This window comes from Haemaphysalis longicornis, unplaced genomic scaffold (assembly GCF_048455015.1).
Source record: "Haemaphysalis longicornis isolate Haplotype H1 unplaced genomic scaffold, Haemaphysalis longicornis Haplotype H1 scaffold_16, whole genome shotgun sequence".
Taxonomy (NCBI): Eukaryota; Metazoa; Arthropoda; class Arachnida; order Ixodida; family Ixodidae; genus Haemaphysalis; species Haemaphysalis longicornis.
In genome coordinates, this window is record NW_027526266.1 from 12204150 (window position 1) to 12276238 (window position 72089).

The 72089-nt window shown below is 46.8% G+C and overlaps 1 protein-coding gene and 1 pseudogene across 1 annotated transcript; both read right to left on the minus strand.

Annotated features, from left to right (window-relative positions):
* Positions 1-2235: 2235 nt before the first annotated feature.
* Positions 2236-32716, minus strand: LOC144166104 (uncharacterized). The gene is made up of 6 exons (XM_077695736.1): positions 32587-32716; positions 16656-16765; positions 11208-11273; positions 8468-8509; positions 5396-5449; positions 2236-2359 (listed from the first exon to the last, which is right to left on the minus strand). Exons 1-6 carry the CDS (start codon positions 32660-32662, stop codon positions 2282-2284), a joined length of 426 nt encoding a protein of 141 aa, XP_077551862.1. The 5' UTR covers positions 32663-32716; the 3' UTR covers positions 2236-2281.
* LOC144166183 (uncharacterized) lies at positions 16862-19028 on the minus strand (annotated as a pseudogene).
* Positions 32717-72089: the final 39373 nt, after the last annotated feature.

Sequence of the window (72089 nt, forward strand, 5' to 3'; positions counted from 1 at the left end):
CATGTGCGCACAAGCGTGCAATATATTACACGATTTTTGTTCTTCTTTAAATATGGACAAGGAGATTTAATTCGGGATTGGAAAATTGGATATATGAAAATGACACGAAATGCCACAGTACAGGAGCAAACTCACAAAAAAAATTATACCGAGGAATTCCCCGAAATACCTTTGTGGATCCACAGAAACGTATTTTAAAGAAATCGTAAAATTAGCAACACAGCTCGACTGTCCGAAAATGGTAATTTCGACAAGGTACGGGAAGAATTCGATCACACAGGCGCTTGCCGGTGTAAAATAAGCCCTCGGATGTGTATGGACGATAGAGCACGGGTCGTGTGGAGTGTAATTGTTTTTGTTTGTTTCTTCTATCTATAAGGACACAGCGCAATTTTACAAGGGCGTGGCGAATGCACGGGTATGCACAGGTCTTGCCGCTTCTTACCCGTTTCGTGTGTCCTTTATTCTTTTATTCTTTAGATAACCGCCACGCTGCCTTCAAAAAGCACCCTTTGACGTTCCCGAAACGGCAGACGACTGCACTTATCAATAAGAAAAGTGCGATGTGTGGAAGGAATGTTTATAACACGTTTCAGACTCAAACGGTGAACACGGAGAAGATATTTTGTGGAATTGAACCAGCGCATTAACCCGAAACGCCCGCTGAATATTGCATCCCTAGAGGAAATGCGCAAGCAGAGATAACTATGTCATTGCTTACTGCCACACAAGCACACAAATTGGTTGTTTTATCGCGTGCAGCTCGCGTCTTGCGCCGCGCCCAACCTGAAAGAGCAGAAGACGCGAGAGCGCCATCCGCACTATGAGCGGTTCGTTCCGCCGCCGCCAGGGGCCGACTCTTTTCGATCTTGGGGCGAATACATTTCAAGGCACTTGGCTCGACCGCGCCACATCGGCGCTCGTCCGCTGACCTTACATGGCGCGAGCCGCCAGGGCGCAGACGCGAGCAACCCAGCCAACGCTACGGGGTGACCAGGGTTATCCTAGAGACTCACCGTAAATCCTAGATAAATGCACTGACGCAATCAAGTTGACGCGGTGGGTGCCATGACACACGCTGCTGGGAAGCAACGGTCAGTTCAAGAACGCCCAAAAGTTGCTGAAAGGCATTCAGGTACCCGTGCGCTGCGTGTACGGAAGGCGATCTCTCGGTGGAAGGTTGCGCGCGAGGATCACCCTCGCTTACTAAGGGGGAGGGCGTCGTCAGCACCTTCTCGCCCTGAGTGGAGGGTTTTGATCCCACAACCTTGGAGATGAGTGCACCTCTTCAGTGTGCTTTGTTTTCGTCTTTAGCAGGCGCAAGCACAGTTCTCGTCGCATTGATTCTTGCTGCGTAGCGTCGCGCCCACCACAGAGCATTTCAGAAATGTTGTTTTTCCGCCTCAGGGGAACGGAGTTTGACATCATAGCGTTGACTGTTGTAAAATAAGCTTATAAACATATTTCGGTACGCTTGCGTTGGTACAGTTTTTTACTAATCGATTTACCTTCGGCCTCCGTATTGTTGGCACCCTCTATGTGCATGGATGTGCTATCACTGTAGAAGTTGTACTGAATGTAAGCTGGGAATTAATCCCTTATACTGAAAAACTAAGCATGCACTTGCAGTTGTAATCAGTTATTTATTACCCTGAAGTAATCGTAATTGTAATCGGTTACGGTTTTCAGTCACATGTAAAATCTGGTTTGTGATCACTGATTGCACTATCAACCAATTGTTTGCGTCTCTTCAAGGGCCTGGAACGTTCTCGATCAATGATTTCCGTCATTTCATTGTTCCTCGAAGTACAGCGGAAGCTCTAATTGTCAGCACGGAGCGTTAGTATGTGATTCACTCGCCACAACAAGCACGCGTTAACGTTTCTCGTTTTATTGTGCGGCTATTTTTAATAAACTGAAAATCAATTGAAGTTGTTTTAGCAACTGTAAAGACGTTTCTGTTCTGCTGCGGGAAATGAGCTAGTTGGTCGCATGGCCATTACTTTTTTTTCCTAAGTATACAGCTCTTTTGAGCCAAGTTTACCTTAAAAGGGGTGTCAGTAAGATTCTATCGAGGCAATATTTTGAATGAACCAAACTTGCATTTTGGCTTCATGGCTTCTTTAAAGAGGATATAGCATGAAGGTATTGCACTTTTAATTTCACGGGCGATAACCGGTGCTTTTGAAATCCCTCCTTTCGGGCAATACATTTTATTCAGTTTAAAAATATACCCCAAAAATACCCGTGAAATATCCAACGCATTCCTTGCTTCCAATGTTTATCCAGCGATTCGCAGGGCCAAGTCGAACATGAGCCAACCAACGTTCGCGTCTGGTGCAGCGCTTACTGCACAGATCTGAAAGGGCAAATATGTTGTATGTTTAGGAGACGTCCATGTGAGTTATGCATTCTACCAAACCAAAACTCTTCGTCATTTTAAAACAAACCGTTTTCTTCAAGCGGACAGGTTATTTCTTTTGTTCTGAATATTGAGGGCTGCGTAATTCTTGTTTCAAACCAGAATTCAGATTCCTTGCAACAAAAGAGAAGAATATTATTCTTGTTTAAAATGCAGGTAGTTTATTAGGTCAGAAAAGTGGGTTAATTTTCTTGAACAGAATTTCTCTCAGATCGATAGGCACATCGATGGCATTCTACAATCGCAGCGATGTGTAACAATGTTTTAAAACTCCCAGCCTAGTGAAACGTTCCGTATATACTATGTTATGGGAATAGCAGGTCATACAAAGTGTTACGCGCCCAGGCGTAATTAATCCAGTTAAGATTTTCAAAATCCAAATATTGATTGATTGATTGATTGTGGGGTTTAACGCGCCGGCGCAACGCAGGCGATGAGGCTCGCCGTAGTGGAGGGCTCCGGATTAATTTTGACCACCTGGGGATCTTTATCCTGCGCCGAAATCTCGTACACACGGGCGTTTTTGCTTTTCGCCTCCATCAGAAAAGCGGCCGCCGCGGCCGGGAATCGAACCCGCGACCTCGTGCTCAGCAGCTCAACGCCTTAGCCACTGAGCCACCGCGGCGGGTTCAAAATCCAAATAATCAAATCGTTCGTCATTACACAAACGTTTGACAGAGTTGTCATATTTCAGTCTTAATTAAAGCGTTAAATACAGCACCGCGTGTTTTCCGTATGCTTCTTGTATACGGAATTCATACATGCTTTGACAGCGTTACTGGCGGTCGGTGTTAAACCGGTGTCAAAATTTTTTACGCAACACCATACTTTATTATCATGTGTTGCGGACACATCTCTCTTGTTTTCGTTCCGGCAGTGTGTCAGCAAAAGCAAAAATATTGATTTCCCATAAAACCGTATATACGGAACGTTTCAAAAGGGAACCACTTTGTATAGTACAGCGGAACCCGGATGATACGTCCCCGGGACTTACGACGACCCGCTTCTTACGACTCATCACCGGAATCCCTGGCAAAGTCCCCGTAAAAACAATGCATTAAAACCCCGATTATAAAACGCTCGGGTGCACGCGGTCCGCTTCATACGACGGACCCAAGAGTAGATAATCTGGAAGTTTTTTCAATATTTTGTACCGCTTCGCCGCCTCGTCCCGACCTTTCATTTTGCTTAACCCTCGTTTGAGCTGCTTGATGCGCAAATATCCGCGTGCGGTCCGGATCACTTGCTGAACAGACGCAAGCAATGAGGCGTGTACTCGTGAGGGGGAGTTGACCTTTGACGGCCCCACGCGGCAGCAGTACGCCATCGCGCCAACCGCGAGACGTCGTAGTTCAGGTGGCAAGCGGAACGAGAATATGAAGCTCCCGTCGAGCTGCCGACGAAAGCGAAAACACACACGACACAACCCCACGGTAATAACCGAACACCCGCTTTCTCCGTTCGCTCGATCCAAGTTTCTTCCTTTCACGACGCTCTCTCTCTCCCTATAACTCTGCTCTCAGCTTATCAGTGTCTTTCAAAGCCGGGTTGTCACTCCGCTTCTTTCTTTGCTAGGGAACCTCAATTCACGCCCTTCCGCCGCAAGGGTAGAGACACGTATACGTTGGCACCGCCATTTTGGGTCACTCTCTGGCCGCCGCAGTAATTCACTGCAGCAAGACCGAACTGTACTTTTCGCTGCAACACGGTTTATTCTCCAAGTTGAAGCATGTTATCTACTTCTTGTTCCTGATTCTTGTGGGAAACGCAAACAGCCATGCGTTGAGCACTTCGATCCAATAGCGACGGCACGGGATCTTTCAAAGAGTGTCTCCGGCCTGTAAGGAATCTCCGCCTTGTGTTATAGTTCGTTCTTCTTGGCCTTGGCAGTCTCACACCTGCACCGTCTCACAGTCCAACGTCGCTTTTTCCCCTCTCAATTTGCTGGAACACGTCGGCCTTATTTCGTGCGCGCAAGGTGCGGGGCTGGCGGGATATAGGTTGTATTCACTGCAGGTACACATGCAGGCTACCTGCTAGTGCACCGTTACTGGCTTACGTCCGGCTCCGCAGGATGGCGACACTTGTCCGTGCTATGGACATGATTTGTGTTGGGCGTTCGAAACTCTATCCCACCGAACGCAAAGTAACGCACCGAACACAAAGTAATGCCTCGACTCCAGTGTGAGTGCGATTAATAACTTCCTTGTTAACATCACCGTTGAGAAGCGTGTTGAAACGGAGCAGAGGACACACGCCAGTGTTTTTTTTAGTCGTCGTGCTGGCGCAGTGGCCCAAGCCGCGCCATGTCCGTGGCCCCTTCTGGGGTGGCGATGCGAAGAAATTGACAGCTAAACTTTCCAGTGAATAAAACCTATAAATAGCGCCAGACGGAACGCGCGGCGCTTGACTGGCGGACTAGCTCGGGCGCTGTGGAGAGAAACGGCGCAGAACATAGGCGTTTCTTTTTTTTTGAAACTTAGGATTTTAGCTAGAGGTCGGCCAATCACGCGAGAACGCGCTGAATATGGTAGTTTAAATAGGTTCTTAGCGAATCTTTTGCGTGAGAGCGTCTACTATGCCGGCATTTACCCGCACCCCTGTCGTATGACACCCCGCTCATACGACGCTTTGTCGTGGTCCCTTGAAAGTCGTATTATCTGGGTTCCACTGTAGTAGAAGACGCATGCGAGATATAAATATGTGCGGCCGTAATGAAATTCCCTGTGCATTTTTATTAAAAAGCAGACCACGGCCTCATTAAGTATTTTCAGCTACAGCAGACACTCATGCGTGCACCGAACTTACTGGTGATGAGGCGGTACTTCATAGTAACCGGTATGCGAGATTAAATAACGCTGTCATTTGTTTAGCGCAAAAGTACAATAATATGTTCTTACGACGTCAACTGCTTCAGCATTTCGCATGCTTAAAAGGTTAAAACGGAGATTTAATCACTGCGTAGCCACTTACCATTATTTTCTCGATGTATTTTTTCATCTCTAAAGAATACATTGGGTGGTCTCCCTGTTCAAAATAAGAAGGGGGTATCACACAAAAATTGAAATAAAATGTTACCCTACTTAGAAACCACTATTGCATCAAGAAAACAACCTCTTGCTAGTAAATCTGCTCAAAATAAACAAATCGTTCATGCAAAACCTTTTACAAAATTGTACCTATGTTATCGGCTTGTATTTCTGCTCTAGCAGCTGCTATAGCTACAGACGTCTGTGGTCAAACCAGCAGTTTTATGGTGAAATGGAACTTAAAAATCTGTGCACGTTTATTACAGGCGGTGTCGTTAACTAATTGACCTAACGGGATTATTTATTCTTTGATATGCTGGGGAATAATTTAGCGCCCCGTATAGAGTACCTGCGCGTTCGTTTTTGGGAATCGCGGCATTGTTTGTGCAATACCTAGGACCGACAGCAATCCAGCACAAATAGGGATAAAACAAGGTTAGGAAACAGTCATGCAATCGCGAAGGTCAGGCTCCTCTTTCAAGCGCGTGATTCTTTCCAAGAGATTTTACAGGTACGCATATTCAATCCAGTATGCACGTCCCAACCGTGCGTATTTTTTTTTGAATAAACAGAAACTAAGACTTACCTTTGCCTTGTGCTGCATGTATCGATAACAAAGGCACGTAGATCTCTTGTGAATATTATGGGTACTAACTAATCAACCTCGCTTATTTTAACTGGGCTATTATGCATCACGCGTCTCCGTCATCGAAAGCACTACTTAATTTTAAGTTTAATTTCAACCTTCATCTGGTAGTATCCGATGCAACGCGCATTCCAGGAAGTACTGGTAATATTCTTGACCTCGTTCTTCGTATTGACCATTTTCAAAGCGACAAAATCGAGATAAGCAAGTTGAAGGGATATCTAATCATAAAATACCTGTATGTAGGTTGCTACTTGATTGCAAATGATAGTTTAACCTATCACAGTAACCACTATAAATTTTCAGAAAGTCAACAACGAAAGTATTGAAACATATCTCGTGCGTGACTTTCAGCTATTTTATTGAAATGGCCTAAGTCTACAAACGTAAAGTTGTTATCGTTCCAGTTTAAGGTCATTGTGTTGCACTGTATAAATAATTGTATACCTGCGAAAAACAAAAAAACACCTATCCGAGAAAGCTCATGGATAAATCGAGAAGTCATCCATGCGAGGCATCAAGGAAAAAGGTTACGCCGTGTGGCGCGGATGAGAATGAGAATGCAATTTTTTTCTGTTTCACAAAGAGAAGCAGGAAGGCTAATTTTAACTTGAGCTCAGTAAAGTTCCGTGTATGTCTCCTCAGAAATGCACCTGGGTAAAGCAGTCAAGCCCACTTTAAAGGAATTAGGTGTTTAGCGTTTTATATAAAGACATTGGGACTTATCCAGGTATATGGATGCCAACTGAAGCATGCGGCGCTTTGTATGGACAGTGGAATCTCACGATAAGAGGTCTGCTTCACTACTCGCACACACGCATTGCTTGGAACACATTTCTCCACGTGCCATGTAAGCATTCTGACATCAAACTAGGAAGGCCCTAAAACGCCTTTTTGAACTTCAATATGATTCCAGAAGAAGAAAGTGTTGAAAGAAAGAAGTACTGTCCCTGAAGATCCAATCCTGGCCACCCACTGACAAACTATCGCAGACTTGTTTCTTTTTCACCCAACCTGTAGCTATTGATACCTGATCAAATTTTTCAAAGGTGGAATCAAGGAGGGGCAATGCCGAATAGAAAAATTCTTGAGTTTCCCTCCGGCGTTTCCCCAATTCTGCAGCAATTTGCACTCCCTTATTTAAGGTCTCTTCTACCTGAAAACACGGCGCCCTCAACAAACACTTTCATGACGCTCCTCCCCTAACCCCTTCAAGTTTTAGTCTAATTTTTATAACTGTGGACAAACAATTTAGCGACAAAGGTGGAATTTCTCAGTGCACCAAACGTTTCGTTACCTAATCATCATTTTTGTCGCTATCCTTGCGCGTGCCTCCTACCAGAGAAGTTAAATTGGCTCAACTTCTCTTTCGTGAGTATCCAGAGACACACTAATGCCAATATGAGGAGAGGATATAAATAACAGTAGAGAAATGTAGGGCTAGGTTTCGCTTATACGATCATAAGTAGAGGTAGGGATGCATGGCATAGAATTCTTTAACTCCCCGCATGAAGTTGCAAATTTTTGGATTGAAGATAAGAGAATAAAGGACGGTTAACAAGCCAGGAAATAGTCATTGCTCTTTTTTTTATTCTGTGGGAGGATTTAGTATTATTTGTATGCGCTTGGTAAACCCCTCCAGGTTATTTAGTTAAAGTTATAAGCTGTTGCTGGTAATTAGGCCCAAAAAATCAGTTGTTCTCGCTGCGTAAAATGCGAAATTTGCATCATGCTTGAGAGACCAAAGAAGACTGATCCCACATTTTATAACAACCGACACCAGCTGCACAGGCGAAGGACTCAGCCAAGGCTGGCATTTTTAAAAGGTTAGCATTGTGTTTGAAAAGTGCATACGTATCTCAATAGGGACACCGTAAAAGAGGAGTAGCAAAAACAATTGTAAATTTCTCCCTGAACACCATTAATTATCCTTTCTAAAGAGTTTTGAAATAGTCCGGTGGAAATGCATCTGGACCTTGGTCATGAACGTTTGGTGACTACCGTACAGGGAAATGTAAAAATATGATATAAAGCCGCAAAGAATAAAACCCGTGTGAGCGTAAGTAATGAAGTTCTGTAGAAATAGAACAGTGTACACGTTCTCGAAAACAAACTTCTCTTTCGTCGACTGCAAAAAACAAAGCGAAAATTGGCGAAGCTTCTTAACCAACCTGTTTTTGCACAACAACCAAATTAACTAACCCAACAAGTCGGCTTTCTTTTCAGAAGCTGTTTGTGAATGCCCTGTAGGATGGGGGTGGGGTCGTCCTCACGGCGTGCGTCGAAATAGAAAGTTCATCAGTGAAGGTTTTACATGCAGGTATCTGAACTAAATGCACGGATGGGACTGCAATGTAGTGTTTTACGTACCCAGACTTCCCACAACCTTGCTCGCCCGCAGGGAAGTAAAATCTGAAACAAAATATATTCTTGTTGCTCTTTAAAGAGATAACCACATTCTATGCTGCCAAGTTTACTTGCATTTCATGCGAGTAAAAGATTTCCGTGTTAGAATAACGCTGACATGACTTCAGTGCAAAGTTCACCCGAGTATGTTTTATAATTAAGGAAAAAGAGAATCGTGATGCGGCCCGTACTAGCACGTATGACGGATTGTGGGCAGCTGTGCGATTCACAGAGGCCTACAAAAGCAAACGAAAGTGAAACAAGGTTTAAAAGCTTGCACAAAGAGACATTTTTGCATAAAATGTAATGCTCAATATTTTGTAGCAGCGAGAATGGACTAAACAATGAAAATTACGAAAGTAGACGTAAACACAGAAGCACCAGTGCATAGAGCTGTTGCTGGCTGCGCGCACAATTCTCTTGTTACAGGTGCACGGAGGTCCGGCGCTCTGCGGTTGTCTCACACGACATTGTCTAATTGGCGTACTCTAAATTGTCTTACGTGACCCTGATTATCGAGCGTACCGCATGTTTCAGAACCGATTACTTCCGATCATAACAAAAACAAGCCAGGTGGAGATAAGGCCAGAAACAAAGCGAGGGCGGTAAGCGGTGCTACGCAGTATGGTGGCGCCATCTAGGAGGACAGACGGTAAACAAGACGTTCCCATTCCTCTGCATACCAAAAGCGTACTAACGTTCGCGTACTAACATTCCTAAGCTTCTGTATGTACTCCTTGATAATAGGCAACGATTATTGAAGAGCTGCCCCGGTTAAGTAATCATCGAAGATGCCACGAAACACACGAGTAGGCGGGGCATGCAAAGTTTAACTTAAATTGATGGAAATCTCAGTGAATATATGCTGACGGACATGCTCTGCGGGGAAGGGGGGGCCTATGAAAGGCCAAATTTTAAATGCGAATGCATTTCTTAGTCGGGGGTTGTCGTGCGGTGTGTGCCGGCGTCCGCACGCAGGTGTTATCTCTCCGCGCCCCTAGCAACAGCTGTGGCGCGCCTAGCAACCGGAGCAGGTGGTAGCTCGGGTGGGAGTAGCGGAGGGCAAGGGGAGAGGAGGAGCGCGCTCGGGCGTGTGAGGGCACTCGCATCGCGGAGCTCGGCGGAGAGAGCTCGCGCGCGGGGCGGGCGTGTTGCGCGGGTCTCTCTCTCCTCTCCGCGTACCCTCTCTCCGCTCGCTGCGCTCGGAAAAATATATATAAATGCAGTGGAGCGCGCGCCTCTCTCCGTGACTGCTTGCCGCAGCGCACTCATCGGTGCACCCAATGCATTCGCATTTCCGCACGATCCCCTTCGGGGAGGTGGGGGGAGTTCTTTTCGAATAACACTAACTTGTTCTTTGAATGCATAAACCTATCGCGGTTTTACTTTTAGGAATTTCATGTTGCGAACTTTTACTGCGAAGTAAATTGTGCGCTTTTAGAGATTTTCAACATGTAAGCGATGTTATGTTGGAATGCGTTATGCCGACCAATATTCCTCACAGTACACAGCGAGTATTTTTAGGATTTGCCTTAAGCCAACGCGCAGGCGGTGACAAGAAGTTTTCGAAATTATATCCTTCACAAACGGGAAAGGCCCAAAAGGTGATATCAATGCCTAGGCACCGCTTCAGGCTTGGAATTTAGGAAATATACACGTTTTAGGCTTTAGGAGCAGAACTTGGCTGAATTATCACTGAGATAAAGCTTTCAGGTGATAAAAAGCTTAGCTTCACTACTGGAGCGAGACTGTCAGAACAGAAGAGCTTGCTGTCCCCCTTCCTTCGTCGCAGACCCAGATATTGCAATTCCTATAAATTTTTGAACCTGTTGCTGAAAGTTCTCCGTGACTTTAAGGCCGGATAGTTTTGCCCGCAAGCTTTCACATCTCTCCCAAAGTGGACCACATTAGCACGTGCTAGAAACCGCGGGAACCGGCATCGCTGACTCGGCGTCGGTAGCGCGAACTCGACGTCTGTGTTTCCCACTTCAGTCGCAAACGCACTTGAACTGGAAAGCAGAACAGAACGTGAGAGATGACACCAAGAATGCGGGGCCGACAGTGTTCTGCATGGTCCAGCTACCCGGCGCCAGGCGCTCCTCACAAGGCGGACGCTCACGCGCGCTTGGTACTTTTTCTAGATATTTCGTTTTGGCAAGCTTTTAACGGGGCGTAAGCACACGCACAATCCTGGACGACGTTGCGTGCTCTTTAAGAGCCGCACGCTCGCGCGAGATAGGGCAAAGTTTTCCCGTAAAGCTTCGCAACGGAATAAAATGAATATACAGCCCAGATGTGAAAGCTGGTAAAAAAAAAAACATTTTCTGGCCAGAACTCAGCCAATTATTCTTTTCATTTAGATTCATTGTTATACTTCGCTTTGTTTTTAACAGCAGAAAGTGTTCGGCTTTATGCACAAAAAAATGGAAAATTATTCAAGCAAATAAACCTATAATCAACACTTCTTAGCACACTTCAACATGGATTTATTACAACAACTTTAATTTTTTGCTTCCCTATATCTTTAATCATTAAGTGGTATTACCGTTGCCTAAAAAACACAAGAGCATACGTTTCAGCAAGCTAGAGCTACTGAAGTGCACTTTCAAGCGGTTGGAACATTCCTATTGGTTTTGTAGCAAGGTTTTATACCTGTATGTGTGCTTTTAGATGCGAAGTGTACCATTTTTTTCCAAATCTTTACCTGTACATCCACCGACTGGAGCTTTTCTGCACATTCTTGGCCAATATCGCAAAGGCTGGAAAGAAACTGAAAAAAAGCGAAAAATCTGAGTTTCCACGCGTGCAATTTGGGAAACAACTTTTGGCACTTCCACCAATTCTTACACTTCTCCTCGGTCTGCTCTGTGCACTGAAAGAGGACTAAACCCGATGATTTTTTTATCTCTTTTTTTCTTGTATAGAGCCACTTCTGGCTGTCCCAAATAAAACTAAGGATCAGAACGTGACCAAAGGCCCTGAAATCCATCTATAATTGCGAATTTTAGCTTCGGAAGTTGGCTGATAATGATTTCAGACACTTTTAATGTTCTTTCACAACCCGACCCAACTAATCCTCATTCTTCTTTACTTGTGATCTGTTGTACCGACATCGACTGGTCAATTGTTTTGAAATAGTTTTGTCTAATTTTTGTGTAAATATGTATAATTGCTATGTCTTCCGTTCGCAGCATTTTTGTGGTTATACCCATGAATGTAACCACTCCCCTCTATAATGTCATTGGCCTGCAGGGTATTACTAACAAATAACTATACAAGTAAAATTTTATCACCTGTACGACAAGACAACTATGATTTTACATTTGACTTACGCGCAACCGCGCCTTATGTTCAGACGTTGTGCCACTTTGTAAAGAATAATTTTAAAGGCATTCGCAATGCCTCCGTTATAGCAGCCCAGTACTGGTAATATTGAGTAAAGGGGTCTATGATTGCCAAAATACTGCCGAACCAGAACTCATCATTTCTAAATATTTTACCGGATATTCAACGTGTTTTCAACGTGTTCTACTGTTTAATTTCGCAGCGACTTTCTGCTTTTTTGGTCCTCGCCGTTACCTTTTTCCATGCCCTGCGCTACCGCAAAAAAGTATATTTATTCGCACAAAACACAAACAAACAATAAAATGTAGTCTTTTAAAACCGAACAGAAAATAGGGGATGAGGAAGGGGCTCCGGAACCGGTGTGACAATATCCCTCTAATGGTTCTTTGTTATACTAAAGATCGTTCTAAGATCTTCAAAATTTAAAACTGGCTAGAGGCACCAAAAGACCTCAATCGTGATGAAAGATTTTGCAAGCAGAGCAGCGCTGCTTGAATGAATGCTTCATACGGCGGAGGGTAAACGCTGTAGGAGATTGTGGTTGGGGTTTATGCTCAACAGCGGAAAAACATCGTGGCCATTGGGATCCGCTGTACATGACCCAATAATGACGCATCGCTAAGGTGCGAATAGGGCTCTTCCCTTGGAACACTGCAGAAAAAGCGTACCTTCTTGGTTACATACAACCAAACGTTTGAAGGCTGTTGGAAATACCGTGATACATTTTGTTGAATACAGGTAAATAAAGGTGTAAATGGCTCATAAAATAAACACTCATTTCTTAGCCATGGCACCTAAAATGTCCTGCCACGCAGCGCGGTCCGTTAAACTGGGATTTCAGGTATGCCTCAGCACAACATGCAAAAGAATTGCGACGAAGATAGATTACGGAGTTTGAACGCACACGAGCAGAGCGTGCCCGTCATTCGCCGCTCCCCAGACATGACCTTCTCATTGATGTCAAAATTATCGTGGAGCAACTGAAGCGAGATTCTGCGCTTGTCTCGTAATTCAAATGGGTTGTCTGCATTTAACTAACACTTAAGTTTTGTACACGTAGTGAGATGGCCCTACAAGTGCTTGTAGGGCAGGCCGTGAGTCCACAACTATTAAAACACCCGAGCGAACGCAGCGCCGCCCGAAAAGCAGCTTGATGGAGGCAGACGAATGGAGGTGCGTTTTTTTATTTTAAGTAAGTTCTGCCACACCGATAGGCGACAAATCCTAGTTCATGGAGCCGTATGTGTATATCTTAGTGGCCAAGATAACGTCAGGTGATGTGTTCTAGTGTGGAGTACCGCAGGGCTGGTGCAGGCGGAAAATTGTTTTTCCATTCATGTTATAGTTAGGTACACCTCGCTAAACTGGCAATTTAGCGAGGTGAAGGGCTACGGAAGATAATTCTGCGTTTTAGTAATTTCTGAGCGTCAATGGACAATCAGTGTCCGCTGGATGAGTTCAGCATAATTTGTGTACGGCCTAAAAAATGTTTCAATAACTGAAATATCAGCATGGGCCCTGGCAACAAGTTTGAAAATGCCCTTTCACGCTGAAAAATGGTCAGACATTCAAGAAATAAATACAGGTCTTTTCAGTGAAGTTCTTTTTCTGAAAAAATAGGTGTTTTTCCAGAATAAATTGAAAATGCCTTCTCCAATCCCAGGTTTATATAAAGAAAAAGGGAAGAATATGTCACGGGGGATGAGCACTTGGGGAATAGACCTATATTACTTTATTAGTGCATCAGAGCGGGAGCAGTTTGTATAGTTTATCTAGCCTCCCGGCTCCCCTGCCCGGCCCCTTCAGCCATTAAGACACCCCTCCTCGATTTGATTACTGGGGAAGCTTCTGCCACATTGCAAACTACCATGGCGGAAAGGAAGGCTTCTTGGGTGTTTCACGCTGCTCAGTAGGATGTTCTGCACGTGAGCGGCAGACACGTTGGTATGAATATGGTCGACATATCGGCCTACGTGACGGAGGCGGGTACGAAGAAGTGCTGGTGCTCGAAGTGTGGGCACATTCAAATCCCCGGGAAGATGCGTATAACTTGAGCCTTTGCACATTCTAGCCATATAAATTTCATATTGTACAAACCAATCAAGGCAAGGGCGCTATACAGGAAAAGAACAAAGTCGCAGATGGTGGGTTATACTATTGGCTTACACAACGCTCATTTCTCCCTGGCTTTCTACATGCTACGCACACACTGAACCTGCTCAACTAAAACTATAAGTAGGGTCCATTTCACATTGCAGAGGTACATGACCAGTGAAATTGTATTAATACACCCCGCACGCATATGTTGAGTATTTGAGCGTATTTCTTTATTTTACGATTCATCAATGGCAGGGACTATGGCGTAGCGAACAGTAGTTAAACCTTCGAAGGACTAGAGGTTTTTACCTAGAAAACAAACATGCAGTTATCCGTTTCGTTGATGTACAAGGTCACTTAATGGCAGCAAATTGGAAGCGTGTAACATTTACAACTTTAGTGTGTAGTGGAGTAGTAACATTTTACGGGGAAATGATTCCAGAAGTAATAATAATACCACTTTTGCGGTCAATGTTCTGAAACCACTTTTGGGAACATTTTGAACAAGAAACAAAGCCTTCATCCGGTTTGTGCTTAGTATTTGCCATAATGTTGGCTTTTCCACCATGGTTTTGCTCCCGCACCGGAGAAGCGCTTGAACTCGCAGTTAAAAAAAGCTTTCCTTTGAAACTTGGTTTATATACAACGTGGCAAAAGGATGCAACGCAGCGTGGAGCAGTGTGCACTCACAAAAAAAAAATTATCCAGAGAAAAGATAACGGGCTGTGAACTCCCCCTTGCGGTCCCATTATGAACGACACAGTTCTTTGGCATTTTTCTAAAAAAGCGCATTCGCTCATGGACGTTGCTTCAGAGTACATTTTTTTCCGCTCGTCATGGCACAATAATCTTGAGTTCCTATGGCACACAGTTTACAGTTAGGCTTGCGTGCATCTGTTTGGCTTCGCGTTCTAATCATTTTCTTAGTAAACTGAAGCTTTTGTTTTTTCTACAACATAATGCAAACATATGAAGTTTCAGTGAGTATAATCTTTCAATGTTGCTCGAAACAAGAGGACAGGAAGATTAGTCTGCTCAAGTGTAATAAAATCAAACCTATGCCGCTGTCATGGCCATTACACAAAAATATTTTTCCACCGCAGAAAGTAAGCTAACCCCGCCCCACTTGCAATGATATCGGCTGTAGGTCAATGGTGCGTATGAACAACGTAGAAGCTCCTGCAAATGCGTGTGCCATCTCTTGATTCCCTAAAATCGTCACAGATAGCACCAATAAAAGAAATGTCAGGATAATATTTTGCACATGATACCGCACAAATAACCGGTTCTTATGAAGGCTCTGTTAAACAGTGCTTGCGATCTCGAACAATCCAAACACAAAGCAGTCTACACTTGTGCAATTCATATACAGGGTGGTCAAAGTCAAGTCGACAGGTTTTATTTCACCTGCACGCATAGATGTACGTAAAGACCATCTCTACAGACGGTTATGTGTCTAGGGGGACCCGAAATGAGGTAGTAACTACTGATGTCGGTGAAATATTTAACTAAAATATAATAATTACCTTTCAGTGGCTGCAGTAAGCAGGCCTGTTTGTATTGAAAAGTTAGACGCAAGTGTGTTCTCAAGCAGTTTCATTTGGCAGAATTCTTCTAGCGCATCCGTACTCTGAGATAAAGTCAATGGTTGGACGGCATACCGTCTGGTCAGGTAGCATACTTCAAAACAAGAAACACAGGTCACTGACCAAGTCTAAAACAACAAATTGACGTTTCGGGAGCGCTACGGCTCCCTTGTTCACAACGAAAACGGCCACTGGAAGACGGCGAATTATATAGCCCCCAGTAATTTTTTAAGAGATTTGGCGTAGTCAGGATTCATGCAGCCGTCCGTCATCTTGATTGTGTGCGTAGGTGTCTGAATAATCAAGGACTCCAGATTCAGGCGTGCAGAAGTACTCTGAGATATCGAACTGACAAGTTTATTTGCAGTTCGCATGATTACGCATGCAAGACCATGACGACCAGCGCAAAGCTCCTCTATTGACTGGCGTGACTTCTGTGTACAGTGTCTAGTTTGACAACGGGTTGGAGCCATAGCCTAATGTGAAAACTGGCCCTCTTTCAGTGTGGCTGACGTTAACGCAATCTGAAATACTCGGAACAGCAATCGAAACACAAAAAAGGGAGGAGCTTTGAGCCACGGTCTTTACTGTCTAGCATACGTAATTATGCGAACAGCAATTAAATTTTTTATTCCTATATTGTGGAGTAGAGGTCCGCTAGAAGAATTCTGTAAAATGAAACTGTCTAGAAACATGATGGCGTCAAACTTCATAATACAAACATGCCTGCTTACTGCAGCCCCTGAAAAGTTATTAACCATTTTTATAAATTAAGCCTCTGACCTCAATTATAACCAACTAATTCTGTGTTCCCCTGGGCGGATAATCTCTCTTTAGAGGTGGCATTCACATAAATCTATGCGCCTTAGTTTAAAAAACTTCTCGACCTGCTTTTGATACCCTGTATACTACGATACTATATACTGTCGCATGTCACCGTGGTACTTGCTGTTGGGGCAAATTTTGTTCCTGTGAAAAAAAACTACTTCCGTTTTGCGACCTGCCTCCTTATTCACTCGTAAATAAGCAGCATTCTTTGATGCTTCTTACAAGCGAGAGCGCAGTTTTATGTGAAGCAGATGGCGCGCCACGTGAGAAAACCACAGCTTATGATTGCGTCTCACCTTGTAAGCGAGGTCCGATGGAGGAGCTGGTTTTACAGCATCTAGCATGGGAACGCACTCCCGAACAACGTACTGCGTTGCTCGCCCAAGACTTGTTGCATAGATTACCGCTAAAATAGAGGAAAAATTGCAAGTGTCAAAGTTGTTACGAGAGAGAGAGAGCGAGAGAGAGAGAAGACTTTAGTGAGATAACAATGCTGTCGCCGTTAGGCGCCAGAGGGAGTGGGGCCCTCTTCACGGGCTCCATATGCTTTACGAGCCTCCAGGCCCCTGGCGATAAGGGGGATCTGCTCCTCCAGGGCGCGGCTGAGCAGCAAAGTCTCCCATCGTTCAAGTGAGGCGTTGTTAGTCGGGGGGAGAGAAGCGGGGGCGGTGTCAACACCGACTAGATTTCAAGGCCATAGGGCTGCCGCGGTGACGCCAGAGGGTGGGGACCCACTTAAGCCGGCGAATGCGCCGGAAAGCCCGTGTTTCGTGCACGTTTTAGCAGAACCAACGGTCCCGCGTTCGCAGTTGCTGCGGTTAAATTATACCGAATAAAGGATTTGGCGAAAAAATCTTACTGAGCATCCTAGCATTGCTCCACGGAGTAACAAAGTACTGCATCCGGATTGTGAAAGTTTTGATGTTCTTGCTTTACCGCCACGGCGATCGAGAGAATCAGACGAAGGATTTCAACATCTTGATTATCAAGTACGATTTATTCCGGGGGAGAAAACCACACCCATTGTACTTTTTACTCAGTGTTTGAAGCTTCCTTTTCTTCGATTTTTCACTGGCGTCACGAATGTCATCATCCATTCTAGAGCAGACGTTTTTCGACAAAATGTTCCAACTGCACCACAAAATACACTTATGGACAATCTCCTACGTCTGTACAGCATTACATCCATCGAAGTATATCCACAGTGAGTAGATCCACAGTGAGATCTGTCGCCATTTCATGCTGATTGGGAATGGTTAAGAAGTCGTCTCGTCTTGACAATTCCTCAACGACTCCGTAGCTGTGGGCAACGGCGTTGACAGCAAATATTGAGGAATGTACGAGTCCTCCTCGGTCAAGCTCCTTCACAAGGTCATAGTTGGGATCCTCCACGGAGACAGTGACTACCTTGTCAATGGTTAAGATGTCCCTGCACTTCTCGCATTTCAGCTTTCTCAAGGTGGAGTAAACGGCGTATCCTGCCACGTACACCAATACCGGAATGATGTCAGTCATCTTAGACAAGGTGTCTTGCGTGACAACCACATTGTAGTTAGCACGTGCTGCACCCTCATCTCGGTCAAGGTCTTCCCATTGTTCGTCCCTGTGACTCTCGTGCTGGGAAGGCTTACTGACAGTCGGCAGCGTGCTTTGCAAACGCATCTTGTTTTCGCCCGCGTAGATTTGTCGTATGGACACGTGGCACTGCGAGGCTGCGAGTTGCCTGTATTTCCCAAAGCGGTCTTCCAGACTGTCGGTTTGGATCTGGCAAAACAGGACGTAGAGCATGTCGAGCCCGGTGAGGCAGTACCTAGCAATTCCCACGAGTCCATGAGTTGTTTGGTGGAGAGCAGCGTGAGTTTCCTTGGTCAACTCGCCGCTGTCGTACTGCGCAGTTCGATTCTTCCACTCGTCCAGCAAGTCCAAAAGGTTGTATAGGAAGTCCACTTGCGGGTCATCTAGAGAAGACACCGGGCTTTGGAGCGCATACCTCAGCCTTTTCCCCTTGCATGGTGTCTCGACATTCACAATCCTCCACCACGTCAGCACAATATCAATGAAAGCCGCGGTTCCCTCAAAAAACTGAAGGTTGTGCTTAGATTGAAGGGCTCGCAGGGCGGGAGGGAGTGAGTTGTGGAATATCTGCAGCGCAAGTTTTACATTTTGTTTTTCAATGCCCGTCGGAAAGAGCCCTTTCCGAGTCAGCGTGTGAGCATGCCTGAGTAGCTGTCCAACCTCAGCGTTGTACACATTTCTGATGGTTTGAAATGATGCCGTCAACATGCGCCGCTCGGTTGTGTGTTCTTAATCCATCTCGGGAAAAAAAAGCACCGCTGGTCATTACTTTGCTTCAGCCAGTTGTTTCGGATGCACCTAAAAATATGAACTGGGTCTATCACAAAAAACAATGGCCTTGTAGGATCACACGGATGCTCATAGACAAAGCGAGTCTCCGAAGACGAGCAAGTTGGAGAAGACAGATCAAAATGCTCCATAGCTTTCCTGTTGATTTTGTTGTTGTATGTTATAACGCATACAAATTTGTAGACAATCTTCTCCAAACTAAAAAGGACTTCTTTCAGCACCTCGTGCAGAAACTTCCCGTCTGCAGAGCGGACAGGCACTATTTGGGCTACCTCTTGCAATTTAGACGTGAGGCTCTGAATCATAAAAACAAGAGCGCTGTTTGCCGCCTGTGGTGAGTTGTGAGCGATGCCAGTGATGTTTCCGCCTTTGTACTCAAAAAAAGGCTTCATGTGGATTTCGTCCACCACTAGCGTGACAACACGTTGGCGATCGTCCAGGTCCGATATCCTCTTCGCCATGTGTCTCAGAAAGGTAGACCGCGGGTGCTCAAGCTGAGGGTTCATTTTGTATGACAAGCATACTGATCGGATGGTTACACGATGCGGAAGAATGATGTGTCCAGAGCTGCGGATGTACCGGTAAGCGTGAGGCGAAATGGTAAAAAGTAGGCAGGCGAACACCATGACGTCGAGCGAGTAGCGTCTCCGCACCTTTTTCTCGGACAAAAGGTTGAGCTGCTCGATCAAAAATTCCCCGCATTTCCCCGAGGGGAAGAATGTGAAAGTGCGAATGCATGAGTTGAATTTGCGCGGTTCGGTAATGTTCGCGAAAGAGAGATCACACACACACACACACGACTACAAAGAAAGAAAGATGCATTTATTCACAGACACTTATTTGTGTTGTCGTTGTACTTGATTGCTAAAGCGAATCTCAGCTTTGAAATTTCGTGTCAGTACTCCTTTAAGCGGGTGCATTAGCCCTTCTCACGCCCGATTCCTGGCCAATCCCCCACGTGGGTATGTGCCATGTCAGCGGCCAGGCAGCGCGCGCCCATCTCCCCCCGTTGCCAAAGAAGACGAGGAGATTCCTGGCCAATCCCCCACGTGGGTATGTGCCATGTCAGCGGCCAGGCAGCGCGGGGTGAATTAGCCCTTCTCCCGCCCGATTCCTGGCCAATCCCCCACGTAGGTATGTGCCATTGCAGCGGCCAGGCAGCGCGCGCCCATCTCCCCCCGTTGCCAAAGAAGACGAGGAGATTCCTGGCCAATCCCGCACGTGGGTATGTGCTATGTCAGCGGCCAGGCAGCGCGCGCCCATCTCCCCCCGTTGCCAAGGAAGACGAGGAGCGCGCGCACCCGCAGCTGCTGCATGCGGACGGCGGCGGAATGCGGACGGCGGCGGACGCTTCAGGCTCGCTTCAGAAGTGCATTCGCACTTAAAAAATTCACCCGCATTTCCCCGAAGGGGAGCATGGGGAAGTGCGAATGCACAGGTGATGGAGTCGAGAAAGGCGACGAAATTTCGTGTCAGTACTCCTTTAAGCGGGTGCATTAGCCCTTCTCACGCCCGATTCCTGGCCAATCCCCCACGTGGGTATGTGCCATGCACAGACACCTATTTGTGTTGTCGTTGTACTTGATTGCTAGAGCGGATCTCAGCTTTAAAATTTCGTGTCAGTACTCCTTTAAGCGGGTGCATTAGCCCTTCTCACGCCCGATTCCTGGCCAATCCCCCACGTGGGTATGTGCCATGTCAGCGGCCAGGCAGCGCGCGCCCATCTCCCCCCCCTTGCCAAGGAAGACGAGGAGAGCCCTTCTCACGCCAGATTCCTGGCCAATCCCCCACGTGGGTATGTGCCATGTCAGCGGCCAGGCAGCGCGCGCCCATCTCCCCCCGTTGCCAAGGAAGACGAGGAGATTCCTGGCCAATCCCCCACGTGGGTATGTGTCATGTCAGCGGCCAGGCAGCGCGCGCCCATCTCCCCCCGTTGCCAAGGAAGACGAGGACCACGCGCACCCGCAGCTGTTGCTATGTGGACGGACGGCGGTCGCCGGAATTCAGGGTCGCTTATAAAGTGCATTCGCACTTAAAAACTCGACTGTGTGGACATGGTCCTCTTCTTCCTTTTCCCACAGCTTGGCATGCAGCGCACGCACAATTTCTACAGTATCTCTCTCCGAGGTTGTAGCTGTCGAAATCAGGCCGCGGTCCCATTTCTCAATAGCCTCAAGGACCTCCATAACTTCTCTCTTCCCTGACGCTACATCGGGAATCCAGTTGTTACATCCGAGCTTCTGAGTAAGAGCCTTCAAATAATGAAAGACTATGCTCAAATCCGGCTTGATCGTGAAGGAATATTTAATGCTCGGGGCATCCTCGTCAACAATGTGCAGAAGGATGAGGCGTTCGTTCGCTTCTATTGCGTGCCAGAAAGCCGACAAATTGCATCTCACGTAGTCCACCAGGTCCTTGAGCGACTGAATGATGTCCTCTTCAACTTCATGTTGGAAAGTGTCGGCCGATCGCTGAAGAACTTTTTGCAGTGCGCTTGACTCCAGACGCAATCGTTTTGCCTCGGGAGCTTCTCGCGCGCTGCGCTGTGAGGTCAGATACTTTGGGCAGTCGGGTAAGCGCGATGGAATTTCCCCTGGGAGTAGGCGCGCATGCGGCAAGTGGGCAGTGACTGTTCGCCCAGTCGACTCGTCTGTATATGATGTTTCGCTTGTGATGTCTTCCGGTTGGAAGTGAAGCTCACAGACCTGAAGAAAAACATAGTCTTTGCGTGAGTAAATAAACACGTTTTGTGGCTAGTCCTTTACAACTCTGCTTTAAATTTTAATCGTTAGCAGTACTGCTGAGCTTGTGCGTAGCAAAAAAATATTCAAAAATTGTTAATGCCTCTCTAATAACTGCAGCGCATCTTGCCCTGAATGGAATATGCAAAAAAAAAAACTGAAGAACTACTCACCCTCGTGTTCCCTGTGGGTAGGAAGCTTTCCCGCGGTATAGCGCGAATCCAATTTTGACGCATATCTTCATCCTTCATGAATCGGAATATCCGTACTTTGGAACCGTTCTTGTAGTTCCCGCGACAACGAGGCACACAACACTTGTTCGGCATGACGCACTCACGTGTTCACACACACACACACACACATAGTCGAGGAAGAAAGGCTCTATGCACAAATGCGCAACAAATTCACAGTGTCGCACACGCGCTGATGCACATATCCACGCTCAGCATGCTGACTTCCTAACTACACAGTGGCCAAAGCAACGAGGGAACGGACTGTGTGGATCGGAACGTAAAACTATCGTAGCAGCAACCACAGCCCGGCGCCGGACGAAAAGGCACCTCTTGGTTTTAGAACAAACTTTGTGGCAGTTTCTTTACATAAGTCAACATGTTACACAACTCAACCATAACACGTTGTTTTTTTTTAAATTTAGAACGTAGTTCGCGACACAAGTTACAGCGCGAAAAATGCTCTTTGAAGCTTCCCCCAAGAGGTCGCCCCGCCGGCCGCGGCAACCCCGCGTCAGAAATTCGCTGCGCGGCCGCTTAAGATCACTGCAGTCAACACCGACTTCAGCCCCTCTGACCCCTTCCCCTTCCCTCTCTGTCTGGCCTCCTATGAAGAGGGCCTCCACCCCGTGACGTAGGTGCCGTTGTGAACACGTGACATACGGCCTCGTATCTAGTCGATGTCGGCGGTGTGGGAAAAGTCGCACTCTCCAATTACGTGGCGGAGCGTGCCGAGTCGTTGGCAGAAAGGGCATTCCTTGTACCGCACGGGGTAAATTTTGTTTTGAAGTACGGGGTGTGGAAAGGACCCGGCTTGAATTTGCCGATAGATGCATTGTTCTTGTCGAGCAAGGGAGTGGTGAGGGGGGGCAGGAAACGCGCGCTACCCTCCCTGTAGTGGCGTAGTATTTCGCGGTAGCTAGTGATGGGTTGTTGTGCAGTTGCCTCGGCCCGGAGGGTAGCTTCGCGGGCCTGCTGATGGGCGAACTCATTGCCCTCGACTTCGGAGTGCGCTCGGACCCATATAAGCTCAGTTTTGGTATTTGGAGGGTCAGTTTTTTGGAGAATGCAGGTCGCTGTGATAGACACCCACCCTTTTCTGTAGTTCCTATATGCTGTCTGGAGTCCGTGATGATGGTGTTGTAGCCGGGTTGAGTAAGGGCTACCGCTATGGCCACTTCATCGGCCTCTTCGGGGGAGGGCGTGACGAGGGAAGCGCAGCAGATGGGCTTGTGAATTCTCGTGACGGCTATCGCTGCCGATGTAGAGCCGATGGGAAGTGAGGCTCTGTGTTGAGGATTCTGTCGTTTTTCTGCAGGAGTTTGGCCAGGGCTTTCACTCTGGCCTTTCGGCGACCTGTGTTGCGATCGGAGTTCATGTTTTTGGGGATTGGTTTACTTTCTGTGATGGTGGTCCAGATAGTGGGTATGCGTCCTTTGTCTTGGTTGTAGGCTACCAGCCATCCGAATTTCGCTAGTACGGCTCGTCCCGCTGGGGTCTGGCCGAGTCGGATTTGTTGGTTTGAGAGATGGGCCTCTGTTAGTTTGCGGACGGTGTTGTGCTTGGCTATGCCCAGGAGGTTTTCGGTGGAGGAGTGGACGGGGATGCCCAGGGCCAGTTTGGTAGCTTTTCTTATTATTGCATCTAGTTGGTCGATACCTTTTTTGAGGAGTTAGAGTTATGGGGCGGAGTATACTATTCGGGAACCAGCCAAAGTACGCTTTCCTCCTTGAGTCCCCTTTGACGATTGGTTACTCGCCCAATCATATGGATGGTCTGATGCGATGTCGTTTTGAGTTTGGCGATCGCCGCCTCGGCCTTGCCGTTTTCTTGAGCGGAACACTCATACCTGACCGCACGCCAGTTACTTTTGCCAACAATAAACACCAGATATTGATCCCCACTATTTACAAGCCAGTGTGTGTTAATTTCGGAAATATTCAACGTGACCCGCCGCGGTGGCTCAGTGGCTAAGGAATTGCGCTGCTGAGCACGAGGTCGCGGGTTCGATTCCTGGCCGCGGCGGCCGCTTTTCTGATGGAGGCGAAATGCAAAAACGCCTGTGTGTACGAGATTTCGGCGCACGTTAAAGATCCCCAGGTGGTCAAAATTAATCCGGAGCCCTCCACTACGGCGCGCCTCATCGCCTGCGTTGCGTCGGCGCGTTAAACCCTACAATCAATCAATCAATCAATATTCAACGTAAGTACGACGGATAATGCAGAATTATACTTGGGGATCAGCACACCACAAAGAGTCGTCTTGTCGTCGCAAGGTGAGCGCCCGCAAATATTCATCTGCTACATATATCCTCTGCGAGCAGCGCGCAGACGGGCTTAGAATATAATGGGCGTCCGCGACTAAACGCTTCTTCGAAATATCGTGACATGGCACAGGGAGCCTGCAGAATAAAGCAGAAACTAAAATAAGAGGGCCTTATCACATACCACACTCTTCCAACGACACCTTTCATCGCTTGTGTACTGCCTACCCTGCATACTTCCAAAAATAGGTCCGCCGAACGATCAGCTGTTCGTTGAAGCCGAAAAACAAAATGACAGTGAACGAGAGATTTGTGTGTGTGATTACTGAAACGTTCATTGCTTGATTCCGCTCCGCATTTGTACACAGCGTCCCCCTCCCCTACACCCCCCCCCCCCATGTCTCGCGAAATAGCAGTGAATTTCGCGTATAGTAGTTGGTCTGGTGAGCCCTACCTGGCTTAAGTTTCCACGAACGTCTTTATCATGTCAGAAGCTGCACTGTTTTTTTTTTATTTTCATTTCCGTTAGAGCTATTATGTTTCTTCCGCACTTGCACAGCATGCATTTTTCCGTGGTTTCGTATTAGATTGCCTTGGTTCTTGCTAAAAGGCGTATGTGGGCACATATTTAACGACGTACAGGCTTGGAATATACTTAACCTTTTCGAATGGTTTATTTTCTTAAGTTATTGTCCGGGGTTGGCAAATCACATCCCCGAAACATATCTTTCTGCGACGTATATATTCTAAACGAAGCCGACTTCGTTGTCCACGCTGCAAAATGAAGCCAACCTCTCACTGTGCCAGTATCAGGTCTAAACGAGGCGACAGTAGAATTCATTTGTGCCTGATGTATTTGGAGGTGACAGGGGTGATATTCTGCAACCGTCACCGACGCGGAAGAGCGGCGACGATGCCGCAGAACAGCGTACCCGGGTAGCTCTTGCAGGCGATCGCGTGCTCTACGAGCACGCAGCTGCTTTTAAAGTGACCTAATCGTACTCTTTGCTTATAGACGTCACCATAACAAGTTTTTTTTCCGGCGCGGAAAGGCGGAAAGGAGCGATACAGCACCAGAACACTGCGCGAGCCCGTATCAGCCACGCAGCGCACATCCCGTCAACGCCGTGGAGAAGCGGCGGCAGGCGGCGCAGCGATCGCGAAGCTCGAGGCGTATACTATTCGGGATCCAGCCTAAGTGTGACTTCCTCCTTGAGTCCCCTTTGACGATTTGTTACTCGCCCAATCATATGGATGGTCTGATGCGATGTCGTTTTGAGTTTGGCGATCGCCGCCCCGGCCTTGCCGTTTTCTTGAATGAGTAAACCTAGGTACCGCACTTGATTGGTAGGTTTGATGTCGGTGCCATCGACGATGAGGGTTACAGAAGGTCTTTCGCTCTTTTTCTGCTTGGCGTTATAGCGAGGAGTTCAGATTTTTGGGGAGAGCAGGTGAGACCAACATGATTGTGCGTATTCTTGGACCATGTTGGCTGCTTGTTGAAGGGCCTCTTCCATCCATCCATTCATCCCGCCTTGGAGGTCCATATTGTGACGTCATCTGCGTAGAGAGCGTGGTCTATTCCTTCTATAGTGTCGAGGATGACCGGAAGGGAGAGGAGGGCCAGTTTAAAGAGCATGGGCGAAAGGACGGACCCTGGTGGGGTGCCGCTGTCGCCCAGCTGGATTGGCTGCGACGTTTCCTCTCTGATCTTGAGTACTGCTGTGCGGTTGTTGAGGAAGTCTTTGGTATATTTGAATATTTTCTCGCCGTATCCCCTCTTGTTGAGGTTGCGGAGTATGCTGGCGTGAGTGACGTTGTCAAAGCCCCTTTGAGATCGAGGGCCAGGAAGGCTCTTGGCGTTTGGTTTTTCGCTCTCTTGATGACAAGATCGTGAGGTTGCAGGAGTGCGTCGTGGGTGCTAGATGCTCGCGGAAACCATACATGGTTATCGGCATCTGTCCAGTGGAGTCGAGGTGTCGTTGGAGGCGTCTGAGAACCATTCGTTCTACGACCTTTCCCACGCAGGAGGTTAGTGAGATGGGTCGCAGGTGGTCGATGGGTGGTGTTTTCCCGGTTTGGGTATGAACCGGACCTCGTCTTGTTTCCACTCTTTGAGTAGTACCCCTTGTTTCCAGGCGTTGTTGATGTGGTCTAGGAGCTCTAAGCGGCTGTTTTTGCTGAGGTTGTTGAGTAACCGGTAGGTGATGGTGTCGCTGCCGTGTGCTCTGCCTCGGTTCGATTCGTCAATCGCCGCAATGAGCTCTTGGTCTGAAAACGAGAGGTCAAGGTCTTGGTTCGACGTTTCATCGTAGTCGGGGACAGGCGTGTTGCTGTTTTCTGTTTGTAGGTACTTGTTTTAAATGCATAGCATTTTAGTAACTCACAATGTCACGCGGCGTTGGCGTGCCTTGTCGTAGTCCGCAGGCGCGCCTTGTCGTAGTCCGCAGCCAGGCCACTACACTATAAAAGAAATAACAGTTTCCGGCGCCCGGTTTCGAACCCATGACGCCGCGGGCGGAACGCAAGGTGCCCGGCGCACTACCGACTTATCGTTTTATCGTTGCAGTTTTTTGTTTGATGGTGCTTGTTTTGTACTGAAATGTTGCAATAAAAAAAATAAAATAAAAAAAAGAGCCACGAAACCGACACAGATTTCTATGCACCGAACGCGCCTTATATCCTTCACTCATTTCTGGTTTGTTTCGAAAGCGCCACAAGTTGTCACGCGCCTCCGAAAGATGGCGAAACGGGTCCCGCGATCGAGAGATACGACTTGCCGGCGCACCCCCTCGGAAATGCTGTGCATTTGATCATGCCCCTCGCGAGGGGGATGTCTTTTTTCAGAGTTATAGTGTAGTGGCCTGGCTGCGGACTACGACAAGGCGCGCCTGCGGACTACGACAAGGCACGCCAACGCCGCGTGACATTGTGAGTTACTAAAATGCTATGCATTTAAAATTAAAGCCGTTCCACTCAATGTGAAAGCTGTCGGAAGTGCAGTGCAGTGATTCGCCGTAATGGGCTGTAGCGCCGATATCCGCTCGCTGCTACCACACCATGCAACCCAAATTTCCCGCCCTTGCGTGCTCGCGCGCCCCCTGCCTGAAACTGCGCCAGCGGGAGTTAACCTCCCAGCGGGAGTTAATCGCCAGTGGGAGGCGTGTATCTCCCTCCGTTTTGAAGAGATACAGAGATACAGACACGAGGGAGATACACAAAGCGTTCGAGATTGCAATGAAGAAAATTGGGCCCATCTCCCCGCGAGGAGGACTCGAGTAAATGCGTCGCATAGGTCACGGATCAGTTCGTCACTAACCCCCATGTAGTTGTTGAGCGTGCGCGTGAAGTTGCGGTTGCTTGCACTTTTGCCATTTAGTGGATCGATCATATGCCGGAGGAGGTTCCATGTTTTTCTGGTTGATAGGGTTCCTTGTAAGCCGTCACAGAGCTTCATCCACTTGTCCCTGCAGAGTTGGTAGGCATATTCCCTTGCCTGTCTGTTGTGGTTGTGGATGCGCCTGCGGAGCTTCTTATTGTGCCTTTGTGTTTTCAATCGTTTGTTCAGCGCGTGTCGAGCCTCCCATATGTGTTACGAGTTTAGTGTCAACGTACGGGGTTATGACAGTGGTGGCTATCTTTTGGGTATATTTGTCGACCAACTCGGGGTGCTCCTTTGCCCAGGCTTGATATGTCCTTGGCGCCATTTCGGTTGTTGGCTCGGGATTTTCGTTGTCCGTAGTGTTTGCGGAGCCGGTCCTAGTCTGTTATTCGGGCCGGACCCACCTGTTCTGTGAAGTTTGGCCCCCTTATTGTTAGACTAATGATGTCGTAATCAGACCCGAGGTTTGTAGCTATGTTGTGCCATGCCACGTCCAGGTGCCCTTTTAGCAGGGAGAGGTCCGGGGGGCTGTCCCTGGACGTACTCGTGCCCATGCGCGTGGGGGTGCCCGGTTCGTTGAGGATTGTAATGCTGCGTTGTTCTATTTCTCGAGTGAGTTGATTGCCTCTCTTGCATTGATAGCGGTATGCCCATTGTGTGTGATGGGCGTTAAAATCTCCTGAGATTATTAATGGTCTCGTCGTCACCGCTTGTAGGCAGTCATTGAATGTGTTCTCGAAATCGGGATCCTTTTTCGATGGGCGGCAGTAGGTGTTGAGGACTAAAATGTTTTGCTCGCTGCCTATGCTGCGGTTGTGGATTTCGACGAGAACGTGTTCACAACCATGTTGGGGAGTGACGTGTTGTGTCGCAGCAATATTGCTGCCGACTAAGAGTGCTGTATTCGTTTCAGTGGGGTTTGTGTACGTAATGTACTCGGATAACTTGGGTCTGCTGTTAGTTTCCTCAAGGGCAATGACGGAAGGTTTTGGGTCAAGCTTGCCGATGTGGAGTTGAAGCTCTCCGAGTTTGTTTTTTATTCCTCTGCAGTTTTATTGGTAAATAGGAGTTGTACTCTTTCTTGTTTTGGTTAGTCTGGGTTGGGGGAGGCTCATTGTGGGGAAGGTGCTCACCTTGGCTGCGTTTGGCTGGGCCCATCGGGGTTCTTTTCTCATTTTCCGGCGTTAATCCCTACTCTGCCGCGGGCCTTCCGGCACGTCTCGATGGTCCTTTCAGGCTCCTGTGGGGCTGGCTGGAGGTCCTTTGCTACGGGGCCCTCCTGGGGAGAGGATTTTAGCTGTGCCGACGGGTCCACGCTCGAAGAGGGGTCTTCCGGAGGTTGTTTCTGTTGTTCCCGGGCTGGCTGGTCCTCCTTGCCACCGTTGTCCTTTCCCTCCCGTGATTTGCTCGTTTCCTCTACTGTGGGAGAGGGAGGTTGTTTCTGTTTTTCCCGGGCTGGCTGTTCCTCCTGCCCACTGCTTACCTCTCCCTCCAGGGCTTCGCTGGTTTCCTCCACTGCGGGAGGTGGTGGAGAAGGAAGCGGTGGTCAGTGGGGGCTGGGGGGGTTAGATGACCCTGCAGCTGAGGCGGTTTCCTCCGAATCCGTAGGGTTCATCATGGCCGCCATGTCGTCCGCGTCCATAAATTCCTCCAGCTGGGGCCGCGCGGGCGCTCGCTGCTTCGCCCTGGACGCGCATGACATCGTGCACTCGGCCTGGTCATGACCGACGCAGTGGTACCCGCAGCACTAGGCCGTTCTGCAGCTCCTGTGGTAGTACCCGGTGTTGTAGCACCGCAGGCACAGTGTGGGACGGCGGGCCATCTCGATGAATATCGGGCATCCTTGAACTGTGGCCTGGTGGGCAACGCCTTCCAGTGCTGTTGGGCTTTTCGGGATTACATGGTAAACCCTGCTGGTTCCGGTCATGTGCGACAACCCCGGCTTTCGCCAGCCGTCACTCACCACACGTTGCACTTTGTTAGGAAGGTTTACTGCTTCCGTCATAGCACTAATGAATTTCTGTAGGCCGCCTGAAATAGTAGCAGTGCTACATGAGTGGGCCCCAGTACTGGTGCACACGCGCATGTTTAGCGACCTAAGAACAGAACCGGCGAAGTCGCTGATCCTAAACCACAAAAAGATTGATTCTAATGTAACCAGTGTACAGAACTGTGTAGCGGTCAATCCGGTATTCTTGCAGCATATTGTTATGTCTCACTTCGAACCCCAGTTTTATTACATTTGTGTACCCTGCCATTGCCGCAGTTTATAAATTTTTGAGGCGTTTCTTTTTTCGGTACAGAAAAGCGATTTCCATATTGCCCTCCGTCTACCATTCTTTGTTTTACGCAGTTGAATAATTTGGCACACGCCGCAGTGCCTGAGTGGCTACGGCGTTGTGCTGCTGAGCCCAAGGACGCGGATTCCATTCCCGGCCGTGGCTTCCGCTGTTCTGATGGAGGCAGAAAGTGAAAACGCCCGTGTGATCGAGATTTCGGCGGCACGTTAAATATCCCCAGGTTGTAAAAATAATTCCGGAGCCGTCTGCTACGGCGCGAATCATCGCCTGTGTAGCGTCGACACTTTAAACCTCACAATCAATCAATAAAAATTTCGGCGTATATCTGTTTGCTTGGCTACAAACATGTTGGAAAGGTCAGTCTTCCACCTCCCTGGCACACGTACCATCCTATCATCTCTCCGCTTCCCACCCCTCGCTCTTTTTCCCTTTTTGCTCCTCTTCCCATGATGAGGGCAATAAAGTGTTGGTCAATGCAATTACATTTTAAAGTGCCCGCGTGGCTCATGCACCACCTGTCACGACACTGCGTGTCATTTCCTTGATCTTTTAAGGCAAATGCCCTAAATGTCTCTTGGGCAATATAGCACACGCCGAGATTCAGTCACAAGAACGGCGCCTTCGGAAGCCTTTCCCACCGCGAAGTATTCTACATGCATGAGGCGTTCCACACCGTGAGGCTGAGCTCGCCAACTGCGAGAAGTCACAATCCACTCCAGTACACCAAATATATAAAAAGAGCTGAAGAACGTTAACGAAGGAGAAAAGAAAGAAGCAGGTAGGTTCATCTTTGTCGTCAACTCCTCACTTACAGGTCATCAGAAACCAGCAGTAGCGTACGAGCAACAGAAAGGGTCACAAGCGTCATACTGGACATTAATGCTGTCGCAATCACAACCCTTAAAATGGCTTAGGTATTCTCGGATGTATTTTGTTTTTGTTTAGAGGACAGCACCATCTGAGATCTGTGTATGTTTTCTTTTATCCCGCTTCCTTTGGGCAGCAGCGGAGGTGAGCGGGGGAGCGGCTTGCGAGGGGGCCGCCCGGGAAAGATGATATTTATGCGTGTTTGATTCGTATTCATAAAAATGCCTGCGTGACGTTCGGTGCCAATGAAGCTGGTAGTGTCTTCGCCAATAAGATTGAGCTACAGAACGTTTCTGGTTACGTGTCGTGTTTCTCGACGTTTTTACTACTACTCACCGTTCTGAAAAATCCCCACTAACACCAAGAACTTTAACAGTGGCAAGAAAGGACAACGCAAGTTCATTTGAACCGATGTATGTGACAATGAAACCTTCGCGTTGCGTTCATTCCTATGCTTAGGATCGCTAATATTTTTTGAAGACATGGACAACTTCACCTCAATAAATAAAATTACATAGTACCTACAAAACATTCTCAGGACGCTTAAGCATTCTCAGGGGCTTTTTTTGTGCGTTATGTATTTGGAGCCCAAGGACAACACAGGCCTAAGAGCGCCATTTTGAAGGCGATAGGTCAAACATACAGAAAGGTCACGTGAATAAATATGGTGCAATAAATTGGATGTGGTTATGAGTGCTTCGTGGGTGCATAAAAACCTGTTTGAGACAAAGTCCGGGTCTTACTTTTCAATGAATTAATGATGCTGCTTTGTTTACACGACTTTTTGTAGTTTGCTTTCTCCGTCCTTTGGCGTGATTTAATTGAACAGGGTCCTTCACTGCAACTTGTTGTTTGCGTTTGATTTTTGGTTTGATTTTTTTGCTTTTTATTCTTTGATTTTGGGCGCGAGTTATCTGAACAATCATACTGGTCACATCTCATGCCTTAGCTCCCCTAAAGTCACAGTTCTGCGGGATTGCATCCACCTGCTCTACTCACGTGCCGTTACTTTCACGAGTCTTGCAGCATGCACTATCGTCTTATTTTACGTTAACAGTTCGAAGTCTTGTGTGTGGGGCCCATTTGTTCTTCACATCTGCCGATTCGAGGCAATCTCTAGAGAAAATATGTGGCAAAAAGACACGAACAAAGTAACAATGTTTGTCCCACTCTTGACAAAATGCGTGCAGAAATGTGTTGTGGTAGCAAAAAGATCAGAGGGGCACTTTAGTCCTTAATGCGTACTTTAAAGATGAAAGCCTGATTATAGTTATCTAAACTTCTTTATTGCTACCTTGTACTTGCATCTCTTCGATTTCGTTTGTTTCTTTTTGGCACGAAATACTTCGAGCGATTTCTTTTCTGCTGCACCGTGTATTCGCTTCTCCAATAGTCCTTTTTGTGAAAATATTGGCCCCGGTACAGTTGTTGGTTTTACGCGATCTTCTCTGTGTTTCGGCTGTTGTTCAAAAAGCATTCTTTTTATCGTGGTGTAGGGGCAGCGCGAAACACGAATACTTTTTAAGGATTTTCAGAATATTTTATTTCCCATTTTGTATTGTTACCGTTTTCACCTGTTGACGTTTTAATTTTCCAAAGAGGTAATCTTGATACAACTCTTTCTTCGCAACATTTTAATTATTTTTTGTTACAGGGCGTTATACAATTGGCGCCCTGGGGCACTCCGAATCAATGCTGACGTTGTATAACAGCAACAGCCTAAATCTTAACGCAAGACCCTTACCGCATGAGTACGGAGGGAAATTTGTGGGTTATGTCACCATCAATTGTGCACACGATATTCCCGCACCCAACGCTAATGTCGTGCTCGATTGCATTTGTGGAATTCTAAAGGATATTCATTGGTGAACAAAGCTGAATTTGCGATTGTCACGATAACTATTCAGTTTAGCTATTGAGGTACCCATAAACACATCAAGTTGAATTACCTACTGTAATACGCCCCCCGTGCATAAATATTCTTTACTGATGGAGTACGCAGTGCAAAACAAGGTGTTACCGTCAATTTTTTCTGCTGTGTATGTGGCTGTGCCTGTTGTTGAAGTACGAGAGATATTACCTTTGCGCTTGTCCACATTGCAGGATAAACTTCGAGATGTAATGCTGATAGCGATAACAACTACCCGTAGAAACATCTTTTAGAAACTGAACTAGCTCGCTTCACCAAAGTCCAGTGACTACATTTTACGTTCCTTACTTGGACAGTGGCCTGCTGAAACACTGGTTGACATATGGACTGTATAAAGTTCTACCGTGAAGAGAAATGAATCTAAAAAAGGCAGGTGAAAGAATACCGTGTCAATTACTTTCATTTTGTTGTTAACAATTTAATGTTTCAGTGTTGATGCTTGCAGTTCTGATTTATTCCCGCCCTGTCTCCCAGACGAGAGAGCGACCTCGTTCAACATCCCTCCGGCTCTCTCGTATTACAACGTTTGCTTTTCCCGCAGCTGGGAAATTTAAAAGCAGTTCTCCCTCACCCCAAGGACAAAAACAAGAGGAGTTGCTTTGGAAAGAATCCAACTGGTAATAATCAATGCTCAAAAGCAGGTCACACGAAATACCCTTCATTTATTCAGTGGAGTGGGCACAACTGTACATGGTAGCCTTTCACGACCGACACGAATGTATCTGGGCTACTTGGTCCGCGATTTTAAGTAACTTATTAACGTAGTTCGAATGAACTGGTGTTGGCGAATAGCATCCGGTAACGAATGAAGAGCTACATACTCAAAACCTAGACAGTACGTTCACATAAGGTATTCGGAAAAGGAAGATTAGGGCAGTTTTTGAGCGAATTCCTAGCCGCTCAAAAAGCAATCGAAGGAGCTGCAAAGGCGAATATTTTGTCGTGACTATGCCACATAAATGGGTCCACATTCCTTGGATAAACTTCATGATTCGCCGTAAACAGTCTGTGGAAATTTTACAATCAAGCAGAGGTAGACAGAATTTGTAAAAGCCAGAACTCTGTACATGCACGTCCACTCAGCCCGGTGACGGGCATGCCATTTCATATAGTACTGAAGGCGACGTGACCTTAAGAGGAGAAAAATAAATTCGTTACACGTGTCATTCATAGCCCCGTAGCATGTTTTTCTGCGCTTCATCAGTTGATTTCTAGGGTAGTGAAATCAAAATGAAACCTTGACATACAAGAAGTAAACTATGAAACCAATACAGCACTGGTCAGCGGAGAACAAGGTGCCTAAATTAAGAACTCAACGGAGTGTTCGTGGTACACAGAAAACAAATTCAACATGCTTGGACGAAAACGGTCGTTCCGGACCAAGGAAAAAACTGGGAAAGAAATAATATAGCACCGGCTAAAAAAAAGAAGTAGACTTCGGATGATCATGCAGTGCTACAAAATGACAACCAGTGGATCGCCAAAATAGCGGAATGGCTAGCAGCAGACCGTATTTTGACACTTTTTTTCTTATGATGCATGGCGAAAACACGTAATTAAAAACAGTAAGACAGTTAAGTCTGGAGAAATGAAGTTAGAAAATCCGGCGTAAAATATAACAGTTGGGTAGCCTTCTTTATTTTTTATCACTTAACTCTTCAACCTGCCCATGAGTTTCCTGCCAGGCAAGCCAGTTCAAATAGATGGTATACATTATACGCTGCATGCCGATGATATTACAGTGCTGACCACGGCGGTTCACTTGGCGAGCAGCAAGACTTACTTCAAGCCGCTTTCGATGCAATCGAGGCATAACTTCAATGTTTTGGCTTAACATGCGCCTTGGAAAAATTAGTTATAATTGTTCCGAAAACAGGCCCATGGGCGCCGTCTGCCCGAGGACTCTGACCCCGAGGTGATGGTCTGCCGCACGCCGGTACCAGCGGTATCCCGACTGCCAATTCTTGGCTTGAAAATTCTCAAACACGGAGCAGGAGCACCTTAAAGGGACACTGAAGTGAATTTGTCAAGCTCCCGTTTTTGCTTGCACTGTGTAGACTGGCTCAAAATAGCACACTTTTAATCGTTTATCCGGTTGACAAATCGGTAATTATTTTACAAAGCGCGAAAGAAGAAAAACTACCATGCGTGGTTTGCGGCGGCCGCACAAACTAAGATGTGACATTGGGAGGAGGGGGCGCCGTGATTGGACGATGCCCAAGGTTACCAATCAAACAAGTTTCGGTTTCGGTTTCGGTCTGTAAAACAATATGTTTGACATTCGATGGCGTCGTTGGATGGGCATTCTCAATATCCTAGTTATCGTAGTACCGCGCTTCTGCCATGTTGTCGGCTGTAAAATGCATAAGATAAGCCTCCCAGGACGGCATGGAATCGTAGCATTCACTATCTGAGGCCTACGCAGTGCATGAACGCCCTCCGCGTCCCCGCAGACGCTCAAATGCATGCGCTTTTCCCCCATGTTTGGAGCTTGCCTCGCTCATGACTGTATCGTAAAAAGCGTGTTCGCACCAGGCCAAGGGTCTTTTGATTTTGGCCTGTACCCACTGCCCGCAAGCAGTTGGCGCTTGTAGCAACAGCACGCCAACGAGAATTCGCAAGCGCGCCAGTGCCAGCCTGCGCGAGTTCTGTGGACTAGTTCGTGGAACAATGAACGTTGCGGCCCAAAAAAAGATGAACTCAGTATAGAAAACATCGGCGAAAAACTAAAAAGTTAACTCATAAAAAAAAAAAGCATGTACCCGCGGCGATTCGAACTTGTGACTGGCAAAACATTCGCGATTACTTACCTAGCGCCCCAGACAACTACGCCACGGGGAGCCGCTGGCTGCAAAGCAAAATATAAGGTATATAATGTATCACCAGTTCACACTTTTATGTAGTTTTAGTATTTCAAGCAGCTTAGGTGACTATTTGTTGTATTGCGCTCGTGCAGTAAGCGTCCCCCGAGTTTCCACAATAGCTCACGTCTAGCAATTGCATTTCGTAGACGGGAAAGCGTTCGCAGATGCGTAGTCGTGCTGCTGACCGCTGTGCTTGTTCGCCCAGCACAGCCCAGCGCAAAAAAGTGCTTCCCGCACCCTAGTTTTACGCTGTACGGTAAAAATATCAGTTGATTTTATTTCCTTAGTAACTATATTGACTTCGCTCACTCTTCTCCTTCTTCAAGAGGCCTTATATTTTCCTACTGGCGTACCAGTCAGCGAAGCGTCGCATGGGCGCTTGTGCGGCGCTTGTGTGAAGCGACCTTGACTTGGAGCTAGATACAGTGTACAAACTAACGAAGTAAAGAAAGGCGCATTCTTCGATTCCCAAACATGTTGTGGCTTAGTTTCAACTGATCGAGCGAATTGCGACGACCCGTCGGCGGCCGGCGGACTAAACGGTGGGCCGACTCGGTCGCGGAAGGTCGGCGAGCCGTGCAGTAGCACAGCCAATTGTCAGCTCCTCTCCTGCTGACGTCACACGAAAACCCCACAGAAAATGGGCGAGCGTAAAGAGAGGAGGACAGCATTTTCGAATTGATTTTTCTACTAAATAAATTCGCGTAAACGCGCACAGAGTGGTCGAAACAGGGCCCAGGGACTCCGGACTACAGTTTGCGCTCGTAATCCCGCATTGTTTACAAATCACTTCAGTGTCCCTTTAACTACTTCGTTTACAAACGTATATACATCAAGTTATTACTCTAATTCGAAACTCATGAACCGTCGGTGAGGGCTCAAAGAAGAGGACAGCGTAAAATTATACAATCGCTGATGTACAGTCATCTAACGTAAGTTTAGCCGTACTTAGGCATCAAAAATGCAGAAAAGCCAAAATTACATATTCTCCCCCGCAAGGCATATAAATTGATGCTAGGGCTTCCCATACCCGCATCAACTGACAAACTTCTCAAACTTGGAATTCGCAACACCTAGGGAGAGCTAGTTGAGGTGCAGCAAGCCAGCCAGATGAACCGTCTACAACTAACACCCACCCGAAGAGCGGTTCTCATCCGACGTGGCTACCCCCTAGAAGATGCTTCACAGCAACCAAGTCGCCTCTCACCCCACATAAACGAAAACACATTTACGTATTCAGCATTCCAGATAACATGCACCCAGAATACAAAAGAGAACGACGCCGCAGAAGAGACGCGTACCTTCGGCAACAACTAACAATACCACACTCCAAGGACGTACTTTACACGGACGCCGTGAAATATCCACAGCACAATAGCTGCGAGATCAGTGTGATTAATTCCCCTTGTGAGTAGGTCACAGCAGCATCCTACCCATGACCGTAACTCCATGGCGGCGGAGGAGCTGGCTATAGCAATAGCCATGACGACTGCTGCTAAACCACTGACAACAGTAACAGACTCGCAACACGCCTGCCTCAATTATAAAAAGAGATCGTCAGCAGCGCAGCACTGCATGTACTCATTTCGCATCACCAACCGCTACAAGATATCCACATCGTCTGGACGCCAGGACATGCAGCGGTACAGGGGAATCGAGCGGCCCACGCCACAGCCCGCGGACACATACCCCGGGAACTCCCTGCCACCGCCTTTCCAGTCGCAGCAACTCACGGCACAGAGACAATACCTAGGACATATCGGTGCCCCCTCGAACACTACCGGAAACAAACGAGAGCAATACCCAGCTTCACATCAAAAGCTCGACCGCGAACAATCTACCACCTGGCCCTGCTTACAAACCAGCACCTACCAACATGGAACTTTTCTTCAAGTGATACACCCTGGACTCTACCAGCGTCAATGTCGGTACTGTGAAGGCGAACCTAACACGCTGCAACACATGGTGTTGGACTGTCCCAACACTCCCAGGCCAGCTCCGTGGCCCCCACCAATACGTCAACCTTCCTGGCAGGCCCTGCTGTCTCATCCTGGCTAACTTGGGCGGCACGGGCAGCTGAAGACTACGGCTTTTTGGACTGAGGAAGCGGACCAGGACCGCAATGACCGTTTTTTAACAAATTTTCGTTCCGTCCGTCCTTACTTTATCCTACAAATTTCATAGCTTAGGTACGTGCTTGGTGTTTAAATGATTTATTTACGTTCCTTAGGTTAGATTAGGCTAGGTTAAGTTACGTTACGTTAGATCGAGGGAACTAGTTTCAAACACACAATTTCTTTACAAAATGCTGGTGCACGTCGCTTTCGTGCAATATTATTAACACCATGGGGTGGCGAACCAGACCCAGCCATTTGAGATTCTGTGCTATATGAAGACTCACCAAGTAGCCTCTGAGCAGCACATTTCGGAAGACTGAAAATTTACAGTCATGAGCAAAAGTTCACGAACCCCGAAAATGGCAATTTTAGTTTATTTCTCTTCCAGTATCATCCCAAAAACTGTGGTATGAATGTTAAAGGTTGCTTAATTACTAAAGTGTTGCAAAATACCGGACTAATACCCCGGAGTGCTGTGCGGCAGAGAAATAACCTAAAATTGCTCCTGGGGTACATTGGCTAACGCCTAACCACAGCTTCCTCGCTGCGGGCGTGTCGCAAAACTCACATGTTCTGGCCAACAAAGTAATATAAAACTTCTAATGCGCAGTTGAAACATGATCAATCTACGCTGGTAACGCGAGATGTCACGCCCGTGCTTTATCAGGATAATTGCACTGTATAGATGGGTAAATTTGACAAGAGAACATTGTTCTTGGCTTTTCTAAAAGGCAACTGTAACCTACAGCTACCCTAATCAATCAACCGCATGGTGTAAATCATTTTTCTATTTGGTGTAAGGTAAGAAATGCCCTAATTTATCTCAGAACCCATCCTGGTGTACCGCGATGGTCGCAACGCGATTGTCACAACCACTCCTGTAGAGCAATAAAACATCTCAACACATGAGCGGTTGCAGTGATTCAACAGGTCCGCCGGACGTCCCCATTCGCGGTACTGATCATCATCATCATCATCATCATCATCATCAAACCAACAACAACCTATCTACGCCCACTTCGGAGCGAAGGCCTCTCCCATAGATCTTGAATTATCCCGGTCCTGTGTTAACTGCGACCAAGTTATCGCCACCTACTTCTTGATCTCATCTGCCCATCTGACTTTCTTCCGCCCCCTGCCACGCTTGCCTTCTCTAGGGATCCATTTTGTTACCCTTAATGACCAGCCTTGTTATCTTTCCTTCACATTACATGCCCTGCCCACGTACATTTCTTCTCCTTAACTTCTATAATATGTCCTTAACAAGTGTTTATTCCCTGATCCACTCCGCTCTCTTCTTGTCCCTTAATGCTAAACCTATCTTCCGTTCTATTTCTCGCTGAGCCGTCCTCAATTGCTATTACCATATCACGCGGTTTTGGTACCACGGCTGAATTTCTTTTTGGTAGCTGCCCTAGTCGCACACCATTGCCTGTAATTTTGTCATCCAAAGCGGCGCTCACATTCACAGAGGATAGCATAAGCTGCGCTTTTCTCATTTCTTGAAATCTCGGCGGTGACAACAACGCCCCACATAATATCACTAAATAAGGTGTCTGAGTGCCACCACTTAGGCACGCAAGTTTTGTGTTTATCAGTGCTGCAAGATTGCCGCTTCTACGGGCTCGCCGCTGACCTCGTCTGGTTCGTTTGTTAACAAATCGTCCGAAAATGCAGCAAAACGGTATCTTAAAGCACACTTCTGCTTCTGGAATCTTGCAACACACGTTCTCTTTGATTCTTGTTCGGAACGACGTCAGTCGCGCGCAGCCGCAGAGCAGGAATGACAAGCGAAGCCTGCCAGAGTTGACCGACCAAAACACAGAAACAAGAAAATGGCAGCGCCCATGAAGTGTCACAGTGTAAACAAATGTTACGTTATTCGTGCAGACCAAAGATGAAAGCGGCAGCATTAAAGAATAGATGAAAAGAGTGCCCATACTCTCAAACCTTATCTAGTTACAATAGTCCCACTGATCTCCCGTTAGAGCTTCCGACAGACAGCATTCGTTGCCGAATGAATGCCTGTGGAGTCGAGGCTAACTATTTTGCGTTCGCAATACGTGGTTTTAAAGGGACACTGAAGTGATTTTTAAACATTGCGGGATTACGAGCGCACATTGTAGTCTGGTGCCTGTAGGCAACGTTTCGACCAGAGATCTCTGCGTTTATGCCACTTTATTCGCTAGAAAAAACAGTTTGAAAATATTGTCCCCCTCTCTGTATCCTCCCCCATTTTCTATGGCGTTTCGTATGACGTCACGAAAAGTTCGCTTGACTTGACTTCGCTACTGCAGGCTCGCCGACCCTCCGACAGAATCAGAATATCCAGCGTTTAGTCCGCCAATTTCCGACGGATCGTCGCGATTCATTCGCTCAGCTGAAACGAAGCCACTACACGTTTGGGAATAGAATGTGTCTTTAGTATACTAGTTCGCCAACTGTGTCAATCTCTAATTTCAGGTCGCTCCACACAAGCTCTGCACAAGCGGACATGTGACGCTTCACTGACTGGTACGCTAGTAGTAAAATCTAAGCCCAATTGAAAGTGGGAGAAGACTCAGCGAATATATTACAGGTGCTAAAGAATTAATATGAACCGTAACTTTTATCGTAAAGCGTGAAACCTAGGTTGAGTAAGCAGTTTTTTTGGGCTGGGTGAACAATCACAGTGGTCAGCAGCATGACCACACATCTGCGAACGCGTTTGCGTTTAAGGAATGCAGTGGGTAGATATGAGATATTGTGGCAATTACGGGGACTCACTGAACAAGCGCTATACCAGAAAGAGTCATTTAAGCTGCTTGAAACGCGCAAACGGCGTGAAAATGTAACTTGGAACACATTATATACTCTATACTAGCGGTAGTACCCGGCGGTGCCCGGGTGGGCCATTATTATAATGACACTAATGGGTTTGACACGTGTTCCATTATTTGTGAGTTGTCCTACTTGGCTAGTTCTTCGTGAAGTGGTACACACTCAGGAGCTCCTGACTGCTCTCAATACATGGGCTCCAACCACAGGCACATTGGGGTATTGTAAACCGACTGGCACTCGCGTTTCACTGCAACCCTCACGAAACAAATTGCACCAAGATGGTGCGTTCGAGCGAGTGAGTCAGAGAGTGATAACCCGTTCTAGATCCGGTGAAGTGGGAGAGGTTCCAAATTTCAGAAAGCCATGTGATTAGCCGACAGCCTTCGCTCTGGAGGAAAAATTGTCTCCACATGCAGATCGCTGTTAGTCACCAGGTTCTCCCACAGCTCATGGGCAGAAAGAGCGGATAGAACAAGGGGGAAGGTGCTTTGCTTGCACTCTTAATATGATATGAGGAAGAGTGCCAGGTCGTAAACACACCACTACTGGATTGCGGCAGGAGATTGTGCTTCGAACACACGATGGAGGCCGACTGGGTGAGGGGTATTCTTTCTCATGGGAAGTGCTATCTCAGCAGATATGAACGATGCTCATCGCTATAGTTTTATCATAAGTAACATGGGCTCCCTACAGGAGGCGCGGGGTTGCAGGAAGTCCCAACAGATGGCGAGCGCTAACCTTTGCGCTTTTTACCTGTCCGTCTTCTCTTTTAGATTTATGATAAATGGCAGGGCTCCTAGGGGAGGCGCGCGATTGCAGAAAATACCTACACATGACAGCGCCATGCGAACGCCGGAAAGTTAATCTGAATTTCACGTCCAGAGGGGTGTAAGTTAAAAACCTCGCTTGCCATTTTTTCTGCATGTTAGGACAAAATCCTGAAGTTAATTTTTTGGCAATTGGATAGGCAGCATTTGCAAGCAAAAACAAATGGGATATATCAACTGGCTGTGTGATTATTGACGAATGTGTAAAAACAGTGTTTTCCCGAAATTCTGCTTGCCTCTATGGGGTGGGTGTCAAAAAAATGCTGTAAAACAGTGTTTAGATACCTGAGTAAATTACCTATTGCAACAACAACCATTTCCATATCTCAAATTGCGTTCGATAAAAAAACTAATATATGAAAAACTATTTTACCCCTTTTCACTCTCCGCATGGAAGAATGTTTAAACGTTTCAGCAATATTGACCTCCACCGTAATCACGATGTGCTCATGAAATCTGAAGCCGTTTGAAAGGGCACTTTGGCTAGGCGTGGACATCACCTGCCGGCTTTTTTGGCTTATCAGCCGTGTCAATTGTAAAAAAGCAATTTGGCCTCTTTAGCGGTGTCGCAGGGCGAAATCCTTGAAAATGGTTTTCTGCATTTGTATGAGTAACATATGCTAGCAAAACTCAGTGGGATAAATGAATCGGTGAAAGATTTATTTCAGAATCTTTAGGAGTACCAATTTCTTTCCGGAATGCGGAATTGCCGTGACAGTGTTGGTTAGGGTGAAATCCAAAAGCTACTTTTTGGACATTTTTAAGGGCTACATATGTCAGCAAAAAGCACTTGAAAATAAGAACGGGTAAGGGAGGTAACCACGAACTTAAGAAAACAGAACTTATCTCTTTACCTCGGTTAGGAGAACAATTTCCAAAAGTACCCCCTTAGTCAACGATGGCTGTTAAAATTGCTTAACGCTTCGCTTGCTTTCCATTTCGAGCAGTAGGGACGCTTAGTTCAGGCACTCATCCGGTATTTGGCGCGAGCCGGAGGACATACCGGCTTACGTCATTGCTCCCGAGTCGTGAACACTGCACCCATTTCTGATTGTAGGATTTAACGCGCCGACGCAACGCAGGCGATGAGGCGAGCCGTAGTATAGGGCTCCGGATTAATTTTGACCACCTGGAGATCTTTAACGTGCGCCGCAATGACGTGCACACGGGCGTTTTTGCTTTTCGCCTCAATCAGAAAAGCTGCCGCCGCGGCTGGGAAGTGAACCCGCGACCTCGTGTACAGCTGCGCAACGCCTTCGCCACTGAGCCACCGCGGCGGGTACTGCACCCACTGCTACAGCGTGTCTTGCCGTGTCTCCGGTGTGTTTGTCAGCTTTCCTCGAAGGCATTGGAGCGCCGCCTATGTAACGCTAGACAAACTGTACACTATTTTACACAGTTTCCGAGAAGCAGCGCTGGCTGGCGAACATGAAGGCACGTAGGAAGGCTACGGAGCGGGAAAAGGCAGGAGAGAGCAACAGGAGAGTGGCTATTTGGCTATTTGTCGCTCATGCCATAGGCAAGGATTATGCAGGCGGCGTTGCCTTAGTGAGCCTCTACTCAATGTCGAAATGTTCTCCCTAAATTTCAAGTCTCTAGATGTAGCAGTTTTCGCTGGGCATTGATGAGTCAGTCAGTCATTCAGTCACTCAGTCAGTGAGTCGGGCACTTCACTTTATAGGTATATATTTGCCAGCTCCGGCCGCCGCTGGTCGTGGCCAGATGGTCTGGAGCACAAGGTATGGTCTTTTGCAAGTTGCAAATTTGAATCCCCGAGAGTGCGTGTTTTTGGCCAGTGTTCTCTATACTCAATTCACCATTTTTTGGTTCGTAACGTTCATTGATCTACTAGTTAGTTCGCGGAACGCGTGCAGTCTGACGCTGACGCAGTACCCAGTTTTCGTTGGCATGCTGTTGCCATAAGCACCGACTGTTTGCGGGGAATGGGCGCAGTCACGAATCATCCGACCTTTGGCCTGGTGCGAACATGGTTTTTGATGATGATGGTTGGTGTTTAATGGCGCAAGGCCGACGAGGGCAAAGAGCGCCAGAGAAGTTATTTAATGAAAAGGAGTGATTACCACAAAAGGTAGGTATAAAACGTGTAAACTGGACATAGTAAGATCAATAAAGATGATGGTGATGACTGGTGTATAGGGCCAGATTTGATTATGCGTGATAGGAGATGAGGTTTAAAAACTTAACATCTGACAAATACTCAAACACGCGTTTCAAAGAAACACTGGCATCGTCACCTAGAAACAACGATGGATGTAGTGGGATATGTTATCTGTAGAGTTCTCTGAAGTGTTTGTGTCGTGTTGTGTGAAGTGCCTTGCATGTGATTAGAATGTGCACTACGGATAGAGCTTCTCCGCACCTGCTGCACTGGGGTCTAGAAGATCCCGTCAGCAGATACGAGTGCGTCGCATGGGTGTGCCCTATCCGCAGCCTACCCAAGGCGACTTCCGTGTGTCTGTTGTGTGAGTCAGATGTATACCGTCCCAAGTGTGGCTTTATTACATGTAGTTTGTTGTCTGTCTGTTCGTCCCAGTGTGTTTGCCATGTTCTGCGCGGGTGTTGTCTTATGTGTGGCTTGAGGTCTGTGTAGGGTATCGCTGTAATATCTACAGTGTTCCTGAGTGCAGCAGCAGCGGCCCTCTCGTCTGCCAACTCATTCCCAGCGATCCCTGCATGTCCTGGGACCCAGCAGAGGACCAGCTTATGCTTTTGTGCATACACGGACATGATAGTGTTAAATACAAGATTAACTATGTGGTTTTTCGGGGGTGTATGCGATGACAGTGCGCGAACAACACTCAAAGAATCTGTATAGATGATGGAATTGGGAATTTGATTTTCAAGAATGTGTCGTACAATCAGTAAAATTCCATACGCTTCTGCTGAAAAAACTGTTGTGTGCACGCTCATGGTTCTGGCTGCATTAAAATTTGGACCATGAGCAGCGCACGACACCATAGTGGAGGTTTTAGAAGCGTCACTATAAAATTCTGCACATGTGTATTTAAACTGCAAAGACAGAAAGTGCTGCAGTATTGCAGCTCGTGGTACACGATTTTTGTCAAGTCTCATAAAAGAAAGGTCGCACGACACAGGGCGAACTTGCCAAGGCGGTAAACTGTTAGAAAAGGATGACCTGTACACGTATAAAAACAAAGCACTGAGATCCGAGGCTCGCTCTCTCACTCTAAGTGAAAAGGGCAGAGGAACGGATGGGTGATTTACAAAGAGCAGAGATGTTGATGTATCATCAAAGACAGGATAAAAAGGATGATTATTCAGCGATGAAATTTTAAAAGCATAAAGCAAGTCCATGTATGTTCGTTGGTTCTCAAGGCTCCGCTTATTACATTCGACATAAAGACTTTCAGCAGGGCTAGTGCGAAAAGCACCCGACGAAAGACGAAGGCCCAAGTGTAGCACTGGGTCAAGAATTCGCAAGGCTGTCTTAGTCCTGCAGAAGAACGGAAAGTTGGGCTAGTTGGTATGTGTTCATCGTGGTGGAATACAGAAGCGCTCAAAAAAACAAGGACGAAGGAAGAAGTAGACAACAAGCGCCGTGTTGTCTACTTCTTCCTTCGTCCTTGTTTTTTTGAGCGCTTCTGTATTCCACCACGATGCTGTCTTAGTCGCCGACCCATATACCACACTGTCATAGTCCAAACGAGACCCAACCAAAGCAGTATACAAGCGAAGCAAGAGTTCTTTGTCGGAACCATAGGATTGGTGGGAAAGAACCTTAAGTATATTCATTGTTTTGAGACATTTATTTTTAAGTTCCTTGATGTGGGGAATGAATGTGAGTTTGTGATCAAACACCACACCTAAGAACTTGTGCTCCTTGTTCACAGGAAGCGACACGCCATTAAGATGAATGTCTGGGTCCGGATGGACCCCACGCTTCCTGGAGAACACAACGCAGGAACGTTTTGCAGGATTCAATTTAAAACTATTGTTGTCTGCCCAGCCGGCAAGTTTCTTGACACCAAGCTGGACTTGACGTTCGCAGATTTACATATTACATGATTTATAGGATATCTGGACGTCATCTACATACATGGAATAAGAGATTGTGGGTGGCAGTGCCTTACCAAGAGAGATCATTTTTGCTATAAAGAGAGTGCAGCTCAACACGCCACCCTGTGGCACGCCATTTTCTTGCACGTGAACCTTTGAGAGTGCACAACCAACTCTTACTCGAAACGTTCTGTCTGACAAGTAACTAACAAGAGTGTTCAACATGTTACCCGAAACACCGAATGACTTGAGGTCACTAAGGATCCCATAACGCCAAGCGGTGTCGTATGCCTTCTCAAGGTCGAAAAACACAGTTAAACAATACTGCTTATGCGCGAAGGTATCCTTGATGTACGAATCAAGAGCTACCAGTTGATCGTTCGTCGATCGCCCCACCCTAAAGCCTGCCTGGCAGCCCTCGAGAAGACCGTTGTACTCGAGGAAGTACACGAGCCTGCGATTTACCATCTTCTCGAAGAGCTTGCACAGGCAGCTCGTCAGGGCTATAGGACGGTAGCTTGAGGGGGACGACGGGTCATTTCCCTCTTTCAGGAAAGCAACAACTATAGCCTTCTTCCAACAGTTTGGAATGTGCCCCGAAAGCCATATCTTGTTATATAGGTGTAAGAGTGTTAGAAGAGTGTCTGCGTGCAGGTGTTGTATCATTGTGTATGTGATGTTGTCTGGGCCTGGAGCTGAGGGCTTACACGTGCTCAAAGCAGCCCTCAGGTCATGCAGTGAAAACTCTGAGTTATAAGAAGATGTTGACCTATTGTTATCTAGTATAGGTTTCTTTTCGGCCGTTTGTTTGTGTTTCATGAAAGTGTTTGTGTAGTGTGCTGAACTGGACACGTGTTGGAAGTGTTGTGCGAGGGTGTCAGCCTGGTCTTCGAGTGTGTCCCCTGTTGTGCTGACCAGAGGCAGGCTGTGTGTTTGTTGTCCTTTGAGTTTCCGTATTCTTGTCCATACTTTCCGTGTGTCTGTGTAGGAGTTTATTGATGTTATGAAGGAACGACAACTCTCTCGTTTTGCCTCACGGCGCACACGTTTTCCTAACGCCTTGGCCCGTTTGCACAAAATGAGGTTACCCGACGTGGGGTACCGACGAAGGACACCCCACGCCTTGTTCTGGGCCTCTCGCGCCCGCCTACAGTCCTCATTCCACCACGGCCTCCGCTGGTTGCGCGGGGCACCAGAGGCGTGGGGAATGGACTTTTCGGCGGCGTCGAGGATGTGCGCCGTGAGCAGTTGGGTAGCTTCTTGGACGTGTAGGTGTCCTATGGATGTGTGGTGTAGTTTGGATGTCTGTGTAAATGTATTCCAGTTAGCTCGTGCTTCATTGAACCAATTATGGGAAGATGGACTGCATGAGCCTTTACCTATGTATGTGAGTGAGGTGGGGAAGTGGTCACTACCGTATGGGTCAGTGCCCACACCCCACTCGAGGAGAGGAAAGAGAACTGCTGAGCCAATCGCCAAGTCAAGACATGAGTATGTGTTGTGTCCTATGTTATGGTATGTAGGCTGTTTAGTGTTGAAAAGGCATGCTCCAGAAGATGTAAGGAATTTCTCTATCAGGCGACCTCGGGCATCCGTACGAGAAGAGCCCCAAAGAGAATTGTGAGCATTAAGGTCGCCTGTTAGAATGTACGGTTCGGGCAGCTGGTCAACCAGCGCCTCGACGTCAGAGCTCGAAAGTGAAACATCAGGAGGAATGTATATGGAGCATACCGTTATCAACCTATTAAATATTATCAAGCTTATTGCTACAGCCTCAAGGATGGTGTTCAAAGTGACAGGGTGGCATGCTAAAGATTTCCGGGCAATTATGGCCACACCGCCAGAAGAGTGTGTGCAGCCATCCCTGTCCTTTCTGAAGACCATGTAACTATTCAAGAAATTTGTGTGCCTGGAATTCAAATGTGTTTCCTGAACACACATTACACTTGGCTGATTAGCATGCAGTAGTTCGTATACATCGTCAAGATTTTTAAGAAGGCCTCTACAGTTCCATTGAATTATGTTTTCTCTTCCTATTATTTAGTGTGAGAGCTACTGGAGTGTGTGTGTTTGTTTATGTGTCGTCTTTCGGGGCTGTGACTCTCGCCTTTTTTGGCTTGTCGGGAGGCTTTGGCGTCGGGACGCGTTCCTTGCGCTGCGTTGCAAGCAGGAACGGCCCGACATCCATGTCGTCGTCGGATGTCCGATCAGTGCCCGACGGACCGGGCCCCCCGGACTTGGCCCCCCCTCGGGAGCCCTTCGTTTGAGCCGCCACCGCCGAGGGCGTCCGGGGCGCCAGAGGTGGCACGGGCGGTGCGGTGGCGGTGGGAACCGGTGCGGGGCCCGTGGTGTCCATCACCTCGGTACCCTCCAACGCACTGGAGGACGGGGAGACAGAGGCAGGAGCGGCACCGGTCCCGACGGAAGACATTTGCACCACAACCGCTGCTGCCTCAGCAAGCGGCGTGGTCGCGGGTTGGGCTGCCAGAGGCAACCCAGGGGGGGCGGGGCAGGGACCAAGTCAGACTCGCTGAGCTGGGTCCCTGTGGACACCAGACGCCGCTCCGCCCCCCGGCGAGCCGCGTCGGCATACCTCCCCAGAGGGAAAGAGGCGAACCTCTTTCGTGCCTCTGGGAAGGTGATGTTCTCCGTGACCTTGATGTTAATTATCTTTTTTTCCATTTGAAATTTTTCGCACTTGCGGGAGTACGCTGCATGCGGACCGCCGCAGTTCACACAAGTGAGGGTTTCGGATGGACAGTTGTCAGTCGGATGATCGTGCGCCGCGCATTTCGCACACGTCGTTCGGCCACGGCAAGAAATTGTACCGTGCCCGAACCGCTGGCACTTAAAACAGCGCCGCGGATTCGGGATGTACGGACGGATGGAGCAACGGATAAAACCTGCATTGATGTGTTCTGGAAGAACTGCGCGGTCGAAAGTCAAGATAATGTGCTTGGTGGGAATCTCCTTGTCGTCTCTGCGGATAGTGATGCGTCTCACGGCAGTGACGCCCTGATCCTTCAAGCCGGCAAGGAGATCCGCATCCGTTTCGTTCAAAAGATCTGTCTCGGATATCACACCCTGGGAGCTGTTGAGGCTCCGATGGGGTGTGACCCTGATGTCTAGATCAGCCAGTCTAGTCTGAGCTAGAAGCTTCGTGGACTGCTGCTTGTCATTTATTTCGATGAGGAGTTCAGCGGACCTTTGTTTTTTGCACTTATATGATTTTCCTACTATGGCTTCAAGATACTTGGCGATCAAGAAGACTGACTGAGATGCTAGAGGGTGGGTTGGATTGAGCGATTCCATCACAAGAAATCGAGAAAAATTATCCGGTTCAGGAAATGTTAAAGATGGCAATTAAGGAAAAGATACTTCGGTGCGGCCCCTTTTCAGGGACCGATCACGTTTGGGGGGGGTTTGAAAATGCCATATAGCATAGTATAAAAGCAGGGAGACTGGGGTACTTTCTTCTTTGACCTTACCCTGGTAGCCAAAGAGGTCCCGGAGCTCCCTGCCTGGTGAACAGACAGGGAGCCCATCCGCCGGAGCTTGACCTGGGCTCCGACGGCCACCGTTCGTGGTTTCTAACCCTCCACCTATAAACACATTGCCACGGTTGGATCCAGCGTATTTTTGGGGGCTCGGGGTTCGCGGTATCGCCAGTACCGTCACCAAGATTGCTCAAGGTGCCCCGTGCGGGGGAACATGGTTTTTGATTCGATCGATTATAGGGTTTAACGCCCCCACGCAATGCAGACGGTGAGGCGCGCCGTAGTCTAGGGATCAGGATCAGTTTTTACAACCTGTGGATCTTTAACGTGCGCCGAAGTCTCGCACACACAGGCGTTTTTGCTTGTCGCCCCTATTAGAATAGCGGCCGCCACGGCCGGCAATGGAACCTGCGACCTAGTGCTCAGCAGCGAACATGCTTAAAAAAACGATAATCTTTCTTGGTCTATTTAAATGCATAAATTTTGGTCTGTTTGTATGTCCGTCTGTATGTCTGTGACTTTATTCAGCCACCCCACCCGGTCAAAGTGAAACCGAAGCTGCGCAATTGTCCTATATACCCACAGCCACATCTAAACGTTGAGTTCGGTGTCAATGTTCATTCTTGTCAACATTGTTGAAGAAGAACAAGATATCATGCAAATATAAGGCAAAAAATCAATACATAGGGCATATTTGCAGTGTTCTTTTAATAAAAAAATTATATTCCCGGCTTTAGCGATAGCAAATGAAATACTACATCAACTGCAGAACTGTCTGCTGTTGCCCGCTCTACTATAGCTCCTCGTGGCATTTAAGAAATCAAACGGCAACAGAAACGAAACATTAAACTACATAGGTTCCACGCTCTGCTTGAAACGCTCGTAGAGTTGGGCAACGTGGTTCTGTAAACGTTGTAGTAGGGTGCGTCGATTCACGCGCGCCTACGCCGCATGACAGCGCTAGCACCGAAGCACCCGACTTGGATCAGTGGAATGCGATAAATTTAAATTGGCTTGAGCAAACCTCTAGCGTGTTAACTTGGGAGAAACTAGGAGGGAGAGGAACAGCATGAAAGGTCGGCGGAAAGACAAGGGAGGCATTTTCTTGGCAGGGGCGCCAGTCGACTAACGAGCGAAGCAGATACGCGGACATTGTTTTTTTATAATACAGGCATGAGACTGGAAATCTCCAAAGATGGGGTAAAGCGCATAGTAATTGAGCGTCTGCAGTGACGTGGAGGGCGTTCATCTACTCTGTATGCCTCGGCTAGTGATTGCTACTATTCCAAGCCGCGCTGGTAGGCTTACGTGGCGCATTTTACAGCCGACAAGATGACAGGAGTGCGGTATGCCGCTTTCTGAGATATCGGGAATGCCCATCCAACCATAACGTCAGATTATAAGCATGTTGTTTCACAGAACTGAAACCGAAGCCTTGTTCGAAATCTGATCTTTGACAACTCCCAATCACGTAGAACCTTTACTTTACGTCACTGCTGTTAGTTGGTGCGGCTGCCGCAAACCAAGCATGGCAGTTTTTCTTCTTTAAGGCTTTAAAAAATAAATACCGCCTTATCGATCTGATCAACGATGAAAAGTGTGTTTATTTAAGCCAATATACGCAGTGCAATTAACAACAGGAGCTTGACAAATTAACTTAGCCGTCCCTTAATAAACACCCTCTAAGAAGTTTTGCGTCACACTGTCAGCAAAGCGAATGAGAGAAGAGCACGAAGTGACTGAGTGGAGAGAGCGTGTTGAAAAAGCTGTCTTTGAAACATTACATACGTTGCAATAGAGACTTGTTATTTAGAGGCCGCTAGGCAGCCATCTCCAGCTCCCGCAACCACCTGTACACATTGTAGAAAACAGTCCGCAGCGGGTGCGGCGGGCAAAAAAAGAAAGAATAGGAATGACGGCGAAGTAATACCAACTGGGATCGGTCAGCCCTACCGTCAGCCCAAACTCAGCCCAAACTCTACTGTGCCAGTGTGCTCACGTTTCGGCAGATCTAGAGATAGTACGGGCTATTATCCGACTCTTCCATCAAAATGTTATTGTCGGTGTATGCTATCACCCTCCTGCGTCATCATCGTCCTTTATCGACGAATTGCACGATGCTGTTAACTTTGTTATGTCTCGCCAGCCTTCGGGTCCTTTGCTTCGAATAGGCGATTTTAATATTCCAAACATTTTATGGGTAACTGGAGCACCTACTTCTAGCCCCTTTTCTGCATTCGCAAATGATTTTTCAAATCTGTGTTCAATTTTCCCCATGCCACAATTAATAAAGCGACCTACAAGAACTACCGCGTCGGTAGCAAACAGCCTTGATCTTGTACTTACGCCCCACCCCGAATTTGTTTCTAGCAGCACCCACCTGCAAGGGCTAAGTGGTTATATTCTGCTATCGTTCAACATTCATACATCCTATCCTAAACGTGTTAAAGCGGTTAAAACAATTCATGGCTATGGTAAAGCCGATTTTATCTCCATAAATAACGAACTTTGCACATTCCTTGATAGTTTCCTCTCGAATTCGATAGAAGGGTCCAAACGAACTGGGACGTTTTGTAGATAAGGTGAAACAAGTGTTGTAGGGAACGTCGTTCCAAGCAGGAACTAGTTCCTTTTTGGAGGAACGGAGGAACGCTACCGCTCCATTAGGGTCAGTGGAACTGTAAAGGTAACTCAGGTTTTTGGAGGAACGGCAGGAACAGCATTCCTTCTGCAAACGTTACATTGATAGGCGTTCGCTGTTTTTTATGCTAAGGCTTGAGTAAAAACTCCCCAAGTCGCTACTGTGTTACTCTTTCTATAAGCTGGCCAATTTGCCCGCCCTTCAGCGGAACGTGCTTCCTCGACGGTCAAAGGCAGCAGAGTAATCAAACAGCGGGCCGCCGCTTGTGCTTGCTTTCATGCCGGTTGAGCTTACGCGGAGTTCTAAAGGGTGAATAGCGCCGCCACGAGGGTGCTTTTCACCCTTTATTGTTTGTCTGGGGATGCGTGTCTGTTCTATAAAATAGCCTCACTAAAAAAAGGGACTAAATTAGAGCAGCTTATATACTGAGGCTACGATAAAATTGTTCCCTGTCGGGAAAGGTTGTCGACGTCCGAGCAGCGCTGCGTGGTTCCTTGTGAAACCACGATATCTATACATTATCAGGGGTAATTCCCGCATTAGCACGCGTTAGTAGCGGGTGCGTTGTTGTCGGGGGAGTTGCCGTCACTGTGACGTCATTCCAAGGGTCTCGGGATGTTGTCCTGGAGTTACTGAGCACGCGCGCAGTTCATCACGGCGCGGTCTGTCGCCGATCTGGCGGGAATGGGTCGACCGCAGTGCCAGGTTCTTTTGTATCGCACACGCCGTGTTGACAAGGGACAGGAATTTCGTCATTGTTGGCGATAATGTCGTTGCGCACCGTATGGACAATACCTGAGGGAGGCCACCCGAAGGTCGGCAGCCAGTATTCGGAGTTGCTTTGGTTTGTCGGTTTCAACCTGTGTTATACTTATTCTTTGATGAGTACCTGTCAGTTTGAGTGAGTGTGAGAAGGTGGATCACGTGATTCGTTGGGCACAAATCTGTGGGTTTTGTAATGTAATGTAACGTTAATGTAACGACACGTTCCAGTGTGTGAAGTGCAGCTGGAACGCGTTCCTTTCGCAATAAAGTAACTTGTAACGGGAACTCGTTTCTAAATTTGGGAAGAACGAGGAACGAGCTTTCGTTCCTGTTTCAGAGGAACGTGTGCAACACTGAGTGAAACAACTAACAAAGAAAAACACTCCTGTTCGCACTATAATATCTAACCGTATAGCACCTTGGTTCAATGCGCAGATTCAGCGTCTTTTAAACAAAAAGCATCGTACTTACCGGGCCGCGAAGAACTCAACCAACGCTTGATGGGACGACTACAAAACGGCCTCGCAGGATTACACGGAAGCAATTATAAAATGCTACTTGTTCATCTCGAAAACAGGCGCGGAGAGACTTAGACTAAGAAGAGAAATACACAGGACGACGCGCTTCGTCCTGTGTATTTCTCCTCTTAGTCTACGTCTTTCCGCGCCTGCTGTCGAGATGAATCAGCACCAACTCACCCAACTTGCCATCCTGTTATGCTAAATGTTGCTATTTTAGCACCGCGCTACCGACTATGTTACTGACCATAAGAAATTATGGCGCATTATTAACCACAAAGCTCTAGAAATGTTAACCCTTGTTGACAATGCTGGCAACGCCATACCCCTCATTTGTGTGCAGGAGTCCTTAATGATGCTTCTTCCAGAAATTTATCAGTAACTACCGATGTCCCTGTTCCGACTGCCCATCGTTATTACTACCTCACTGCCCCAATGCTCCCTATTAACATTGACTACGTTGGTGTAGATAGCGTAATCAAGTATTCAAACTCTTCCTCATCTTTTGGGTGTGATTCCATCAGTTCAAATTTTCTGAAAGATACAAGCTCTTATTTTTTTATCATACTAACAAAGACATTCGAACAGCTGCTTCATGAAGGTTGTTTCCCCATCGACTTTAAGATTGAATAGGGAACTGCACTGTTTTAAAAGGGTAATGAACATTCACCTTTTTACTACCGGCCAATCTCGGTAACCAGTATACCTTATAAGATATTAGAACAGGTATTATATATTAAACTAGCAGGTTTTTTTTAATCTAACTCATTTTTATAGTTGCCAACATGACTTTAGAAAAAATAATTCGTGCAAAACTAAACTTGTATCATTCACACACACAATAAACTCCATTCTTGATCGTTCATCTATTGCTTATTGTATTTTCTTAGACTTTTCAAAAGCGTTCAATAAAGTATGTCATAAGCTGTTACTTCACAAACTACATGATCTTATTCTTGACTCAAAACTTTTATTTCGGCTTGAATGTTTTCCTTTTAACCGTTCTCAGTTTGTTTCAGCTAATGATAACGTCTCACTACGAACGAACATCTCTTCTGGCGTCCCCCAAGGATCTGTTCGGGCTCCCCTGCTTTTCTTATCTACATTAATGACCTACCTTTATCCGTTACTTTCATATTCACTTGTTTGCCGATGATTGCGTCCTCTTTCGTGACATATATATTGACAACGACCTTACAACCTTACAATGAGTGCTTAACGCTACTATTGTGTGGTTCATAACGTGAGCAATGGAACTTTAACAATAGCAAATTCTAGTTTCTTCGCGTATCTAGAACTAACCGTTTATTTCACTCTTATTATCTGAATAATGGTCTGTTGTAATCTTTCAACACTTACAAATATCTTGGAATACATGGAATATCTTGGAATACTTGGCGATTACATTTCACACCTATTGAGGCCGACAGCTCGTAGTGTCACCTGGGATACAACAACGAAAATGCTCCACAACCATTGCTGCATGGAAGGAATCGCACTCGCTTAATGTACACAGATATCATCCTATCTTTACAGGCAAGTCTTACTGTGTACTGCTTAGTAACGCGTGGCCACTGGTCGGAATCTTTCCTCCAATTTATCTCATTCTTATTTTCATCCCCTCTCCTTAGGTTTTCTTGCTTGCGATCACTGACAGAAATGCGTAATCGGCATTTTTAGCCACACGCATTCGTTTGGAACGAAAACGTTTTTTCCGACTCAACTGAACGGTCCTTTAAATAGTATGCTTATATTACTCATGGAGGGCTTGCTAAATGTCACCTGTTTCATGTTAGAGCATTTCACTAAATCGGGAACGCATTCAATAGGCACACACCTATTTATCTTCAGCCAATGCTCCATTGAGGTGTCGGGGACGCAGGGATGTCTCCACTTTCAAAGGTGCGGGAATAATTACGAGGAAAACACTACCCAGTTTTAGTTAAGGCTGGACCAGTGATTTTTTCATGAAAGCTTTTGCAGAAAAATTTCGCGTCCCCCCAAAAAGGTGTTTTTTCAGCTTGTGATTCTTTCATCTCATTTTGTTCTTTCAACTCAACGTTAGTTTTCGGGCGCGTTTATTGATCATGGCAATTGCAGGCTTTTAGCATGGCGAGTACCTAATGGTTTCGACATGATCACACCTAACATGTGCCACGCGACCAAAATATTCCAAATCAAGGACTGACCACGTGCTCATTGCGCGCTTGTTGATGGTTATTTTCTGACAGCGAGTAATAGCCTGCAGGGTACTTCTGGTTTCCCTTGCTCGCCTAAACTAGGCTCAACACCCACGTGAGTCTTTGTGATATCGTCGAGTGAATTTCAGTTGTTTCAGGGAAACTCCGGAAAAATATCGGGTAAATGAATAAAGAGGAGCGGCAGCCAAGAAATGCTTTTGGGCTTCCACCTGTGTTTATTTAGTTTTTTTATGGCTTTTCTTGGAACTGAAAGCGCAACTTTTACACGGACAAAGAAAGGGTCTAATTTGCGCTTTCAGTTCCAAATATGCATGACCAACAAGCCGAAAACATGACCCTTATGGCTCTTAAACTGAAATGTCTTGCTGTACCGGGTTTAGTTCCCCCTAAATTTTTTTGTTACAAGGAACAGACCAGTTTCGCTGAAATGCTAGTGAGTTTGTAGTGCTTTTCTAGCATGCCTTTGACAGCAATTTTTCTTGGTACTAGAAGTGCTCAGTATCTAACTCTATCAATAGGAATACCCTACAGTGCGCGGAGTTCACGATGCTTTTGGTTTGATTTATCGGCCCAATTTTTTTGTTCACTAATCAGGCACCAGACTTCGGTAGTGAGGGGTACTTCGAGGACTGCATAAACTTGGAATGCCGCTGTTTTCTTCAAACCTTTGGTAATTGCGTCCTCATAGAGCAAATAGTCTGACCTAACATGTCTTGCGCAACGGAAACATATCTTAAATCTGCGCGACGTCTCGCCACATGTACTGATCATGAATGCATGAACTATGTGCCCGTATTCGTTTTCGATACTCTAGAAGCCCATGTATTCTGCTACAAATCAAACTGCAGAGTTGGCGTATCTGGCGCCCTTATGCCACTTTCCTTACCTACATAACATGCATATTTGCCGTTTTTACGTATGCAAGCATTGTGCTAGCCCCCACACAGTATGGGTGGCGTCGCGCATATCTAGCCTCTTCAGCATTGTTCCTAGCCAGTATTGGCACGGCTCTTCCGGAAATCTTTTATAATCACTACGGTGATCATTGCAAAAAAACTGAGTTTGGTATTGCCTTACCTTGTAAGTGAGATCCGCAGGAGGCTGGGGTTTTACATGAGATAGCATTGGAATGCAGTCTCGTACAACCTGTTGCGTAGCTCGTCCAAAGCTCGTTCCGTAGAGTACAGCTATAATTAAGAGTACACCTATTATCCTAAAAGTTGCAAATGAGGTACTAAAAACCCTTAAAATGCAAGCTAAATACAAGCGACATTAAAACATTTCACAGCCGCCACTCCAATTTGGAAAAAAATTGCTTGAAGTCATCCCGGTGGCTTCTCTGGGTGCTTATGTAAACCCAGTGCGAAGCATCGGCACCAAATGTCACCAGTACCGCTGTGGGCCTTTTCCGCGAATCCAGTATCTCGCTAAATATTTAAAACTCACGTGAGAAGCCATTAAAGATCTGCAGTTTTACACCCACGAATTGCAGTGCTGGCCCGAGGTCCGCGCAGACCCTCATTGTGGTAAAAGGCGGAAAGCAAGGAGAACGAAAAAAATTGTTTGACGATTACGATAATGATTAAGGCGAAATTTGAGCGCAGCGGATAGAGTAGACTCGTCTCGGCGGCGGGACGTAACTGCTGCGGCGGCAGAGTGCACCTTGAGGTTCTGGCGTCGGCGGCGCTGAGCCGCTGCTTGGGAAGGACTTCCTTCGTCTCAAGAAATGATCGCATCGTCAGCGATTGTATGACGGCGCTAGCTACTCTGGCGCTACCTGGAAGCTCGTTACCGCCGCAGAGTATGTCTCAGGAGGCGTGAAAATACCACCCTGCCCCTCACACTTTCGTCCTACTTTCCTTCTGTGCTTTTCTGATTGCTCTGTCTTAGATGACCCCTTCAACCTCTCGGTTATAACAAGGCGGACGGCGAGGGACGAAGCGAAACCACAGCTGCGAGCGCGGTGCTCTAAAAGTTGCCGTCATTTACGTGGTATTTATTTATTGCAATCTAATTCGCCTCTCAACAAAACTTTGATGAGTAAGCGCGAGATAAGAAAAATGAAGCTCAACGGTTGTTTATCAAAATGCCTAAACTATGCCCATCTTGGTCACCTATTGCATCCTGAATACGTGTATTTTCTTTCCCATCTGGTCATCAGTTTTATGTTGTTTTTTCCTGCGCCTACTGGAGTTTTTCCCAAGCCTTATTTACACACTCTTTTTAAGTCGTTCACTCTCTTTTTGCCTCGGTTGGTGAGCTCAAGGGCTCATGTAGGTTAGTACAAAACATTTTCAGGCTAATTCACGCTCACGTATCATTCGTATTATGTAAATTAAAAGATAATTGCAGTATGCTTGTTTAAAGGAAATGGTAAGCCAGGTATGTAGAACAGGTTGTCATGACTGAAGGAGCGCAAAGGAATCAACGAGGGCGGGAGAAGAAGAAAAAGAAGCACAAGAGAGCAATAAGGTTATCATTTTTCGCAAATTTTGATATGTGCAGGAGCTTGGAGTACGAAGAGTGGATGCGTCGATGATCTGCAGTCGCTCTTGATGCGTGGGTAGACCGAGACGGACAGCCGCTGTCACGCAACACTTTGAACATCGCAGTTGGAACCAAATTCATGCCACGTGGAAATGTCCTACCCCAAGGCTAGAAGGAATTGTCAGCCAAACCGCTTCTTCAAAAGGGTTGAGAGTTGGGCGAGTTGGTAATGATGCTTCTCGAAAAACAAACTGCCCGCAAATTAACGGGGAAAAGATCACATGAAGACGGCACAAGCGCAGACTCGCAACTAGTTTATTATTGCACAATTCAAAGCTTTAAATGCCCAAGCGCCCAAGCACCACGCCCCCAATGCGTCACAGTTCTCGGCGCACTCAGCCGAAAATACAAAAAAACCATAACAACAAAACCACAAAACGAATTTGGAGGTGCACGAATTGCGAAAAATCAGCAAAGATAACCGCATCATACATGGATTAAGACCCCCCTTCCAACCCCAACACGCATGCTCAGAAAAGGCACCAAAATGGCGCTAAATGTGCATCTAAATATGCGACTTCTGGATTAAGCAGCGCTATAGAGGGATGACTGATGCAATCGGAACCAGCTTTTATGATGTGGCTGGCGGGCACACTCTGCCCTGATGTACTGAAAGTTTTCAAGGAGTGTGGTCAGGGTCTACGATTTACCTTTGAATTGCCCAGAGATCGAGTGCTCCAGTTTTTGGATTTACGTCTGAATTTCAGAGAAGGGCACGTGTGCTACAATTATGCTCCGACGTCTGTTAAAGCCCTTTTAAGTTTTGAGTCGGCACATTCAAAACTGGTGAAGCAGGGCATTGCCCTTTCCTGTCTGAAATCTGCCGTATCCAAATCCTGCGAGCATTGAAGGGCTACCAGCGTCGTAGAGCAGGTGGAGAAGCTAAACAAGTCTAGGTACCCTGATCATATAATTTCTAGGGGCAGTGAAAAGCTGCTGATTTGGGTAAAATTCGACATGAAAGCCGAAATACCAAAAAAAAAACCCAAAACTTCGCCGTTGTGCCCTATGTTGATAGATGTCTCACGGACTAAAAAAAGTGGCAGGACGGGATGACGTGATCGTAGTGTTTTCGGCTCCTAATAAGTTGGGAAAGATCTGTGCAAGAGTTAATAAACAGGCAAAAAAAAACCGTCAGGGGACATGTGGCATTAATCACCAAAAGAAGTTCGCACCGTGTGCTACGGGGGTCGTTTATTCGATACCACTTGCCTGTGGCAAAGTATAGATTGGCCAAACGGGACAGTGTTTAAATGTCGGGCTTAAAGAACATAACTATTCAAAGGAAAAAGGTGACCTGAGCCACTTATCTTCTCATTGCCGCGCATGCAGACCTGATTGTGTCCCTTTGTTTGAACCCACAGCCATCCTTTTCCGACATAAGGATCAGCAAATGCCAGAAATTGTAGAAGCCAGACACATATTAAAAGCTGGTTCTTATTGCATCAGTCCTCCTTCTATCGCCCTGCTTAATCGAGAAGTCGCATATTTAAATGCACATTGAGCGCTATTTTCGCTATTTCGTTGCCTCTTCTGGGCATGTGTGTTGGGGTTGGGAGGGGTGTCTTAATCCATGTATGATGTGGTTATCTTTGCTCATTTTTCGCACCTCGTGCACCTCAAAGTTCGTTTTGTGGTTTTGTTACGGTTTTATTTTTGTATTTTCGCCTGAGTGCGCCGAGAGAACTGTGACGCATTGGGGGCGTGGCGTTTGGGTGCTTCGGCATTGAAAGCTTTGAATTGTGCAATAATAAACTATTTGCGAGTCTGCGCTTGTGCCCTCTTAATGTGTTATGGTCCCCGTATTTTGCGCCCAGTTTCTTTTTCGAGACGCCTCTCCAAGCAGAGCTTATACTAGCATAGTCCAGAATTTGACGGAATACCGTCTGGTCAGGTAAAAACATTGTTGGGACGACGAAAAGGAGGTCACTGGCCAAGTCAAAAAAGTGGTTTGACGTTTCTGTACCCCTACGGGTACCTTGTTCAGAATGAGCATGTGCATGAAAACGAAGCTATATATTGGGCATTACACGTCGCAATTAGCTCGCATAGATATGGTGCAGATTGCCGTCTGTTCTGTTGATAGTGTCGGGCGTCGTCTGAATGATGAGGGATTCGAGCAGCAATCTAGAAGGCAGATTGCGCTTGGTTGTCACTACTTTCGCCTCGTCCCAGTCGACCACGTGTCCTGTTTTCTCACAGTGCTCCGCCAGTGCACTTGTTTTTGCATGAATCTTGTTTACGTCGTTCCGGTGCTGCGTTAATCTTCGTTGAAGATTGCCCGTTTCGCCAATGTACACTGATTTGCATTCGGTGCAAGGAATCTTGTAAACAACACTTGGAAACGTGGAGCTTGAGAGGGGGTCTTTTACGTTGACGTGGTCTTGCACGCAGCTCTTACGAAGCTCTTGCACGCATTTTCAAGAAACGCGGTGTGCGCATCGCGCACGGGCCCACTAGCAAACTGCGTTCTGACATTTTTAACGTAAAAGACCCTCTCTCACGCTTCAAGTTTCCAGGTGTTACCAAGTTCTCAACCATGAGGCAGAGATACTTAGAAGGATAAGGACGGGGTGGAGGGCATTCGGTGGGTGTTCTCAGACAATGAAGGGCAGCCTAGCATTGTCCCTGAAGAAAAAAGTGTGAAAGATGCATATTACGGGTACTCACCTACGGGACAGAAACTTGGAGGCTCACTAAAAGGGTTCGACTTAAATTGAGGACTACTCAGAGACCAATGGTACGGAAGATTGTAGATTTAACATTAAGGAACAAGAAAAAAGCGGAGTGGGCCAGGGAACAACGGCTATTAAGGACATCTTAGTAGAAATTAAAAAGAAGAAACAGGTGTGGGCAGGGCATAATGCGAAGGAGGATAACTGTTCACCATTAAGGCTAACAGAGTGGATTTATAGCGAAGGACAGAGTGACGGGGGCGGCAGAAGGTTAGCCGTGCAGACGAGATCAACAAATGTGCGGGGTTAAATTAGTCGCAGGTATCACAGGACCAGAATAATTGGATATCTATGGTAGAGGGCTTTGCCCTGTAGTTGGCGTAGATAGACTAATGACGATGATGATGATGATGATTGCCGATATGCGCGCACATCTGATTGCGTCTGCCTCATATCCTGACGCATGTCATGCCGTCTTTGGCTAGAATGCGAAATGCAACAAAACCTAAGGCTATTACGAAGTGAAAAGGACCAAGTTAGCGCCAGGAATAACTGAAGGGGGTCTTTTATTATTGCGAAATTACTTTGTCGAGAATAGCGCACCAACTCCGTAATAGACCCAGCATTGCAATTCCGATTTTGATAGTCAGTGAATAATACATTCAACAGTGAAACAGCGCTGAAACAGAAAAAAAAGCTCAAAACGCCCATTCAACAACTGTACGGCGCATAGGAGTACTTACGGCCTGTCTTCTTTTCTGCGTGCCTAAATAACCTACTCATAACTTCTCTTTAAAAGCAAAACGAAAGCATTAGCCATGCATTTAATTTCAAAAGCAGAAAAGTGCTCTCTATGAGCTAACCGTTTCGTGCGCAATATGTCTGTTCGTACTGTTCACCGCTTTGCTTCTTCACCTTGCGAAAAACTTGTTTATGTATCTGGGTTTAATCATCACAGTAAAAACTTCGATTTGTGGTATTTTTAATTGCTTATGTATCCTTTGATAACTCTTATTCTGCTCTAATTAACCTTAGATTTTGTACAAGGGTATCATTCGCTCTAGAATATGTATCTTAAAACTTCAGTGAAGTGAATTTCGCGAATCATGCTAAGCCCACTAGTCCGGTGTTATTCTGCCCTCATGGACTCCACCATGATTAGTACGCTCTAGAAACAACAAAATTAACCCACATTTCTTCAGGGGGCAAATCTCGTTCCATTTCAGTTGTCATTTCGCGATCCACTTTGAATGACCTGTCGGCGGGTCCGAGACCTGTGCAGTTGACGCCGTCAAACAAATCGGGAAATTTGTACCTCATAGGAAACGGGGTATAAAATCATAAAGAAGGATGCAGAAATGATAGCAGAAACTTTTAATTCATTTTTACTGACTAAAGTCGCATAAGCACGCACAGAGTGGTCGAAAAATGACGCATGAAATCGGTACTTTTTTCTGCATAACAAATCTCACAGTGTTTACAATTCATCCCGCTGTCTCTTTAGGGAAAACTTTTATATTTCTATGCTTCATGAAGACTTTGTGAAGTTCAAAAAGCACCCGCCCCACCCGGAAAACGGGAAAGGAAACAACGCCATACAAGAGTTCTGAAAAGAGCGAGAAGGCTTCAGAAAATGGTCAGCAAAGCGTGCGTTAGGAAGAGGAACAGAAGCACAGGAGGAGGAAATGCGGCTGTCGAACGTGAAATACAAGTCTTTGCGAGAGCTTACAGTTCCAATGTGGGCATGAGACTACTAGGGTCAATACCAAGCGAACCGAAAAGATGCTTCAGAGGGTTCTGTCCTCTATGCCCCAAGAGAAATCCCAACAGACATTCAGGCTGTTGGACCGACAGCCAATCCGGAAATTCGGCATATCGGTCTGTTGGTCTGATGGCAGCCTGTTGGCCTGATGGCAGTCTGTCGGTCTGATGGCAGTCTGTCGGTCTGATGGCAGTCTGTTGGTCTGAATGCAGTCTGTTGGTCTGAATGCAGTCTGTTGGTGAAGCTTTAGGTCCGATGACGAGATTGACTTAGGACACATGCTGTGAGGTGTGGAACTGGTTTACAAGTTTAGCAAGCATGTAGGCCTTTAGCAAAATAAAAATACAGAAGTTCATTTTGTGCTGCTCACTCATTTATTTGCGCTGCATGTCGCCGTGCTTTTGCGAAAGGTGCTTTCGCACCACTTTTAGCCTGGCTTCAGTGGGCTCCGCAGACGCAGTCCTGGCCACATAGATCTGAAAAAAAGCTGTAGATAGAGAGAATTATTAAGGGTTCAATGACCATGTGAACAAAAGACCATGTGCTGAAAGGGTAACAAATATTGCCAAACAGGTTGACAGTATAAAGCAACACTTTGGAGAATAAACTAATACCCTGCAGCTTTTTTTCTTGTAAGCTAACACATGCTGGGCCCGCAGCAAACCATTATTCATGAATGGCATTCAGGCACAATAGAGTTTTAGCAGTCCGTGCGTTCCGTTCGCTACGTTGTTACCGGGTTGAACGGGACCGGTCTGCACCTGCGCGCGCGGAAGGGCGAGGAGGCGCGGACATGGCGAAGGCAGGCGCGCGGAACTAATCCCCTACCGTGAAGAATGCCCAAGTGCCCAGACGGGTCCCGGTAAACACCCGCCGTGGTGGCTCAGTGGCTAAGGCGTTGCGCTGCTGAGCACGAGGTCGCGGGTTCGATTCCCGGCCGCGGCGGCCGCTTTTCTGATGGAGGCGAAAAGCAAAAACGCCCGTGTGTACGAGATTTCGGCGCACGATAAAGATCCCCAGGTGGTCAAAATTAATCCGGAGCCCTTCACTACGGCGCGCCTCATCGCCTGTGTTGCGTCGGCGCGTTAAACCCCAGAATCAATCAATCAATCAGTCCCGGTAAACACGCTAGCTACGTACGTGACGGAACGGACGGACTGCTAAAACTCTCAAATGTGAGACCATTTATTGTGCCAGAACTTTCATTATAGGGGATGCTTGCTTTTGCTAAATTATGAGTTAGCTATGAGTTCTGATGCCAGATATCACATGCAATACCTTTCAGGGATGTGACCTTCTCTGGTGTCAGGGCTGGTTTGGGCTTCGGTTTTGCATGGCCCTTGCTCACTTTGTTCCGGTGCTACATTAATCTTCTGTGCAGATTGCCTGTTTCGCCAATGTACAATGATTTGCATTCGGCGCACGGAATCTAATAAACAACACCTGGAATCTTGAAGCCTGAGGTGGTCTTTCACACTGACAATGTCAGACCGTATCTTGCTACTGGGCACGTGCTCGATGTGCACACTATGTTTCTTGAAAATGCGTGCAAAAGCTTGATTGATGTGTTGGACGAGAATTGCAGCACGTTTTGACACAGACCTTGTGGACGGTTCTGCCTGATAAAGTCAATGCGGATTCCTGCTAGTCGCCCTCTTCACTTCTTTTTGAGTATAATGCTTTAGGCAGCCACAAGAACTGCATCAAAACGTGCAGCAATTACCTACGTCCCACACATCAGTGCGACTCTCGCACGCATTTTCAAGAAACGCAGTGCATACATCGTGCATGTGCCCACTAGCAAGCTGCGTTCTGACATTGTCAGCGTGAAGGACCCCCTCTCACGCTCCAAGCTTCCGGGTGTTGTTTATTAGATTCCATGCGCTGAATGCAAATCAGTGTACATTGGCGAAACGGGCAATCTGCACAGAAGATTAACGCAGCACTGGAACGAAGTGAACAAGGGCCATGGAAAAACAAGTGCACTGGCAGAGCACCGTGAGAGTACGGGACACGTGGTCGACTGGAACAAGGCGAAATTACTGACAACTGAGTGCAATCTATCTCCTCGATTACTGCTCGAGTCCCTCATCGTTCAGACGACGCCCTACATTATCAACATAATGGATGGCAATCTGCACCATATCTATGCAAACTCATTGCGCCGCGTAATGCCCAGTATATAGCTTTGTTTTCCACGACACATGCTCACCGTGAACAAGCAACAAACCGTTAAATAGCTTTCTTGACTTGGTCAGTGACCTACGTTTCATCACTGCAATAATGCTTTTACCTGCCTACACGGCATTCCGTCAAACACTGGACTACACCACATGAGCCATTGCCGTTCTTAACCTGCACCAGAGTATACAACCTTTCACTACTGCTATGAGATAGACCCATAAACGCACTTCAATATGGCCTTTATATTTAGGTCTTGGAAACATGCATAATTTCCCCTTTATGTTACACCTGCTACAGCAGCAGGAAATATTCCAAAAACATGAAGAAAAAAAAACGGTGGTTTAACACGCGAAAGCTACACTCGGGATATGGGGAGCACTGTAGGGGAAGGCTTCGCAATAATTTTGACCACCTGGGTATTTTTGTGCGCACCGAAATCTCAAAACACGGGCGTCTTTACGTGTGGCCTCCGTCTGAAAAGCGGCCACACCAAGCGGTATCTAACCAACATTCGCCTCCACAGGACACCACCCTAGCCACTGCAGTCGGTTAAACATATGAAATAAAGCGAGCTTTGGAGTGCAAATGAAAATATTAATCACACGTCTTATTTTCCCAATTGACCTACCTTTTGAAATCCACCATGCAATCCCCCCTCCCCTACCGGCCTACCAAAACACCTTTGTCTCAAGAGGTAATCAGGCTGTTGTTAATGAAGTATTTACAATTCGAGACCTTCCACCATTAAAGTCATGCACTTTGTTTTAGAGATAAGCGACATTAGCCCTTTGCAGCACCAGGAGTTAATTGTGTTAAGATCAGATTGAAAGCATTGACGGTAGTAGTTGAAAGAAATTGTGTGATAAATTACAACATCTTCTGCAAATAGACCTACATGGGGGATATGCAACATGGAAGATAGACAGGACCAAGCAAACTGCCTGGGGGGACAACAAAGTGTCACGAGCAAAAGAAGTAGATAGGAATTAGGAGAAGTAAACTGCATTTGAGAAGATTGATTGATTCTGGGGTTTCACGCGCCGACGCAACGCAGGCGATGAGGCGCGCCGTAGTGGAAGGCTCCGGATTAATTTTGACCACCTGGGGATCTTTATCATGCGCCGAAATCTCGTACACACGGGCGTTTTTGCTTTTCGCCTCCATCAAAAAAGCGGCCGCCGCGGCCGGGAATCAAACCCGCGACCTCGTGCTCAGCAGCGCAACGCCTTAGCCACTGAGCCACCGCGGCGGGTGCATTTGAGAAGAATGAAAATCTTTCACTCAAGTGAGGACATTAGGGTGAAGTTTGAGAAGTAGTCTGTGGTGTGCAATGCAATTGAATGCTTTACAAAAATCGAGATAAACTACCGCAGTTTTTAAGCCTGCATCAATGTATCAATGTAGATCGTGAACAAATCCTGAAAGTTGTGTTTCTCAAGTAACCCTTGTGAAAACCGTGGTGATATTCGAATGTGATATTGTGATTTTATAAATAATTAGCCACCTGAGAGTAGATGAAACGCTCCCCGACCTTGCATATGGTGCTTGTTAGGGAAATTTAATGGTGAAGTACAGTCTCCTGACTTAAATATTGGTGCTACCTCGACTATCTTCCAATCATTGAGAATAGTGCCTGTCATGAGAGAATGCGAAAAAAGCGCTGTCGGAATTCTACAGACTGCTACAGACTGTACTTTTCGGTATAATATGATTAATACCAGTATGATCTGAAGTAGATAAAATTGTTACCTTACTTAAAATGGAAAGAAGTTCCACACCAGTTTTTATTGCAAGTTCAAAACCATATCGAAAGATCCTAAATGTTTGCTTGGCTTGATTACATACGAATACTTGCTTCAAAGTCAGTCCAATTTCTCTTCTTGCCCTTTAGTCATCGGCCCCAGATTCTCTTCAATATCTCTGCTAAGCAATGACACGCTCCAAACGCACAGCACTGCTTCATTTAAATGTTTCAAATAATCAGAGGCCACAGCATTGCTAACAGGTATGCATCATGGCAGGTTCTACAACATGCAATAACTAACCTGAAAGTACATAATCGGTGGGTGCACCGGTATGGCAGCAGTGCCTGGACCGATGTGTCGAGCAAATGCGCTGGCTTCTGAACGGGTGGTCCAAGCGGCCAGATGATGGATGAAGTAATGATCATTCCTGGCGGCAAAGCGTACGGAGCACCAACGAAAGGCCAGGCAGTACTTGGGTACAGCAGGTGCCATGTCGGTTGGCCAAGGGAGGCCCTGGCAAAGCCTTCGAAACTGGATTGGAAGGCAGCCGACCCAGGACAGCAAGCAGCAGCACCTGCAGGTGCATAATCTGTGAGTGTGCTGACAGTTGTTGAAATACAAGAAGAGCACACACAAAGCACGAATGCTTACATCAAGTAGATTTTTAATCGCTTAAAGACAGTAACCTTTAAGGCACTAATAAGAACAATCCCGGAACACTTCAACTGAAATTTAGGTCACAGTAAGAATGTATTTATTAGACCCGCAGGTACTGTGAGCGGGGTATGCATGATATATGCAAAGCTCACTGCTGAGCTGATTTGCATGGACCGTATGATAGCAGCTAATCTGTATACCTTGCTCTCAATAGGTTCTGGTGTGTGATAGTTGAGGCTCCTCCATTTCAATGTCTGACTTGTATCTGCACGTTCAATTCTCCAATATAAATCGAGTTGAGTGAGTGCCTACAGCTTTCTTGTTAGTCTCTGTATGGCCTGCGGTTTTGCGAGAATGAGAACTTGCAAATTCGCTCAATTTTCTGCACTAATTTAAACAATACATATACCTCTGATATGAAGCCCCAGACTTCCCGAGAGCTACTCTGACGAAATCGGCAGGCGCCTCGTAGGCGTTGTGAAATCTCCCCCACTACCCCGAGACTATGCTAGTTCCCTGCGAGGCCACATGCGCGCATTTCACCTTCAATTTGCACGTATGTGAATTCTATACCTCTATGAACTCTCAGACAGGCGTCGTCATATTCGTGCCGGAATCGTGAAGCTCGGCAAATTCAGGCGTCACGAAATCGCCGCACTCGCTCGCTGGCGCGCGGCCCGAACTCTCTCACCGTTTCCTGCCCTTGCATACTGTTTTGTCCCCCTTGCACTTTGTAAATTCTCATCTGTTTAACTACACCTCCTGCGTCCTCATCTCTTGCCTGCTTTTCTTCCAGCACAACTCCGCCAGCACCCGGTCGACGCGTACGCTGTCGGGGTGCGTTGGCGAGCGAGTACGGCAATTTAACGACGCTGTTGCCGAGTGTCACGAGAACGGCACGCATATCGCGGCCCGAAGACCGCAAGGTCGACACGGCGGCAGGCGGTCTCGCGAGCGCAATAGCCGTGAAGCGCAGTGCACGGAATTCGGGTAAGGGGGGAGACTTCACACCACCTGCGAGACGCCAGCCAAAGAATCAAGTGTACGCTTTTTTTTAGCAGCCGTGTACTACAGCGCGAACATGGTAGCCAAGGTCTAGCTTCAGCGTAAATTGATGCTGACTTCTGCGGAAACGGTGGACCGGGCACCAAACAAGTATGCTAAATCACCTAGGCTCTCAGAGTAAATGAGATGGGGGTCTGGTGAACCACTGACCCATAAACACCAGGGCCCGTTTGCCCGACCGCGATAAGTGTGGGAATAAGTTCTCAGCTACGACTTTGGCGATTTCTAGGTAATACGTCGTTTGCCCGAAACTGATACCAAACGCTCGGTTAAGGTAGCGTTTCCGTCGGGTTTTTTGGCAACCGGCTTATTTGCCGTGGGCGACATCAATTTATTGGCGTCTTATTGGTAAGCGGGAACTTAATCGAGAACTTATGCGTACGGGCAAACGGGCCCAGAACTCGTTCCAACCAAATACAGAATAATAAAATATGCGTACTTACCCTAGCAAAAACGATGTTTCCAATGTACAATTCTCCTTCACTGTCGTCTTCATCTCGCGGACACCAACAGGCTTTGTTCGAACGCAATGTCATCCACTTTTGACGCGCAGTATTTTATGCGGCGAGGATCGTTCTTCCCGGGTCCCCATGTTCGACACACGCGTAGGTTGGAAGGGTAGACATCACCCATAGAGCTTTTATAACTACGATTTAAGCTTGAAATAGATAAAACTGAACTAATTGCGCCAGCAACCACTCGGCACAAAACGGCATGAACAAACACACAAAAAGTGAGAGAGAGTTGCCAGACTTCAATAGCAGCACCTCTATGTTTGACATAAATTGTGTTAGTGCTGTAATATTGGTAGTTATCTTTCTGATTTCAAAGTCTGAAAGGTGTTTATAACTTCAATTTGAGGTTTTTAAATGCAAAAGTGAATACACACAAAGTAACTGACATATATACTGATATTGTAAAGAGGTTTTGACGTTTGTTTTGGTTTTGTTTTCATGGCGGGCTTCTCAAGAGAGAAGGTGCGAGAAAACGAGCTACTTTAGGTTTAGGAAGAGGGTAGTAAATGTCGGCGTGATAGAAAGCAAGGAACAGGCGCTTACCCAGTCTTTAAAAAATAGCTAATAAAACCCTCGCCGGAAAAAAAGCGAGGTTCAACGAGGAATCGAACCATGGACCTTCAAAACAGTAAGCGGACGCGCTACCACTCAGGTATCTTCGCGTGCGGTCGGGGAGCGCCTAAAACAACTGTATACTTTTGTATTGTCAATAGTTAATGCTGCATTTTTGAAATTATGGCTGTTCTAACGCTTGTTTCTCACGCACCGATCCTGCAGACGAGGCCACATTGCTAGCGCTGCAAGCGATTGAGTCAAAGCTCCCTTATTTGACTCAAGAAAAGCTATCGCCAGTCAACCAGACCTTTTCTGCGCAAGCCACGGTAGCCACGAATTCTGGCGTTGATAACGCTTGTTTGTCCGGCACCGTCTTGCAGACCAGCAACGTCGCGCTAATACTACAAGAGATGTCACTCCGGGCATGTCAGGCGCATCAAACCCGTAGTGTAAAACGACTGCTAACAGTGCGAAAACCTCTGAGTTTGTAACAAGTGGGGATAATGCAAGGCAATATTAGATAGCGACCGAAGCATGCGGTGGCGGCGGCATAATAGGTACAGCAAACAGGTACCGTGGACGGCAGCGACGAGCGAAAAAGATTTTACAGGGGCCGCCCAGGGCGGCCTGCGCAAAAAAAGAATATCGAACCCCTGCATACACGCCCTCGAAGAAAGCTGTACAGCCGACTCAGTTTGTTCTTGACGAAGAGCAACCGAGGCTGCAGCAACAAACTATTGTGCTTGCCGTGGTATGAGCCAAAGCATATCTTGACATCGTTATGTTATCGTCCGTTTTACTGTTACTTATTGAAGGGAAAAATCAGAACACAAACATTGACGTTTAGCGTCTATGCCAGACATAGACGCTGCTGTTTAGGCCCTAAAAACACCTTCAGGGCGTCTGTCGGTTCTGTCTGATGGCGCGCTCGCGCCACGGATTACCAACAAGGCGTCTGTTGGCGTTCACTGATCGTGTTGGCGAGCCGGTAACCGCCATCACGGTTAAACTCCCTGTCGGAAGACTACGCTGTTGGGACGATAGAGTGCCGACAGAGCTTCTTATTGGCCCCACAAACGCCATCAAGGTTAAGCTCCCTGTTGGAAGACTAGGCTATTGGAACGATAGAGTGCCGACAGAATTTCTTATTGGCCCTACAGGCGTGCTGCCAGCCCAACAGGAAAGTCTTGTTGGACTTTTTGTGCGGGTGCTCCAGCAGTAATTGCGCGCGCAGACGCAAAGTTCATTAAAATGTTCAACAGATAAAGAGAAAGTTCAACTAAGCGTTCACTATCTCATTTCCAAAATGTTCTAAGCATTACGCGCAAATTTTTAGCCTTAGTATGACAATTTTTCAAGTGCAGTCTGTTAGAAAATGCGAAGAGAGCGCACACACAGCCTTTAATACATGCAGTGTAATCTGAAGGCCCTATAGGAAACTGTTCCCATCCATGGGTTTGCCATACATTAGCGGGTAGGCATGCGGGAGAAACACAAAAACATTTCAGAAAGGGTGGGAGTAAGATTAGGCTACGGGTGGGCCCCTCCGTTCAAGTCACCGATCTCTTCTGCGAGTCTCCGAATTGAAAGTATTAAGACCCTTGGAATCCCAGTGTCGGAGCAAGCACTGCCTCGAGTAGCTCAAAAGTGTCGATGGTGTTAAGTGCTGAGGGCCGTATGATCGGGAGCCAAAAAATTGCATGAAATACGCCGCATGGTTTTCCCAACCTATTGCATTCATTGTCGTATAAATTGGGTGATATCCTGGTAGCATTGTTTATGTGGGAAGTCGTTACTTCGAATCTGTCACAATGTTTCTACTTCTATGTCTTGGGGAGAGAGGCTTTCGTTCCTTTTAAAATCTTGAGCATTTCGCCAAATTTTTGAGAATGGGCTGCACGTAGTTTCGACTGTTTGCTGGGCGGTTTTGTGAACTCTCCCATCTTTGTCCGCTCTCTCGTTCCCCTCCATATTTCCATGTGCCAAAGTTTTGCTGATGCACTTGGAGTGTTTGAGATGTGGCTGCTCGACTACTTTGAGCGGCTTGTAGATTCGGCTGCCATTGCGGTTTTTAAGACGTTCTTCGAGACGGCGGTTATTTGAAGGCTTTTTTTTTTTTGCTCTCACTCAAGCCCGGAAGACGGCACAGGGTGGATGTTCCACTGTGCAGGTGTTCTTTATTTTGAGAATGTTGTAAAGTCTCCTGCTTGTTCAAAGCCGACAAGGGAACTATTTTTTGTCGTACAGAACGACGTCCGTGTATACGACGTGGCTGTTTTTGCTAGCTGTATTCTTGGGAAGGTGGTCGGGACATGCCTATTCTTTGCACGGAACTCTACGCGTAAAAAGCAGTGCAATTCGCTGCGGTGTGCTTTAGCTCCTGGCAAGAAAACCAATACACAATGAAGACAATGAATAGGCTACAGTGCCACCGTGGCAGCGAAGAAAAGCACGCCCGTAAGCTTCCATACTATATCAATCGCAGTGATTTAAAATGTGGGCGACCGCCATGTCAGCGGCTCTCCGATTGCGTGAAGAAATTCTGAAATAAAAAGCGTAGCCCCTCCAGAATGAAACCACTCCGAAGTAGTCCTTATACCAAAAAAGGTAAAAAGCCACGAATCCACGGACTAAAACGAACCTCATTCACGCCACTCATACGGAGAAGTTCGTACGAAATGTACTGAAATTGCTGGTGAACTTAGAGAACGACGGCATGTTACCAAACGCTATATTATTATTTGGGGCAGACCTATTTTCGAATGGCGCCTTCGTTATCCGTTGAGAAGCGGACGTTGGAATTTTGTGTTTGTCACAGAGGCTCTGTCCGCCAAAAGTGTGCAATCCTATTTGTAATAAACGTATTAGTTCCTGCCCGGCAGATTTAACTGTTTGCAGGCGTAAGGCGTTTCAGCCATTAATAAATTATGACTGCTATCGCTCAGTAAAAATGACAAATTATAGTCCTCAAAGGATACACATAGTTACAGTTGTCATGCAAAGACAACCACAGAAAAATGGATACATTTATCTACAAATTTTGTACCTTATGCAGAGGATACACAGGGCAAGATACACTACAAACGCTACCAAATCAGTTGCTTGGAGTAAAAATGGGTCAATACATTTGCAAAAAAACCTTATTACCCAAAAATGTGTTAAATGTGCAAAACGTAGATGCTACCAATAATTATGTTGCACCTTTTTACATAGCATTGAATGTCTTTTCTTGAGACGAAGAGAGAGATATCTGCGCTTGATGAAAACAATAGCATTGATGTTTGATAGCATATCTTCGCCGAGTGCCTAACAATTAAAACGGGCCGAATTTAAAATAAAAATCAATGCATTTCGAATACAATGTATGAAGAAGAAAATTGTCACTGATTCTTAAAATGTGTTGGCTTATAGCATCGGACCTTTCGAGGAGGTTGAGAATACTCCGGCAGGGGCTAGAAACACTGAGGAAATGCCATGCATTACCTTTGCGCCGGTCTACCTTGCAGGCGAAAGTCGATGACATAACGGCCAAAACAATAACTGCCCAGAGAAACATCTTTTCCAACCTATCCAAACGAACACTTTTTCTTAGGGTTCGCAGTCCCAATTTCTAGAACTAAAATGTCCAAGTTGAGCCCCCTTGTTGAAAAACACTGGCTT

Excerpts from the sequence above, each read along its gene's own strand:
- LOC144166104 (XM_077695736.1), bottom strand. The coding sequence starts at position 32,662 with ATGTTTCTACGGGTAGTTGTTATCGCTATCAGCATTACATCTCGAAGT. Across the intron at positions 16,766-32,586 it reads CAATGTGGACAAGCGCAAAG|CGGTAATCTATGCAACAAGT; the intron begins GTAATATCTCTC and ends CCTCTATTTTAG. Across the intron at positions 5,450-8,467 it reads CAAGGTTGTGGGAAGTCTGG|GGAGACCACCCAATGTATTC; the intron begins GTACGTAAAACA and ends TATTTTGAACAG.